Here is a 72,089-nt window from a genome sequence, read left to right as displayed (position 1 = left end):
CCTTAAAAAGTCGAATTTGCCAGATGGAAAAAGATTCTCAAAAGCTCACTGAGGAGAATCATTGCTTCAGAATTAGATTGGAGCAAATGGAACCTAATGACTTTATAAGAAATCAAGATGCTGTTAAACAGATCCAAACAAATGAAAGAATAGAAGGCAATGTGAAATATCTCATGGGAAAAACCACTGACCTGGAAAATAGATCCAGGAGAGATAATTTAAAAATTATTGGACTGCCTGAGAGCCATGACCAAAGTAAGAGCCTGGAAAGCATCCTCCAGGAAGTTCTCAAAGAAAACTGCCCTGATGTTTTAGAACCAGAGGGCAAAATAGAGGTTGAAAGAATCCACCAATCACCTCCTGAAAAAGATCCCAAAAAGAAAACTCCTAGGAATATTATAGCCAGGTTCCGGAATTCCCAGATTAAGGAGAGAATATTATAAGCAGCCAGGAAGAAACAATTTGAATATTGTGGAAACACAATCAGGATAACCCAGGATCTGGTAGCTTCTACAATGAGGGATCGAAGGGCCTGGAATGTGATATTCCGGAGGTCAAGGGAGCTGGGATTAAAACCAAGAGTCACCTACCCAGCAAAACTGAGTATCATGTTTCAGGGGAAAATATGGTCATTCAGTGAAATAGAGGACTTTCAAGCATTCTTGCTGAAAATACCAGAGTTGAATAGAAAATTTGACATTCAGATACAAGAAGCAAGAGAAGCATGAGAAGGTAAACAGGGAAAAGAAATCATAAGGAACTTATGAAAGTTGAACTATTTTTTTTTTAAGCAATCAGGGTTGAGTGGCTTGTTCGGGGTTGCATGGCCAGTTGTTGTTTCTGGGTGTGGTGCTGGGTGTCTGGGCCCGGATTTGATCCGGGTCGTCCCAGCACTGGAGCCGGTGCTCTTGCTCACTGAGCCACCTGGCCAAAGTTGAACTATTAACATTCCTACATGGAAAAACAATAATTGTAACCTATGAAACTTTTCTCAGTAGTTGAAGGGATTAGAAATATATATATATATGTCTTTATATGAGGGTATGCGGGCATATGAATACATATGTGAATGTATATATATATACATTTACAGGTATACATAGATAGAGGGCACGGGACCAATTTAACAGGAAGGGATGATACTTAAAAGGTGAAATTAAGAGGTGAGAGGAATATAATGAGAGGAGATGGGGAGAGACAGAGTGGGGCAAACTATCTCATACAGAAGAGGCAAGGGAAAATGGTTACAATGGAGGGGAAGAATAGGAAGGCAAAAGGGAATAGGTCAACCTTATTCCTATTGAATCTGGCTTGAGAAGGGAGGTAAATACACACTAAATGGGGGATCTCACCTTCCAGGAGAATAGGGGGTGAAGGGGATATGAGGGGGGATGATGGAAGGGAGGGCAGGCTGGGGGGGGGAGGGAAGTTGGAAGCACCCACTTTTGAAAAGGGACAGGATCAAAGTAGAGAATAGAACAAGTGTGAGGTGGGATAGGAGGGAGGGAAATATAGTCAGTCTTTTACAATACATCTACTATGTTATTGTTTTGCATTAGCTACACATGTACAACCTATACTGAACTGCTTGTCCCCCCATTGGGGTGGGTGGCAGGGTGGGGGGGAAGGGAATGAATCTGGAATTGAAAGTTTTAAAATCAAATATTCAAATATATATGTGTGTGTGTGTGTGTATACTATTATTAATACCATCTTACATGTAATTAAGAAAAAAGATATACAGGCACTGAGGCATAGAGATCCACTGTAAAAGTTGAAACGGGTATGGAAGAAAATATGGGAGAGAGCAGATTGGAGGTGGGGATATCCTGTGGGACTGCTGTTTTGGGGGATGGGTGGGGGTAAAACAGGGAGAAAATTTGTAACTCAAAATCTGGCAGAAACGAATGATGTAAATCAGCAGTTAATAAAGCATTTTAAATTAAAAAAAAGTAACACCTTAAAAAAATAGACTAACTCAAATGGCAAAAGAGGCTCAAAAAGCCAATGAGGAGAAGAATGCTTTAAAAGCCAAATTTGCCAGATGGAAAAATAATCTCAAAAGCTCACTGAAGAGAATCATTCCTTCAGAATTAAATTGGAGCAAATGGAAGCTGGTGACTTTATGAGAAATCAAGATACTATTAAACAGATCCTAAGAAATGAAAAAAATAGAAAGCAATGTGAAATATCTCATTGGAAAAACAACTGACCTGGAAAATAGATCCAGGAGAGATAATTTAAAAATTATTGGACTACCTGAAAGCCATTATCAAAAAAAGAACCTAGAAATCATCCTTCAAGAAATTTTCAAGGAAAATTGCCCTGATGTTTTAGAACCAGAGGGCAAAATAGAGGTTGAAAGAATCCACCAATCACCTCTTGAAAAAGATCCCAAAAAGAAAACTCCTAGGAATATTACAGCCAGGTTCCAGAGTTCCTAGATCAAGGAGAAAATATTACAAGCAGCCAGGAAGAAACAATTTGAATATTGTGAAAACACAATCAGGATAACATAGGATCTGGCAGCTTCTACACTGAGAGATTGAAGGGCTTGGAATATGATATTCTGGAGGTCAAAGGAGCTGGGATTAAAACCAAGAATCACCTACCCAGCAAAATTGAGTACCATGTTTCAGAGGAAAATATTGTCATTTAATGGAATAGAGGACTTTCAAGCATTCTTGATGAAAAAACCAGAGTTGAATAGAAAATTTGACATCAAGATACAAGAAACAAGAGAAGCATTAGAAGGTAAACAGGGAAAAGAAATTATAAGGAACTTATCAAAGTTGAACTATTTACATTCCTACATGGAAAAATGATAATTGTAACTTATGGAACTTTTCTCAGTATGAAAATAAATGAAGGGAATAGAAATGTGTGTATGTATATATACATATACATATATATATACACACATACACATATACATATATATGGCTATATAGGAGGGTATGTGGGCATATGAATACATATGTGAATGTATGTATATATGTGTACAGATATACATAGATAGAGGGTACAGGACCAATTTAATGGGAAAGGATGATACTTAAAAGGTGAAATTAGGAGGTTAGAGAGGAATATAATGAGAGGAGATGGGAAGAGACAGATTGGGGTAAACTATCTCATATAGAAGAGGTAAGGGAAAATGGTTACAATGGAAGGGAAGAACAGGAAGTCAAAAGGGAATGGATCAACCTTATTTTTGTTGAATTTGGCTTAGGGAAGGAATCACATACACACTAAATAGGATATCTCACCCTACAGGAGAGTAGGAGGGAAAGGGATGAGAGGGGGGATGATGGAAGGGAGGGCAGGCTTAGGAGAGAAGGAAGTTGGAAGCACCCACTTTTGAAAAGGGATAGGATCAAAGTAGGGAATAGAACAAGTGAGGGGGGCATGATAGGATGTAGAGAAATACAGTGAGTCTTTCACAATATATCCACTATGGAAATGTTTTGCATAGCTACACACATACAACCTATATTGAATTGCTTATCTTCCCAGTAAGGGTAAGTGATGAGGGAGGAAGGGAAAGAATCTTGATATATATAAAACATGCAACTGGGAAATAAGTTATACAGGCACTGGGGTATAGAGATCCATCTTGCCCTACTGGAAAGTTGAAGGGGGGATGGGGGAGGATATAGGAGACAGCAGATTGGGGCAGAGGATATACAGGGGGATCACTGTTTTAGGGTGGTGGGTGGGGGAAAGACAGGGAGAAAATTTGTAATGCAAAATCTTGTGGAATTGAATGATGTACACTAAAAATAAACACAAAATTTAATTTAAAAAAAGAAGGAGATTACAGGGGACCCTTTGCTGGCATTGGGTACAACTGGCACTGATTAGCAACACTATTACCCATATGCAGTTCTGGGTTTCAGTCCCAGGACAGAAAGGAGCACTGGTGGTCAGTAACAAGAAAAAAGGAGCCCTGGTTACAGTTCCAAAGCAAAGAGAAAGCATTAGTGTTTGTGACTGCAGGGCACAAAGGGTTCTTCCTTGGTAAAGACCAGAGCATTCCAGGAGAGTAATGACCACACCTCTTCTAGGATCACACCACCTTTGAAGTACTAAAAGCTTCCAGACTCTTAAAACTAGCTCTGAAAACATCAGTATAAAAAACCCAAAGCTTGGGACAGTGCCTCCCCAGCCCCAGGTGAGTAGAGTCCAACTTTAACATAAATTTCAAGGTCAAGAAATAGACTGGAAAAAAATGAGCAAACAATAAAAAATAATAATTTGACCATAAAAAACTACTACTACAGAGACAGGGAAGACCAAGACAAACTCAGAAGAAGGCAACAATGTGAAAACAGCTACCAAACACACACACACACACACACACACACACACACACACACACACAAATACTAACTCTAACCAAACCCAACAAGGATTCCTGAAAGTTAAAGAAAGAGATAAGAGTGGTAGAGGACAAATAAGAGGAAAATGAGAGTGATGCAAGAAAATTACGAAAAGAGAGTTAACAGCTTGGTAAAATAAACACAAAAAAATCTGAAGGAAATGACACCTTTTTAAAAATTTCCTACTGGTAAAAAGAGGCATAAAAATTTCCTGAAGAAAAAAATCCTTAAAAGCAGAACAAGCTAAAATGGAACAGAAAGTATAAAAATTCACTGAAGAAAATAATGCCTTAAAAAGCAGAATTGACCAAATAAAAAAAGCTCACTAAAGAAAATAATTCCTTAAAAATCTGAATTGGACAAGTAGAAGCTAATGACTCCATGAGATATCAAAGAATAAAACAAAGACTAAAGCATGGAAAATAGAAGAAAATGTGAAATATCTCATCAGGAAAACAACTGAAAATAGAACAAAATAGAAATAGAAAATAGAACAAAAAAAGGTCATTTAAGAATTGACTATTTGAAAGTCATGATTTTTTTAAAAGCCTATTTATATCACATTTCAAGAAATTATAAAGTAAAACTGTGCTGATATTCTAGAACCAGAGTATAAAATTGAAACAGAAAGAATGCACCAATCATCTCCTGAAAGAGATCCCAAAATTAAAACTCCCAGGAGTATTAGTCAAATTCCAAAGATCCCAGGTCAAGGAGAAAATATTACAAGCAGTCATGAAGAAACAATTCAAATATTGTGGAGCCACAGACAGGATGATACAAGACTTAGTGTCTTCCACATTAAAGGAGGGCAAAGGAACTAGGATTACAACCAAGTATAACTTACCCAGCAAAATTGAGTATAATCCTTCAGGAGGGAAAATAGACATTTAATGAAATAGAGAAGTTTCAAGCATTCCTAATGAAAATACCAGAGCTAAACAGAAAATCTGACATTGAAACACAAGACTCAAGAGAAGTATAAAAATGTAAATATAAAAGAGTAATCATATGATACTCAATAAAGCTAAAGTTTACATTCCTATATGGGAAGATGAAACATGTAACTCCTAAGAATTTTATCATTATTAGAGCAGTTAGAAGGAGTCTACTACACGAACAGAGGGCATGAGCATGAGTCAGTTATGTTGGGATCATCTCACCCACCCCCCCAAAAAAGTGAAGGAGTGAGAAAGAGGGATGCACTTCCAGGAGAAGGGGGGAAGAAAGAGGTTGAATGCAGAAATTTTTCTCACATAAAAGGGGTGCACAAGGAAGAGATTTTACAATGGAGGGGAAGGTGGATGGAGGGCAAGCAATGTTTGCAAGTCACTCTCTTTAGAATTGGTTCAGAGGGATGGGGGCAGGCAATGTTTGAACCTCATTCTCATTATAATTGGTTCTAAGAATGAAGAATGTACACACATACACACACATACATATATAATATGTATACACACATACACTCAGTTTTATACAAAAATGTAACTTACCCAATAGGGAAACAGGAGGAGAGAGGGATAAGAGAAAGGGGCAGGGATGATAAAGGGGAGGGCAGATTACAGAGGCAGTAGTTAGAAGCAAAATAGATTTTTGAGGAGGGACAGGAGAAATGTGTATGGGATGAGTTTACAAAAGCAGATAGAAAAATAGATTAGAAACCATAATCCAATGATATTTTGTTTACAAGAAACACACTTGAAACAGAAAGACACATACAGAGGTGAAATAAAGGGTTAGAGCAAGATCTAATATGCTTTAGCTAAAGTAAAGAAAAGATAGGGGGGGTAATGATCATGAGCTCAGACAAAGTAAAAGCAGAAATAAACCTAATTAAAAGAGATAAGCAAGGAAATTACATTTTGCTAAAAGGTACCATAAACAATGAAGTAATATTTTTTAAATTGCAGCAAGTTCCTCTGATAAAGACCTCATTTTTTTTTTCAACTAGAATCTTATGATTTTTTTAAATTTTTTGGTCTTTATTGATTTGTTTGTTTACTTTTAGTTTACAAGATTCAGTTCCACAATTCCTTGAGTTTCAAATTTTCTCTCCCTCCTTCCCCTCTCAGCCCCCCCAAGACCTCGTTTTTATATTGAGTATAGAATGAAGTCAAATATACAAAAATAAAAGCCATTTCCCAATTGATAAATGGTCAAAGAATATGAACAGGCAATTTTCAGAAGAAATCAAAGCTATCTATAATCATATGGAAAAAAGTTCTCAAAATTACTATTGATTGTAGAAATGCAAATTAAAACAACTCCAAGATACCATCTCACATCTATCAGAAATGAAAAATGCTGGAGAAGATGAGGGAAAAATAGATACACTAATGAACTGCTGGTGGAGTAGTGAACTCATCTAGTAATCCTGGAAAACAGTTTGAAACAGTTCCCAAAGGGCTATAAAAGTGTGGCCTTTAACCTAGCCACATTACTAGTCCTGTATCCCAAAAAGATTGAAGAAAAAGAAAAAGGACCCATATCATAAAAAAATATTTATAGCAACTCTTTTTGTGGTGGCAAAAAATTGGAAATCAAGTGGTTGCTCATCAATTGGAGGATAACTGAACAAGTTGTGGAATATGATTGTGATGGAGTACTACTTTACTATAAGAAATGAAAAAGGGGGTGATTTCAGGAAAAAAAAACATGGCAAGACCTATATGAACTGATGCAAAGTGAAGTGAGATCATTGTGCACAATAACAGCAATGTTGTAATGATGATCGACTGGGAAAGACTTAGCTACTCTGATCAATACCATGATCTAAGACAATTCCAAAGGAATCATGATGAAAGAAAACTCCAGAGAGAACACTGATGAACGGAGTGCAAATTGAAGTGTAACTTTCTCATTTTATTTTTCTTTTTTTCTGAAATGTAGCTGCTATGGAAATATGCTTTGCATTATTTTACATATATAATTAATATATTGCTTGACTTCTTAGTGGGTGTGGGAAGGAGTGGAAGGAAGAAAGGGAGAGAATATGGAACTCATAATTTAAAAAGAAAAGAATGTTTAAAATAAGTAAATAATACTTTTTTAAAAGAAAAAAGAGAATACAATCATCTCAAAGGAAGAAATACAAAATATTAAAAATGCACTACATAATAATTAGAGAAATGCAAATTTAAACAACTTTAAGGTTCTACCTCACACTAATCAGATTGGCAAAGCTGGCATAAAAGGAAAATGCAAATGCTGGAAGTTCTACAGGCAAATGGTTATATATTAATGGGTATATTAATTTCTATTTTGGAAATCAGTTTGGAACTATGGTCCCCAAAGTTGCTAAATTGTGCATACAAATGAGCAGAACAATTTACCAACAACAACAATTTAAAAGACTTAGGAACTCATTATTTCAGAGGACTCATGATGAAACTTGCTACCTGCATCCTGACAGAGAGGTGATGAATTCAGATTACAGATGGAGATATATTGACTGTACATGGTAGTAACCATGTTTTTTGTTTTTCTTTCTTTTTCAATGTGGGGGAGGAAGGAGGTAGGAGGGAGAGATGGCAATTTTTCATTGATTAAAAAAATTTTGGGGAATAACATACACACTCAATTGGGTATCTTACCCTACAGGAAAGTAGCGGGGAAGGGGATAAGAGAGCAGATTGGGGGAGAGGGTAGTTAAAAGCAAACACTTTAGAAAAGGGACAGAGTCAAAATAGAAAATAGAATAAATGGTGGGGCGGGATAGAATGGAGGGAAATATAGTTAGTCTTTCACAATATAACTACTATGGAAATGTTTTGTGTAACTACACATGTACAATGTATATTGAATTGCTTGTTTTCCCAGTGGGAGTGGGTGAGGAGGGAAGAAGGGAAAGAATCTGGAAATCAAAGTTTTAAAAACAAATGTTTAAAAAATTGTTGTTTACATGCAACTGGGAAATAAGATATATAGGCACTGCGGTATAGAAATCCATCTTGCCCTACTAGAAAGTTGGGGGGAGGGGGGTAAGGGAAGAGAGAAGAGAGAACAGATTTGGAAAGGGGCATTCAGTAGACTCACTGTCTTGGGGTGGGGGTAGGGGAAAGACAGGGAGAAAAACTGTAATTCAAAATCTTGTGGAAATGAATGTTGAAAACTAAAAATAAATAAATTGAAAAAAATTAATTAAAAATGCAAATTGGTATTAACACTGCCCATATCACTATAAAACTACTCCAATACTCCATTATTTCATGGAAGTATCCCTCGGTTATCTATGGCTATGCCAGGAAAATTCAGGCCTTGACAGGTTATGTAGAGCTTGAGAGGTTGGTACAAAGGAGATGGACTTTGAGTATGGATCTAGGGACAAATTGTGCCACTATGTTTCAAATACCAGTTGAGTTAAGATTACAGAGGCCTGTCACTGGAGGGTTGGATAGCAGGTGATGAATTTGGATAGGTCATGGCATCTCATGGGGATTATCGCAGGGGTGGAGAACCTGTGGCCTTCTAGGTCCTTGGATGTATCCTTTTGACTGGGTCCAAGTTTTACAGAAAAAAAATTCTTTTATTAAGGGAATTTGTTCAGTGAAGTTTGGATTCAGTCAAAGGGCCACACTTGAGGACCTACAGGGCCACTTGAGGTCACAGCCTCCCCACCCCTCCTATGACTAGGGTATAGAAGGATTGAAATTTGAATGATAGAAATAGTAATGGTATGAATTAAATCACAAATCTTTTAATGTATTGTATCACTATATAATGGTTCTCATATCCTGCTTGTAGAAAAATATCATGGTAAGTATCTAGTTATAGTCTAATCTACTGATTGGTTCCCATATCTTGTCTTCCCAACTTAACTATAAGCCTCTGTGGGGAAGGTCATTCATCTTGGAATTTTTTCATAGCACACAATACTGAGAACAAAGTTAATCACCTAATATGTACTTAAATACTTGCTGGTTCTTTTTATTTTCATGCTTCCCACCCTAAGATATATGGTAGTTAGGACATGTATCATTATGTTCATTTTATCTATAGCTATCATTTGCCCAAATTCACAGAGGCAAATGTGGAACCGCAATGGAAACATCCATTTCCTAATTTTTCATCTGCTACCCTCTTCACTATACCATATTCCCTCAGGTCATCAGCTTTTCCAGTTTAGCACTCTTTTCTTTACAGTGGCACCAAAGGTTATTTTCTGTTTGAAGTCCTTCCTTTCTTCTTAGCCCCACCTTTTTCATGAAGACTTCTCTAAGGTCCATCCAGGTGAAATTGACCTTCCCCTGGCTTCATCACTCTTCTCCTCTCTCCCTCCCTGCTCTTCAAATGCAAAAACTTTTTCTTTGAGTTTAAATCAATCTTTGGTTTTCCCACTGGGGGACTGGGAAGAATCCCAAAATTTGTGACATAGTAATAAGAGCTCTGAACTGAGGGTCAGAATACATAATTCTGCCACAAACTAGCTATTTGACTTTAGACAAGTTATTTAACTTTGCTAAGTTTTGGGTTATAACTATATAAAATGAGGGATTGGACGGCATCAGAAACATCAAACATGATTGTGGCCTACAACACTCCCAAGTATGACACAAATCAGATAAAAATGTAACTAGGAAATAGTTAACAAAATAAAATAAAATTTAGATAATGTTAGTATATAATTGTCTAAGTCAAAATACAACCCACAGAGATCTGATATATGTGACCTCCTTTTCTATTTGAGTTTGACATCACTGTGCTAGATGCCCTCTGAGGTTCCTTCCAGCACTTACATGTGTGGGTATAATCATGTTCAATAATAACAAACAAAAAGGAGCTACCAATTTTAGTGATATATGAGCAACATTTCTTCTATAGCGCTTTTCCCCCCATAACCGTGAGTTGCAATATAAATATTATTCCTTTTTTTCTACAGATGAAGAAACTGAGTCACAGTGAGTTTGTCACAGTCACATGGATTAAAAAAAATAGCATAGCCAAGGCTCAAAACTAGGTTTTCTGAATGTCTAATATTCTTTGTACTACAAAATTTTGCCAGGAAATGAGTTAATATGTGTGGGAACTTATGTTTTGTTGGCATAGGCTTTTGAGAATTCAGGGTCACTGCCACACTATAATAAGGCATCAGGGCAGGGTGAAGGAGAACTCTGCATAAATTAGATGCTTAATAAATATTGGCTAAATTGAAAACAAAGAACCTAATATCAGAAAACAAAATGTAACAAGACAAAGGAACTCACAAAGAAAAAAATCCAGAATCAGATGAATTTACAAGTGAATCCTTTCAAACACTGAAAGAAAATTAATTCCAATGTACATGAACTGTTTGCAGAAATAGGATAAAAAAAGAAATCCTTCCAAACTCTGTGATACAAATATAAGTTTGATACCTAAACCAGGGAGAGACAAAATAGAGGAAGAAAACTATAGAACAATATTCCTAATTAACATCAATGCAAAAATGCTAAATGGAAGATAGAGTATCCCCAAAATAAAAGGATACAATAACATCTTTTAAAAATGTGTATGTTATGAGCAGCTTAAATATGCTAGGAACACAGACCTAATTTGACATAAGAAAAATCATAAATGTAGTAAACTATTTTGATAATAAAATAATTTTTTTAACCATATGGTTATATCAATGGATGCTGGAAAACTTTTGAAAAAAAATCCAATGTTTCTATGAAAAACACTAGAGAGCATAGGCATAAATTTAACCTTTCCTGAATGTGGTAAATTGTATCTCTCTAAAAACAAGAGTTAGCCTTATAAAGAATAAAAACCTTTCCAATAAGATTGAAGGCCATTATCACCACTATTATTTAATATAATTCTATAAATGCTAGCTGTAGGAATACAAGAAGAAACTGAGAAAATACCTGTAGATGAAGAGGACAAAATTATTACTACTTTCAGATGATATGAGGGTCTATCTAGAGAATACAAAAAAGGCAACTAAAAATTAATTGAAATAATTAACACCTTCATTCAGCAAGGTTGCTGGATATAAAATAAATACACATAAACAATCACCATTTCCCTATATTACCAACAAAACTTAACAGGAAGAGATAAAGAAATTCTATACAAAATAGGAAATATATAAAATATTGGAGAGTCTATTCAAAACATACTATATGCATACATATGTAACTATATACACAAATTCTGAACATTCTGACAGAAATTATAGAAACATTCATTGTTCATGAGTAGGTTATGCCTCTATAATTAAAATGACAATACTACCTGAATTAATTTACCTATTGAGTACCATACCAAACTACCAAGAATGTTACTTTATGAACTAAGGAAACCTCCCCTAGTGAAATAAAAGGTCAAAAATCTGTAGTGAAATAACAAAACATAGGAGAGTGGAAAGGAATACTGGGCTTGAAGTCAGAGGATCCTGGTTCAAATCCTACCTTATGCAAATCCCTTCCCTTTTCTAGGCCTTAGTATTGACCTCTATAAAATGGGCAGAATAAACTAGATGACCTTCTAATTCTCTTCCAAATATGATAATCTGTAATTTTGCTTTAAGGGGAAGAGATCCATTCAAAAAAGTGAGAAAGCAGTTCTAGATATCAAGCTGTACTACAAAGGATCCATCATCAAAACTATTTGGTACTGGTTAAAAAATTGAAAAGTCAAGCAGAGGAACAAATTATGTACACAACATTCAGAAGCAAAGAAACATTGTTATTGTTGTTCATTCACGTCTGACTCTTTGTGACCCCACCATTTGTGATTTTTATTGGCAAAGATACTGGAGTGGTTTGCCATTTCCTTTCCCCAGCTCATTTTACAGATGAAGAAACTGAGCAAACAGAGTAAGTGACTTTCCCAGGGTCACACAGCTACTAAGTGTCTGAGAGCACATTTGAACTCGGGTCTTCCTCACTCCAGGCCTCAAGCTCTAACCAACTGACCACTTAGCTGCCCAAAGCAACACAGAAGCATAGTGTTCAATAAACCCACAGACCCAAACTACTAGACTAAGGATTCAACAAAAATAACTGGAAAAATTGGAAAACAGGTTGGCAGAAATTAGGCAGATTCCAGCATCTCATACCATATACTAAGATGAGCTTGAAATAAATACATGACTTAGACATAAAGGGTGACATGAAAAACAAATTACAAGAGTAAGATAGAAAATATCTTTCAAATCTATGGTTGGGGAAGAGTTCACAGAAAGGAAAAAAAGTGGGTCAATCAAATATTTTTTAGTTCGCAGAAGAGAAGAGAAATTCAGAAAGAATCATGAACAAGCAGCAGCACTTTGAAAGTTACATATTGAATATATTATATACTTAAAGGGAAAAGTAAACTCTACATAATATATATCATAGTTCCATGTAAAATCCTTTTTCTGTTCTACTGTATTTATGGAAATGCTCGTTTTACTTGTAGTTTATTTGGTTAAGTTCAGAATAAAAATAATAGAACTCTAAAAAACAACAGGGGTGGCTAGGTGGTGCAGTAAATAGAGCACTGGCCCAAGAGTCAGGAGGACCTAAGCTCAAATCCAGACTCAGACACTTAACACTTACTAGCCATGTGACCTTGGGCAAGTCACTTAACCCCAATTGCCCTGCCTTCCAAATGCCCTGCTTTACCCCCTCCAAAAGGCAAAATAAAATAAAAATAAAAATAAACATCAACAGCAAAAAAATGCTGGTACACAGGTGCTTCCAGTAATGGTATCTCACAGGTGGAACCAATCCCTTTAATGGATCCCTTCCCCATCAAACAAATCACACATTATCAGACCAGGAAGAGAATTTACAGATCAGTTTTATCTGCCCATCTATTTATATATTATATATATAATTATATATTATATATAATTAATACATATATTATATTAATATATATTATTATATTAATATATATTATATACATATATATATTATATCTCTAAGGAGAGAATATTGAGGCCCAGAAAAGGGTATGGGTTTTGCTTAAGGTAGGATTTGAGCCAGGATCCCCTGACATGAATTCACCAGTATTCTTTTCCACTCTGCTGTGATACCTCCCTTTTTGCCCCTCTTCTCTCCCTTCTTCAGTTTTATATTACCTTTGTCTGAAAATGTGTGATGTAAGTATTATGGGACTGACCATTTTGGCCAAACATATCTGTTTCTGCTGAAGTAGCCAGAATGGCACTGCTATTGTATAGACCCAGTGAGTGTCATTTGAAGGAGACCTGGTAAAGAATCCAGGTCAGGCAGAATGGTTGGGTATGAGCAGCCCCAGATAGCAGAGTGGGTGCTACCAGAGAGGCATGAAGGATGAGTCACTACTGAGAGTCACTGCTGCTGCATTCAAAGCCAGCCATTTACTGGAGATTTTCTGATTGGGGGGTGGAGGGAATAAGGGGAAAGGATGCAAAGGATCCTCAGTGGTGTGTGGGCCAGAGAAGCTTCCAGGGTAGCCTCAAGACTTTGAATGAGGTCTTCGCCAGGATGGAGGAGGGAGGGGGTGGATTGTCATAGTCTGAGTAATTTCCTTTCAAATGATAATTCTGGTAATAGAAATAAAAGACAGTGAATCACTTCCCTAGAAGTTGTAAGAACTGTTCTTTAAAGTTGTAGAATGAACAAATAAATTTACCTCACTCAAGTTTCCAAAGGGTCCCCTTGTCTTTGTGTGTCTGGATTTAATGAGTAAGTCTACCTACCTTCAGTTGTAGATAAAGCCAGAAAACTTGAAAGATTGGCAATGGAGGAAATCCATCTTTCCCCCAAGTGTAGTTCTTTCTGCTAAAAACATCACCAGATACATGCACCTGTTCCATTTGTCCTAGACTGATGAGTTTAAGTTAAAAGGAAAGATCTGATTGAGATACTAATTTCAGCTCATTAGGAACTGAGTTAGTAACTGATCTGGCCTCTTATCCCTCAGCAAAACAGGCTAGAAGACAGAAGCCCATGATGAAACATCTCAATAATGGAGTGGGCTCAGACTTCAAGCAAGAGTAGCTGATGGGGCTAATTAAGATGAACTGGCCCTAGGGGCAATACAAACCATCTTCTACATCCAAATCAGAGGCCTCCTCTCTCTCTTTCCACCATGAAACCTAGAGCTCAGGCTCCATGGATTTCTGGAAAGATCAAGAGCGATCCTGACCTTCCCATCTCTTAGTAGCAGGAGAATTAAAGAGACAGCCCCGACCAGAGAACCCCTGAGACTAGGGGACTCTGCCACCACAAGGAGAAACCAATGATAGTCCCAGCAAATACAAACTTGCTCAGCTAGGCAGATGCAAGAAAGAGGAAGAAAACAGCTAAAGCCACAGGATAAAGCAGGAAATGTGGCAGAAAAAAGCCTAGGATTTTAGGTGGAAAGTGAGGATGAGGTCTGGGAGCAAGAGAGGAAGGCCACCCAGCTACAATCAGGAAGAAGTGAATGGGGTAGAAGACTGAGAAGGTGACATTGTAAGTAATGTTCCTCATTCCTGAGAGGAAAAAAAAAACAAGTGAGAGAACCCAGAAATGCTCAGCATCCAGTCTTTTTACTTTCATAACATGGGCAGAAATTTCCTCCATTTGTTCAGTTGTGCCTAACTTTTCATGACCCCATTTGGAGTTTTCTTGGCAAAGATACTGGAGTATTTCCTCCTCCAGTTCATTTTACAGGTAAGGAAACTGATGAAAACAGGGTTAAGTGACTTGCCCAGGGCCATACAGCTAGGCAGTATCTGAGGGCTGAGGCCAGATTTGAACTCAGCTGCCAGTGTAGTGTTTAATCTGAAAGAATGCTGGAGCTGAGGATCAGATTGAGATGTATCATAAATCCAAGAGAGACCTCGGAGGCCATCTGTTAATAGTTATAATAGCTAGCATTTTCATGGGTGTGCAAAGCACTTTACAAATATCACCTTCTTTTATCCTCGTGACACCTTTGGGAGGTGGTTGCTGTCGCTATCTCTATTTTTCAGAAGAGGAAACTGAGACAACCAGTAACTTGTCCAAAGTTCACATAGTTAATAAGTGTCTGAGCCGATGTGTGAATGTGTGAAACATCCTAATTCCAGATCTAAACCTCTATCCACTGCGCCATCTAGCTGCCTCTACAACTCCATTAAAAACCCCTCATCTCATTTTACAGATAAATACACTGAGGCCCAGGGATGACCACAGCAGCATCTGAGGTAGAATTTGAATCCAAGTGCTCTGACTGTATCACTTGCCCTACCAACTTCACAATGCTGTAGGGAGGATTACAAAAATAATTTAAGCAAATACTTTTGGATCTGAGTTCAAATCCTGACTCTGGCCCATGCTACCTGTCATTTAAACCCTTTGGGCCTATGTTTTCCTCATCTGCAAAAATAAAATGTTGGACTAGATGACTTCTAAGTTAACTTTCAGTTTTGATTCTGTTTGTGTGAAAGAGAAATTTATGTACATTTTATTAAACATTTATTAAGCATCCACTGTATACAAAACACTGTAGTAGGCCCTGGGAGAAATCTTGCCCACTCCACAAACTTCAGATAAGACCCAATCCCTGACCTCCTTGATTTAAAGTCTAATAGAATAAGGCCCAAGAAGAAATAACTATAACACACAACAGTGCATAAGAAATATATTAGAGAGGTAAGTGCAATATTATGTTCTCATGAGTAGGAGAGATCAGAGAAGGCTTCATGTATGAGGTGCAAGTGCTCATGGGTTAAAATTAGAGAAGGACTTAATTTGAATGCAAGAGAAGGATAAGGGAAAGACAGTAGGCAACCAAGCCATGGTGTAGAGCACAGGGGAGAGTCCTGGGTGCAGGATAGGATGTTAGATTTGAAGGCCAGAAGCCCTGAGTTCAAATCCTTCCTCCAGCGCTAGCTAGTTATTCTACCTTGGTCAAGTCACTTAACTTGTCTTGGTCTCAGTTTCCCCCTCTAACAATGAGAATGGCTGATCTTTTGGGGGTAAGGGGAGATAATCAGGGTTAAGTGACTTGCCCAGGGTCACACAAGCTAGCAAGTGTCTGAGGCTAGATTTGAACTCAGGTCTTCCTTACTCCAGACCCAGGGCTCTATCCATTGTACCCAGCTGCCCCAATGGTTGGTCTTAATGTCTTGTAAAGTCCCTATGATCCTATGATAATGAATGAAAGAAAATACATTTATTAAGAATTTAGTATGTGCTAAGTACTAAGGATACAAATACAAAAGTGAAAAAGAAACTACATTCCAATAGGGGGAAACCCTACATATGGGGGGGGGGGCAGCCAGGGAAGGGAGTTTTACTCTGAAAAGTCATAGGGATGGGGAACTGACCATGAGACAGTCAATTGACATGCTTTTTCCAAAAGCAATGCTATTGATTTGATGACTGTATCAAGAGAAAGCGACAGAAAGCAGGGAAGAGGAGACTCAGGGGTAGCTACTGGGCAAATCAAGAGATGTCCTGGGTGAGCAACTGGGTGGGATGTGGTAGGCCAGCTGAGTTTTCTGTCTCTCACCAATCAAGACATCTCAACCCCAGGGGAGATGAAAAGCATCTAATAGGACCAAGGACAAGGAGATGAAATTGCTTGAGACTCAGGTATCCTATTCGATGGTTTAGACAGTTAAAGCATTTATTAGGTGCTTACTATGTGTTAGACATCGTATGAAGAGCTAGAAATACAAATACAAGCAAAAACGAGAGTGGTATATGATCATGATGAAATAATATTGTCCTATAAGAAATGAGCTAATAATTTTTTTAAAACATGGATAGACTTGCATGAAATAATGAAGAGTGAGGGGCGGCTAGGTGGCACAGTGAGTAAAGCACCGGCCCTGAAGTCAGGAGGACCTGAGTTCAAATCCAGCTTCAGACACTAAACACAAAAACTAGCCGTGTAACCTTGGGCAAGTCACTTAACCCGAATTGTCCCCCAAAAAGAAAAAATGTCTTTTTTTTGAATGAATGAAGAGTGAAATGAGCAGAAGCAAGAGAATGTTGTATATAGTTAGAGTAATATTGTTTTAAGAACAACTTTGAGCAACTAAGTCATTTTGACTATTATAAATACCCAAATTAGCTACAAAGGATCTGTGAAGGAAAATGCTATCAACATCCAGAGAAAACTGATAAATAGAAGTGTGTATAGAATGGATTTTACTTATCTATATGACCAAGGCTTTTGATACTGTCGGTCATAGGCGCTTATGGAAAATTATGTCAAAATTTGGTTGCCCAGAGAAATTCATCAGTATTGCACATCAGTTTTGTGACAGCATGCTTGCCTGGGGTTCTGGGTAATGGACAATGCTCTCATGCTTTCCCAGTCACCAATGGAGTGAAACAAGGCTGTGTGCTAGCTCCCATGCTTTTTAGTGTGATGTTTTCAGCCATATTGCCAAACGCTTTCAATGAGGATGAATATGGCATCAAAGTCAGCTACTGATGGAAAATTCTTCAACTTGAAAAGACTGCAAGACAAGACCAAAGTGGAGGGAGTGTTGGTACATGATTTTGTTTTCAGATGATTGTGTACTCAATGCAGTCTCTGAAACTGAGATGCAACAAAGTACGGATCAGTTCTCTGCTGCTTGTGCTAATTTTGACCTAACAATTAACACCAAGTAAACAGAGGTGCTCCATCAGCCAGCATCGCACCATCCATATGTGGAACCATCGGTTACAGCGAATGGAGAAGCTTTGAATGTTGTGGGTAAGTTTGCTTACCTTGGCAGTGTACTTTCCAGGGATGTACACATTGATAATGAGGTTGACGCACGCATCGCCAGAGCTAGCTCTGTGTTTGGAAGACTTCGAAGGAAAGTGTGGGAGAGAAGAGGTGTTAGAGTGACTACCAAACAGAGGGTCTACAGAGCCATGGTGCTGACCTCATTGCTGCATGCCTGTGAAATCTGGACAAGTATCCCAGTGCCATACCAGGAAACGGAATCACTTCCACTTGAATTGTCTTAAAGAAAGATTCTGAAGATCACCTGGCAGGGTAAGGTACCAGAAACTGAGGTCCTTTCTCAAGCTGAACTGCCAAGCACCAAACACTGCTTCAGAGAATACAATTACAATGAACTGGTCACATTTTTCAAATGCCAAACGTATGCTTTTCTAAAAGACTATTTTATGGCAAACTCACACAGGGTAGTCAAAACAAAAGCAAACAATACCAGGACACTCTCATGGTATCTCTTACGAACTTTGGAATGGATTGCATGACATGGGAGACAGTGGCACAGGACCATCCAGCATGATGTGCCCTCCTCAGAGAAGGTGCCGTGGTCTATGAGCAAAGCAGCATTGAAGTAGCTCAAAAGAAATGAGAGATGTGCATATTGAGAGAATCTACTCCAAATGTTCACATGGACTATTTGTGCCTGAACCGGGACAGAGCATTCCAAGCTCATATTGATCTGATCAGTCGCAGCTGGACACCCTGTAACTTGACTCTAACATAGGGATGTCATTTTGGTCCTCTTTGAAAATAACGAGGGGCAGCTAGATGATGCAGTGAGTAGAGCACTGGCCCTGGAGTCAGGAGGACCTGGGTTCGAATGTGGCCTCAGACACTTTACACACACACACACACACACAAACCTAGCCATGTGACCTTGGGCAAGTCACTTAACCCCAACTGCCCTACAGAGAGAATGACGGACAACCATATATAATGTGTGTGTATGTACACATATTTGTGTCTAGTGGTAACCATTTCTAGGGTGGGTGGGATGGGAAAAAAGGGGGGAAACTAAGCTCATGATAACTTTATTACATATTTTAAAAGAATAGCAACTTGTACAAAATATATTTGCAATTTTCATGTGCAATCATCTTTTTTTTATTCTACTATGTTAGGGAAATGTTTGTCTTATTTCATAAATTAAAAATAGAATACATTTTCAAAAAGCGAGACAGCTCCTCTCCTTCAAGGAGCTGAACTTCTAATGGACAAAGGCAACATATAAGGGAGATTTAGGAACAGAACCAGGAAGGAAGGGAACACAAATGGCCTGGGATCCTCTTGAAATGACAGTGCCTGGCAGGAACACAGCAATCAGAAAAGAGGCCCGAGAGACAGAGATGGTGTATGTTTAGCCTGTGTGTTGGCCCTCTTGGGTTGGATCAAATGCCTCCTGAGTTCTCCAGTATAGAGCCTAGGTTCTATAATTCTCCTTTCTCACCCACCCAGTGTCCCTACATCTGTGATGACTCTATTCAGAGCCCCTCTTTGTTACCACTGCCTCATAGGACTATGGCCTCATAAAGTTAGAGATGTGAAATAGTCAGGATTTGAACCCACAACCTATGAATCCAAACCCCCCTCTCCCTCAACACTTTCTAAATTGCCTGTCATGGAATCATAAATTTCAATCTAGAAGAGAATTGGGGCGGCTAGTGGTGCAGTGAATAGAGCACTAGCCCAGGAATCAGGAGGACCTGAGTTCAAATTCAGCCTTAGAAACTTACTAGCTGTGTCACCTTGGGCAAGTCACTTAACCCTGCCCTGCCCTCCCCCCCCCAAAAAAAGGCCAAAAAATATGGAAGAGAATTTAAGAAGATACACCCCAACTCTCCATTTTACATGTAAGGAAACTGAGGTCTGGGGAGGTTAAATGGCTCGCCCATTGCCCTGTGGCAGAGCGGCAGCGGTCTAGGAGGCAGAAGCCACTTGTCTTTGTCCCACACCCCGATCCCCATCTCCCATCCTATCCCCACTGGCCACGATCTTCCTCCTCCGCCAGCCCTGCTCGAGCTGAGCATTCCAGTTTCCTAAGCTCATGCTTTGCTTCTCCTTCTTTAAGTTTTAACTAACCCAGGCAGTTGGGAATGCGCGAGGCAGAGCACTCCTGTTGTCTCTGCTGGTGTTACTGAAACAAACTGCTCCAGGCCGCCCGAAGGCAGACATTCGGAGTTTCTCGCTTCAATCCAGCAGAGAAGTTTCTTGCATCACTGTTGAATGCCATCATGCTGTGATTAGTTAATCATTAAGTACATGGTGCTTTTAATTAACTGCCAAGCCATCTCGGGCAGCTGTTCTGCGAATCACATTTGATCGCGCTTCCCCCAGTCTGTGGTGATGGAGCACTTCAGGAACACAATTGGTGCTTTTGGCTCGGGCCGCGGCGGCTGCTGCTGCTGCCCCCACCAGAGAGCATGTACCCCGGCCCCCAGTGCCCCAGAGGAATGGAGGTGCGATCGGTGAGCTCCGGCTGAGAGGGAGGCCGCCGCTGCCTGTCTGCTCAGACTGCTGCCTGGGGGCATGGCTGTTTGTGCGTGTGATACGTCTCCAGCCTTGTCATGTCGTGTCTGGCTGGGCCACAGGTATGGAGAGGCGCAGAGAGACAGCCAGAGAAAACACGGGGGAGGGGGGGGGGGTGCAGAGACGCGTAGAGACAGAGACAAAGAGACGCCAAGAGAGACACAGCGAGACAGAAAGGCGCAGGGGAAGGGTTTCTCTGTCTATATTGATTCTGTGTTTATGTGGAATGAGGGGGTAATGGTACAATGGAATGTTAGGGTTAAAGTTAGGGGACCTGTGTTCAAATTCTGCCTCTAACACTAAGCACATGATCTTGACTAAATCTTAATCTTCCTGAGCCACATTTCCTATATCTGTAAAATGGGGTTGTACTAGATGGCCTCTGAGGCTCTTTTCTCTAGAGAACCAACCTATCATCCTATATTTAGACCTGGGTTTGAGTGTTTAAAAATATGTTGCTTGTTACTTCTATTTACTAGTACTGCTTACTTTTATAGTAAGAGCAAATCACCCCAACTTCACTGGGTCTCTGTAAAATGAGGGGCTGATCTCCAAGTTCTATATCCTAGGAATCCTAGGGAATGTGAGCATGTGATGGGAATGTGTGTTTATGGGTAGGATATGCTTGTATACAAGGAGAGTATGCATATGTCTGCGTGTGATGAGTTTGTGTCCATGTGGCACTAAGGTATGTGACAGGAACATCACGTGTATGTTGGTGTTTTTATGTTCACTAGTATATATGTACAGGAATATGTTGGTACATGGGGTCTGTACCTGGTAGGGCTGGAGCACCCAAGGAAGCAGAGGATTCAACAGGAAGTGACTTTTCAACAAACATAGCTATAGCTTGTCCAAGATTACCGCTACAGATGGCTAGCAGAACCAAGATTTGAACCCAGGTTCTCGGGCTCCAAATCAAGCATGATGATTTTTCCATGATGATCTATTGCACACAGCTCTGTTTCTTCACAGAAATGTGAGCCATTATTACCCTGCCTAGTCTAATGCCCAAACTCTGAGAAAGTTCCAATGATATATAATGAGAAACAACTTACTTCCTTTAGACACATATAAATAACATATTTAAATAAGGAAGTCAGTCAACAAATATTTATTAAGTACCTACTATGTGCTAGACCTTGGCTGAGCTCTGAGGATACAAAGGTAAAAGTGAAATAGTCCCTGCCCTCAGGGAGCTTACATTCTGATGGGGAAAGAGAACGTACAAATAACTGTACATCCAAGATAAAGAATCAGCCTGTCAAACTAGCATTTATTAATTAGTTTACTTTGTGCCAGGCATTGTGCAAAGTTCTAGGGATATAAAGAAAGTTAAAAAAACAAACAAACAGACCCTCCTCTGAGGGAGGTCATGATCTCATTAAGGGAAAGCATTAGCAATCAAGGTGGGAGGAAGTGAGAGAATGGTGGAGATGAGTAGAAGAGATGGGAAGGCAAAGACAGTCAGAGGGACTCCTGAGACTGGTCAGTCTGGTCTGGGGAATCTAGTTCAGTTTAGAGGCAGCTGCTCTCTTCTAATTACCTGCCTCGGCTTTCAAGGGCAGCACTCCCTCAAAAGGACCCATTCCTTGGGACAGAACTATGACAAACCTGTGGAAAAGTAGATTGTTTGCCAGGTACATCTGCCCTAATATTATACTTGAATAATGGAGGGAGAGGGCTGTCAGTGGGATAGGAGATAGGACGTCCCTGAGCAAGGACTTAGCTAGAAGAATGTCTCCATTGCCACCACCAACAAGCATTTACATATGTCTGGTAATTTACAAACATCATGTCATCTGTTCCTCACAGCAGTCCTATAACGTGGGAAGGGTGTGTATTATTACTCCTGTTTTACAGATTAGCAAACCAAAGTCCTGAAAAATGAAATTTCTTACCTAAGACTACAAAATGAATAAATGACAGCTGGTAACCACATTCAAAATCTGATCGATGGGTCATTATTTACAGCTGAAGGGGACTTTAGGCATGACCTCACAGAAACCCCTCATTTTACAAATAAGAAAACTGAGGCCCAAAGAGGTTAAATGATTTCCTGAGGGTCGCACAGGAAATAAGTAGCAAAGTAAAACTAGAATGTAGGGCCTTTAGACTCCTTAGTGAGGCTCATTTCTCTATATTATGATTATTTCTGATCCTAAAGCTATTATATTCTATAGAGTAATATTACATGTATCTATAATGCATTTATTCTTGCATGGCATATTGTCAGCCATGCACATACAGTGCATTAATCCTTTGGGGGCGGGGAGGAAGCAAGTAATCTCAGGAGGTTATGTGACAGCTCCGTCCCCTCATATCATAGCCAGTGGAAGCAGGAGTAAGATACCATTTTGCAAGATATATAGTAACTATACAGGGTGACCCAAAAGTCATAATTCAGTTTTGAGCTCTTACAGCTAATTAAGCTCAAAATGTTTAAGCTATTAAAGCCTAAAACTGCACAATTACTTTTTCTAAATCTTTCATCCCCTCCTCCTAAATTTAGATGACATAGGATAGATATAGATATAAATATAGACAATATCTATATAGGCAGACTATATAGAGATGTACAGATATTGTCACCTGGGTTCTAGTCACCTCTGTGTTGTCTTCATCCCCAAAACAAACAACATAGACAAACACATTGGGCCCCTATAATTTCATAAATGTCAATATCCTAATCATCAGTGGAACCAGAGAACTCTGACCATTCCAAGAGTACACTTAAGGCTCGAGTCACCTCTTTCTTTTACCCAGTCCCCCACCAGGGAGACCTTTTCCTAGAGAGAAATGCCAGCTTCATTCTCTGGCTTTTTAAGAATGGAGATGCTACTAGAACAATCTCCTTCTGGACAGAGGGAAATTAAATCGTCTCTAATTATCGTTCTCGGAGTGCCGTGTCCTCTTTCCTGCAGATCCACACTCTCCCTCCTCCAGCCCCTTGAGATCTAGAGTTTTATTCCTATTTAAATTACAATTATAATAATTAGGCTGGAAAGGAAGTTGGAGCTCAGGGGCTGGGATGTGCCAGACAGCCCCCTGGAGGTACGATTTGGGACTAGCTCATTATGGTCAGTCCTAAACCTTTCCATTTAATCGAGTTACTCTGCTCTTGAGGTCAGGAACCCTAATGTCCTTAGACTCTATTTCCTACAAGGCATGTGCCTACCCAGGGGGGCCTGGCAAAGGTAACTAAGTCCTACTTTGATCTTTCTGGGCAGATGCAGCAAGCAATACTTGATGGCCCAACCAGACCAATGGGGTGCAGTTTCTCCTTTCTCATTCCCTCCTCTGAAGTCCCATTTTATGAGCAAAGATAATAGAGGGGAGACAGGGGAGAAGTTATATATACTACTTCAAGGTTTGACCTAAGTTTCTTTCTCAAAGCCCTCCCTGCCCTGGTCTACTGATCTTAGAGGCCTGGTGGGTGCTACAGGAAGGGGCCAGCAGTTACTTCTCATTCATTAAGCCATAAATACAAGTCTTTGGCATCAGCCAAGACCAAACCCATTCCCATGTCATCGCAACCCCTTATGAACTAAGATTTCTTTCTGCAGGGCATTTTCAAATCCATTATCTCATTATATTATCAAATGTTCTTCTATGAGGAAGATTGGGCAGGTAGAATACCTTCTTTTAACAAATGAGGAAACTGAGGTTCACAGATGAACTGACTTGCCCAGGCTCACACATCTTGTCAAATTTAAGCGTGACTTCCTGACTTAAAATCATATTTTAGGGTCAAAGGAAGCCTTAGAGGTCATCAATTTCACCACCACCCCCATTTTAGAGATAAAGAAACTAAAATCCAGAGACCTTGTCTTGCCCAAGGTCATGTAGTAACCTATAAATGATAGAGCAAGAATTTGAACCCAGATCCTCCAAATCCAACCCCTTTTCCACTGAACCAGGTACAAAATACCACAACTAGAAGGGACCCTAGAAATCATCTATTCTAACCTCATTTTATGGATGAGGAAACTGAGGCCCCAGGCAATGTTCTTTCAATGTCCACTGTCTCACACACACCTACTTCCAAAGTGCCCAGCTTTCAGCCCCAACCTTCTTCTGTTAAGACACAGATTGGTGCCCGTCTTCCCAGAACCCCTCCAAAGACTCCAGCAACCTCCTTCTGCTCCCAGATCTGGAAAAGATGTTCCCTCCAAGAAGGGACAGTAAGTTTCCAAATATGTAAATTGTGGAACATTCTCTGGCACATTCATTCACTGACTTAATTGAGACATTTGCTTGGTGTGTCCTCAAAAACTAGGGCAGATACGGTGCTTGGAGTGTCTGTCAGCAGCTCCACTGACTCAGGCTCCACGCTGAGACTTCGGGGACTTAATGGGTTTTCGATGGAACTTGGTCCAGCAACAGGGAAGCCAGCTCACTCTAATAAGATAATATATATTTTAAATGACCCCTGTGAATTACAATGATATTGGGTATTAAAATACCAGAAAGTAGGACAAAATAAAAACTCCTAACCACCATCCTTCCAGAAGCTGCATGGAGGGAATGGAAGTCTCTATAGATTTCACCCACATTCCATTGCCTGGCCCAGCACAGGCCAATCCAGGTGAGTTTGGTACTTTCTGTCATCCATAGCATTCCACTAGACCTCAAGATTTGAGGCTCTTTCCTCCAGCCAAGGGGGAAAAGGCACCAAGAATCCTAAACTTTCATCGCTGCTCTGTCACTAATTCTGTGTGGCCTTGGACCTGTCACTTAACTCTGTGACTGTTTCATTATCTGTCAAATGAGAGGTAAAACCAGCCCTCCGTAACTTACAATGATGTTCAGGTTTTGAAGATAACTTCAGTAAATACTTAAGTCGCTAATGTGTACAAGGCAAATTGTTAGACACTGTGGTTGACAGAAATCATTGAACACAACTGGTATTGATCTTAGGTACTATCTCATCCCACCTCTTTGTTTTACAGATGGAGAAACTGAGGACCACAAGATTAAATTACTTTTCCACAGTCACAAAGATAATAAGAGAGATGAAATGCAAACTTAGGGTCCTCTGACCCAAAAGCTTTATAATCTGATAGGTCAAATAAAATAACAAATGCAAATCCACACTAGCTGTGTGACCTAGGACAAGTAACTTCCCCCACTCCAGAGCCTCAGTTTCCTGTTCTGTAAAATAGGTTTAAACAAAAAGTTTTCTAAGGTACCTTTCAACTCTATATGATATAAAGTGCTTAGAAAAGTTTACAATTAATTTCAACAAGGTTTATTTAAGCATGTGCCATGTACAGGAACTATACTAGGCAATGGCGATAGCAAAAATGAAAGTCCCTACCTTCAGGCAGCTTATATTTTCTTTTTTTTTAAAGCAATTGGGGTTAAGTAACTTGCTCAAGTTTACACGGCCAGCTATTTCTGGGTGTGGTAATAAGTATCTGAGCCCGGATTCAATCCCCAGGTCATCCCGACACTGGGGCCAGCGCTCTTACTCGCTGAGCCACCTGGCCACCCTTAAGCAATTGGGGTTAAGTAACTTGCTCAAGGTTACATGGCCAGGTGATTCTGGGTGGGTGCTAAGTGTCTGAGCCTGGATTTGATCCCCAGGTCATCCCGACACTGGGGCTGGAGCTCTTACTCTCTGTGCTACATGGCCGCCCCCACAGAAAACTTTTTTTTCTTTTTTTTGGAGGTGGGGGGACGGGGCAATTGGGGTTAAGTGACTTCAGGCAGCTTATATTCTAATATGAGAATATAACATGTGTCAAGTAAGTAAATGCAAAGAAATATACAAAGTAATACCTAATATTTTTAGAAGGAAAACAGGGAAGGATCAGGAAAAGCCTCACATAGGAGTTTGAATGTACTTTGAAGCAGTTAGAGATTCTCCGATGAAAAGGTGAGGAAGGCTAACAGATTCTAGGGGTTGCTGTTATTAAAGCAACTACTTTGCCTGTCCTTGGCCAGCACTTGGAACCTGCACTCTGGAGTCTGAAAGAAAACTCCTTAGCTTTGCATTTCTGAAAAACATATTCATATTTATCCTAATCTCTGCTGAATTGCTGAAGTCACTGCTCTCTAGGCACTCCCAGTTCTTCATCCTCAATGTGACCTTCAGTCCCTCCACCCCTCCATCATTTCCCAGGTTATCAACTGCAGTGCGCTAACTACACTCTCCTCCCTTCCAGTCTTGACCCCTTGGTGAATAAGGTCAACTCTACACTGCCCTCATATATCCCCACATTCTTACCATCCGTCATGCTTCAATATATCCCAACCCTGGATTGCGCCCACCATCTTGTTCACTTTGTTCCTACTCAAATGCTGCCGAATGGAGCTGGATGAAGTCGTGGAACCATGCTGATTTGTTTCACTACAAATTTATATTATCTAGTCTCAACCAGGCCCTTACTGCAACAAAACAATCCTTTTACTCTTCCCTAAATGATTCTCTATCCCACCCAGAGCAATAGTTGCTCCTTTCTGTTCCCTACTCAAGCCCACCACAGTACCCTCACCCTCTGAGCTGAGGACTGGGCCTCATAATTAAAAAAAAAACCCAAGGCCACTTGCTAAGATCTCCCTTTTCTTCCTTTTTTATTTCACATTCCTCTGAAATCATTCCCCCCTCTCCTCCACTGCAGTCTCTGATAAAGACATAGCCCTTCTCCTCACAATACCCTTAATCCCATCCTCTCCCATCTCCTCCAGCAGATTTCTCCCATCATTATCCCTACTCATCCCCCCACACACACACTCATTCTCTCTTTATCTACTGGCTTCTTCACTGTTGTCTACAAACATGCTCATGTATTGCCCATGTATTCTTCCATTTAAAAAAAACCATCACTCAATCCAGACATTTCTGCTAGCTACCATCCTATACAGGTACCACACCTTCCTTTCTCAGCTAAACTCCTTGAATAAATCACCTATGCCAGCCTCTAATTCCTCTCCTCACTGTCTTCTAAATCATCTGTAATCTAGTTTCCAACCTTATTATTCAACAGAAACTCTCTCCAAAGTTATCAATGATCTCTTAATTGCAGACGCAGTCTTATTGACCCTGGTACATCATTTAACCCTGATCACCCTCTCTCCTTCCGGACACTCTTCAGTGTTTTTGCTATGTATGCTTCCTTGGTTTTCCTCCCATCTGTCTCAGCACTTCTCAGTCTCATTTCCTGAGCTTTATCCATGTCATGCCAATTAACTGCAGGTGTCTCCCAGGCTCTGTCCTAAACCCTGTTCCCTTTTATCTCTATGCTATCTCACTTGGGGATCTCATTAGATTCCATGGGTTCAATTATCATCTCTATGCATATGATTGCCAGATCTATTTATCTGGCCCTAATCACTCTCCTGAACTTCAGTCCTACATAACCAAATGACTACCGGACAATTAGAACCTAATGTCCCCAAAGGCATCTCAAAATCAACATCTTTTACCCCAAACTCACACTTCTTCCCTATTCCTATCAAGAGTACCACCATCCTCCCAGTCACTCAAGTTCACAGTCTTGGTATTGTCCTCAACTCCTCACCCTCACTAATTCCACATATCCAACCCATTGCCAAATCTTGTTTCTGCTTTCAATTATCTCCCATAATATTCCTCTCCACTCACAGAGTGACTGCCCTACTTCAAGCCCTCATCAACTCCATGACTATCATAATAGCCTTCCAGGTGGTCTCCCTGTTCCAAGTCCCCCTCCCCTTCATTCTAAACCATACTCTGAGGAACTGCCCAAGTGGTTATCCTGAAGCATAGGAATGTGAACTGATGCAAAGTGAAGGGAGCAGAACCAGAAGAACACTGTACACAGTAAAAGTTGTATTGTAAGAATGATCTTATGTGAAAGGAACAAGATGGTGGAATTCTGAATTATCAGCAGCTTCAGGGTAGTGGCAACATCCCTGAATCTGGAGCCAAGAGCTATGAATTACACATCTACTTTTTCTATTTACTGCCTTATGACCTTGGGTAAATCATTTAAACCCAGTCTCCTCATCTGGAAATTAGAGAGTGGCTCTAAAGTCCTCTTCTGTTCTAAATTCTATCTAAATTAGGTTTTATCTGCTGTGCCACTCCCTACCTTTTCTATTTACATGTTACCTTCAGCTCTATTTTACATTTGATCCCTTAGCTAATTTCTTCATTCTGCACCTTTAGTATGTGGCCATCTCAGGTCACAGCCTAAACGCAAGAGAATTCCAGGTCAGCTCATCTGAGGCTTAGCCTAGCAGGGTGGAACTGAACTTTTCCTTTCATTCTCTAGTCAGGCCCATTAGAGAACTATTTGTAGGTTGGTGACTTTCCTGCTGTTGCAGAGTTCTAGTTTTAATTTAATGCAGCTGTGAACTTAGCATCAGTTTTCTGTTCCACAGAATGAGGAACATTTGGGAAAAGAACAAAAAGAGGGGGTAAGTACCTGCCTACTCCCCTGAATTTGCCACTCCATGTACAATCACTTGATGACCGCAAGGTCAAAGTCTTTGAAGGAGTGCAGCATTGTCCAAGAGCAGTCTTTGGTCTCTTTTTGAAGATACGTGGCGCAGTGTAATGAGCACTAGTCTGAGCGTCAGAAGACCTGGGCTCAAACCCAGGGTCTGACACTTGGGAAAATTCACCTCTCTGGGTCTCAGTTTTCTCATCTGTAGAATAGGAATAATCTCTGCTCCATAACATGATTGTGAGGTCATTGTGCACAACCTCAGCATCACCCTGAAAACATGTATGCAGAGCACCTGGTAGTTTTAAAGAGCTATATAAATTCTGACTGTTATCATTAAATCCACAAATGGCACAGTGGAAAGGACATTGGAATCAAACGACCAAGGTCCATATCCCACCTCTGCTGCTCATTTATCTGTGGGACCTTGGATCTTAAACTCTCTGAGCCGCAGTTTGCTCCTCTGTAAGACAAGGGGGTTGGAGAAGGCACTCTCTGAGGTCCTTTCCAGTTCTAATTCTATGAACTCAGGAAGTCAACTATGAAGGAATCATATCATTTAGAATCTGGAAATGAACTTAAAAATTACCTAATCTGCCCTGGAGTCAGGAGAATCTGAGTTCAAATCCAGCCTCAGACACTTACTAGCTGTGTGACTCTGGTCAAGTCACTTAACCCTGATTGAGGAAGGAAGGAAAGAAAGAAAGAAAGAAAGAAAGAAAGAAAGAAAGAAAGAAAGAAGGAAAGAAAGAAAGAAAGAAAGGAAGGAAGAATCTAATACAACTTTTGCAGAAGAGCAAACAGAGGCCGAGGAAAATTAAGAATCTTGCCCAAGGTCACATAGGTAGTAACAGAACCAGGATTTGCAACCAGTCCTCAGTTTCCAAATCCATCACTCTTTCCATACACTGATCTATGGGAGACCAGGAAGGAGGAAACTGTGAACCTTCAAAAGATCAAAGTATTATTGTTATTATTAATGATTCCATTAGAACCCAGGCTACAAAACCTCTGTGCGCCTTGATTTCTCCATCTAGTAGAGCCTAATGAAAGATTCCATTATTGTGGAAGAAAATATTGGCTGTTAGCTAGGGTCTAGTATCTGTACAAGCTATTAAGTACCCAGAGGACCTGCCTTAAGACTGATCATTCCCTTCCTTGTTTTCCCTACCTCAATATCCAGTGCAGTGTCTCAAACATAGTTGAAAGCTTAATAAATATTTTCAATTGAAAAAATAAACTGAATTGGAAACAAGGAGAATCTGTGGACATCAGGAGAAGGAATAATATTTGTGAAATGTTGTGAAATGGGTCAAGTTTGTCTTGGTGCTCCCCATCCTCCATCCAGGACCAGGAGGCTCCTGGCGTCCTCTGCTCAGGACCCCCCCTGCCCGCACCAACACAAAACTCACCAGAGCTGTCCTTCTCTGGGCAGTTCCCAGGCTCAGAAATGGATTGTGCCATATTCATCTCATCCCATTGCTGCCATCAGACAAGACGCCCCTATGAGAAATGATCCCAGAAACTAATGCCCTGAAAAGTGTTAATAGCCTTAAGTAAACCAGGATACAGCTTTGTTTGAAAGCTGTTCTTATTGTTTACACCTGGTTTTAAGGTATTCAGAGGAAAGGGGCTGGCCCCCTTAGGATTTAAAAGCTGGGGGGGGGGGGTTGGCAGAAAGGCTACAAAACCTTCCCTGCCAAACAAAGAAGGAATTTACTGCTAATGGAATACTGAATATTGATCAAGAAGGAGAGAGAGAACTAAGTAGCAAGGGAGAGAAAGATTGAAAGGATCTCAGAGTTGGCAGGGCCTGGTCCTAGGTCATCTAATCTAATCTGTACTTGAGCCTCAATCCCTCCCACCACAGCCCAGCTAATGGTCACATGACCTCTACTTGAGAGCTTCATGATAGGGACCCCCACCTCCCAAGGCAGCTTGTTTTATCACTGGACAACACAATGTCTTATTGTTGTTCAGTCATATCCAATTCTTCATGACCCATTTGGAATTTTCCTGACAAAGATACTGGAGTGATTTGCCATTTCCTTCTCCAGTTCATTTTACAGATGAGGAAACTGAGGTAAATAGGGTTAAATGACTCGTCCAGAGTCACACAGCTAGTGAGTGTCTGAGTCCAGATTTGAACTCATGAGTCTTCTTGCTTCCAAGCCCAGTGCTCTATCCACTGTGCCACCTACCTGTCCCAACACAGTATCTGACACATAATAAAAAATATCTGGTTGAAGGATGTGTGATACAGTACAAAGAGATAGCAAAGGTCTGGGAGTCAGAGGAACACCTGGGACCTGGAAGGTACCTCTGAAGTGACCTTGGGCAATTCCACCTTTCTGGGCCTCAGTTCACTCATCTGTAAAATGGAAGAAGTTGCACTAGATAACCTCTGAGGTCCCTTCCAGCTATCTTTCTCTTTCCGGTGGCATCCAGGAATGAAGAGCTTGTTCTCTCACAGCATAGGCACCATGCTGGGTGGGGCAAAAGGCCACCTATCTCATTCCCCGAGGCTGGGTGGTTCTGAGAAATGGGCTTGTGGTTTTAGTCTGTTTGGTTTGTTTTCAGTTCTAGGTGCAGGAGGTAGAGTCCCTGTACCCTGCACTTGGGGACTTGAGCCATGGGGATCTTGGGGGCAGGATTCCAAGCACAATATTACTGCTGGCCCAGCAGGGAAGCCTTGAGAAGTCTGTGCTAGAAACAAGGAGGCTTTGAACTCAGAACTTGGTGGGACTGTTTCTATCTAGAAACTGAGCTAAGCTATGAAGCCAATCTCACTCCCATCCCAAGACCAAGGTGATGTAAGGGGGTTATGGCCTCCCAAATGTTGGGAAGGAATATTTGTATATTTGTTCTTGCTATAGATTTGATGTAAATATTCCTTCCTAAAAGCTAATCTCACTATTAAGTGTTTAAATGGAACTGGAAGGCTTGGACTTCTAAAATTGGGGAACACAATTGTGGAGGGCTTGAGCCAATGGAAGAGACTAGAGACCCCCCAAACCTCTTTTAAGGATACTGGAGAACCCTTAGGGAAAGGGTGAAATATGAACAGATCTAGCCTCCAGGCAATGGCAGCCAGGGTCAGTGAGCAGAGATCACAACTATTGCAGGGGATATTGGGATATTAGCAAGTCCTTTCCTATGGACAACACCCTGCTTCCCTTAATAGATCTAAACTTTGCATTAATGTTTTTATCTATGCTGTTACAGTACCAGTGAGTCATAATGAACTTTCAATTCACAAATATTTTCTATGCAAACTGTTGTGTACCTATACCACATATAACTAACCATTTTGGAATTGAAGAAAAAAATTCTAGAGGAACAAACCCAAATTTTTTTTTCTGGAGATATTTTACACAACCCATCATGTTGTATCTACTTACCCATCTCTATTCTTACAGATAGCACTGAGCTTGGAGAAGAGAATGTCCCTCAGAGAATGGGTTGATTAAAATATAGCACTAACCTTCACCACCAGGACCAACGATCTCATTTCCCATAGGATAAATACTGGGGAGTTTGAGGTCAATGTCAGTTTCCTCTCTCCCCAGAAAGCTGTCCCACAAGTGACCTCACAATTCCCTCTCCTTTTAGTCTCTCCACCTGGTCAGGAAGGCCCCACACAGGAGGCAACAGGATCAGGTGATGCTTCACCACAATGTCAAACTTGGCACCATGGTATTCCTTCTCGCCTCACATCTCAAGCAATTCAGAAAGACCTAGCATTTCATCTTGGTCAGGAAGCAAAAAAAGAAAAAGCCTCTATCAGGTAAAACCAACAGAGGTCACTAAAATGTCAGATTTGAAAACATTGTTCTGGGAACCCAGGAAGCAGAAGATACGATGGAGCGGGGCCAAGGAGAGGAAGCAGTCAGATGTAACACATGTCATAGAAAGAATGGACCAGAACCCAGGGAAGTCCTTGGCTGTTGCCCACAAGAAAGAGAACAACCAAGTATGCAAATGGAACAGGTATTGGGGAAGCCTCTTGGAGGGGTTATATGCCAAGAGTTATGAGAGTGGGACCCCTATTATTTCTCCTTTCACTTAGAAGACAATCTGACTCACACAGGGTAGGAATGGGATAGATTTAAACACAGGACTCATTGTCCTTGAATAGCCATATACCTGTGGAATTTGGTCTCCTTTCTATGGCGGATGCTGCCTGCTTACCAGTTCATAGAACCCCAGGGAAAAGGACCTTACAGATTCCATATGTTCCAATCGCCTAATTTTATAGATGGAGAAAACAAGGAAAAGGCAAAGGTGAGAGATAATCACCGCTGTCCTGTAGTGACTTGTAAACTAGCGGGAGTTTCACCACTGAGTTCTCTATACTAATGAAATTACAAGTCTGCTACCAAAATTAATTAATTAACATTTAGGCTCATAGACTTAGAGCTATAAGGGATCTCAAAGGCCAACTAGTTCAACCCCTTCATTTGACAGATGGGGAAACTGAGGCCCAGAAAAGTTACAAGGTTACAAAGATAGCAGAACTGGGATTCAAAGTCAGGTACAATAACTAAATCAGCATTCTTTCCATGACACCATAGCAGTACCAATCCCTTCATATGTTGCATCAATCGCAGGAGAATGCAAATTCCTTGAGAGTAGAGGCTATATGAGTTATCTCTTTGTATTCCCACTGCCAAGCACACAATAAACACTAATAAAGTGCTGGCTGGATTGGATTGAATTGATCTATTTAAGCTAAATGCTTCTAAGCACTCTGACTTGTCTCTTCCACGTTGCCTCTTTCTCCTAGTTGTTTAAGACCAAACAGTCGTTGGAAAATCTGAAGCATCTTCAAGAATACAAGATGATTCAAGAAGAAAAAAAGCTTAGAAAACTATTACTGAAACCCACAAGAGACTACCAACTGGAGAGCTTTACCCATATCCCGGTAAATCAGTTCCTTCTGCTTCCCAAGTCTTAGGCACTACCCCAGGAGAGCAAGCCAAGAGAAAGATAATGGTCAGGCCTATAACTCTCACTTCCCAGGGCCTGCCTCAGTGAGCAGACCTAATGGCCCAACCTGACTTCACCAGCTTTCAGTGGCTACCTCAAGCTACCTGATCCGTAACAGTGTGTATTTAGGAGAAGTATCTATTTCACTCCATCAGTCCATTTCTTTTGCCTTTTTCCTGCTGAAATCACAGACACCCCTTGTCCATCCTCCCTTCCCATCCCCCAGCTCCTCACATCTTTTTCCCCAAGAGAACCATCGGCAAGTAGAATTTCTTTTTTTTTTTTTTTTTTTTGCTTTTTGGAGGGAGAAAGCAAGGCAATGGGGGTTAAGTAACTTGCCCAAGGTCACACGGCTAGTAAGTGTTAAGTATCTGAGGCTGGATTTGAATAGAATTTCATTTTTAATGATACCACCTCACATCCATTCACCACGTTATGGTACGTTTCTCAAAGCACTTTCCCACTCATTGTCTCTATTTCACAGTACCTCTTGTAAGGTAGCTTAACATAAAGTCCATTTGGCTGATGAGTGTTAAGTTCTAAGAAAGTAGAATGATTCATTCAAAGTTATTCTACTAATCACAGTAGAAGAGTTACTCAAACCCAGTATGTCCTGTCTCTCAGCTCATGCTCTCCCCACTGATCCACCTTCAAATCCCACCCTCAGTCCCCACTCCTACCTGGGGGGACTGAATGGACAATACCCTCAGTTGACTCAGTTCTTCCATGGGTAAATTTCACAAGAGAAGGCAAAGGCCTAATACCTCCTTTGTTAAATGAGGATGATTGCTCCTGCTGTGCACACCTTTCATGTTTATTATATGGCTCAGACGAGATCCAGGCTGTGAAAGGAGTCACAAATTATTACTTCTAAGAGAGGGAAGGGTCCAAGTTCCCTAGGTTGTAAAAATGGAAAGGACTAAAAAGTGACCTACCTTCCTGGTCCCAGCAGAGACATCTCTTATTCTGAACCCCTTTAGTATCTCCTGAAACCCCTGTGAACTTGGCTTTCTAAGATCATAACTTTGCAGTTGAAGGAACCCTCTGAAGGTCTTCCTGCTTAGATTTACTCTTGAAAAGGGGTAAGATATGACAGTTTGGGGGCCTCTTCTCCCCCCCCAGACCAGAATTATGATTCCATTTTCTCTTGTACTAAGTTCTTCCTGAAGAATTCCCTGAAACAAATGAAAATGTCTTCAGAGGAGTCTTTCACAGTCCAAGATCCTAGCTACCTCACCACTCTGAAGGATACACACAAGAAATTAGTGGGAGGTAAGTGAGAATAACATTCTTGCCTTTTCTCCCAAACTTGGAGGGGAGTTTTTCCTGTTTCTTAAAGAATGTCAGCAGCATTTCTCAATCATACCTCTACCCATGGATTTCCTTGCTCTGAACAAGCAAGGGCTTAATTGACATATTCTCATTACAGCTGATGGAAAAAAAGCAGTGAACATTCTTGGTCAAGTGTTGAAGTTGGCCAAGCCGGTCTTCAGCAACCCACTTCCTTCCTACTGTGATCTTCCCTTTTCTCTCTAGGATCTGAGGAAAAGGTGATAAAACTCATTTCCTCTTGAGATATTGGAGAAGCAATGTTTTTATAACATCATCGAAATTCAAAACTGAATTGCACCAGTTGGTTGATGATGATGAGAATTGACATCTATATAGCACTTTAAGACTAGCAGAATGTTTTGTACGTGTATTATCTATTAAGTTTCACAGCTACCCTATGAAGAAAGTACTATAGAATCAAAATAAGAATCACCCAATCCAATACATTCATTTCGTTTTTAAAACTTTTATTGATACTTTTGCTCTTATACTAGTTTTTGTTTTTTTTTGTTTTGTTTTATTTTGTTTTCTGGTTATATACCCTAACCACCATGGCCCTTCACCAAGCCATGTGGTGAGCCTTCTCTTATAACAAACAAAAACTGTTGATCAAAACCAACCACGTCTGACAACATATGCAACATTCCACACCTACAGTTTTTTACCTCTTTAAAGAGAGGAGGGAAGAACACTCCTTCACAGAACCAACATGCATCATTACAAGTACACAATCCTAAGCTTCAGCTCTTGTTCTTTCTTTTAAATGACTCTAGTCATTGTGCATATCATTTTTTTCTGGGTCTGCTTAGTTCACTCTGCATCAGATGTTCATGAAAATTCCCATATTTATCTAAATTGCTCATATCGATCCTTTCTTGTAATAATATTCACCCATAAAGGCACCATTCCCATGTTCATGAACAATGAAGTTTCCTCATCTGATCATAGTCTATTGTCATTCCACCTTCCCCTCTGCCTTGAAACCCCTAATCCTGTTCTGTTCTTCGTCCTCACCATGACCTCCAACCCTTCCACCCCTCAGTTCTTTCTCAAATCAATCAATCCTGTGCTAGCTACACTCTCCTCCTTTCCCCATCTTGACCCCTTGAGGAACCAATTCAGCTCTACACTATCCTCCTGAGTCCCTTGTCCCCTCACTGTATCACGCCTCTCCAATCCTTAGCCTTGGATAACTTCCTCCATTCACTGCTTTCTCTCTTACACATGAGATGCTAAAGAATAAATAAATGGGTTCTGGCTTTAGCTCTTCCTCTGACTCAGTGTAGGTGACCTTATCAAGTAACGTCCACCTCAGGTTTCCTCATCTGTCATATGAAATAGAGATTAGTTGGTCTCCAAGGTCCCTTTTAGCTCTGATATTTTGTGTCTTTGAATCTATAAGAGAGAATAATCAAAGGATATTCACACAAAGGGTGTTAATTGTTTTAAAATGTTTAAATGTTTTAAAAGGGTGCGAAAAGAGTAGACAAATGGACAACTGTACTCTTGTCGGTCAGTCAGGTCACCCTCTCCCTTGGACATTTGACAGGTCAACATCCCTCGTCTCCCATACTGTGATCCAGTGACACTGGGTTCCTTACTGTTCCTCAAATGACAGTCTTCTATCTCTAGGTATTTTCACTGACTGTCCCCCTTGCCTGGAAAGCTTTCCCTCCTCATCTCTGCCTCTCAGCTTTCCTGGTTTCAAGTTCTAGCTAAAAGCACACCTTCCATGAGAAGTCTTTCCTGATCCCCCTTAATTCTAGCACCCTTTCTCTGTGATTATTTCCAACTTATCCTGTATATTGCTTGTTAATTCATAGTTATTTGCATGTTGTCTCCTCCATTAGACTGAGCTCCTTAAGAATAGGAATGTTTTCATTTCTTTGTATCCCTAGAATTTAGCATAGAGCCTTGCAAGCCAGTAGATAATAAACAAATGTTTGTTGACTGACCAACAGATGCTTACTCTTCTACTATCCTCTTTAAACCTTCTTGCCCAGTCACCAAAGTCTTCTCTGTCCTTACATTTCTTAATGATTAACTTTCTACTTTTTCCAAGATTATGGTATTATCTTCCATTGCAAATAGCTGTTTCTCTTTTAAGGAGACCATTTTAGATTTAGGAAATGTCCCTATCTTTTTTTTTTTTGGAGAGGGGAAGACAAGGTAATTGGGGTTAAGTGACTTGCCCAAGGTCACACAGCTAGTAAGTGTATCAAGTGCCTAGGTCAAATTTGAAATAGGGTCTTCCTGACTCCGGGGCTGATACTCTGTTCCCTGTGCCACCTAGCTGCCCCGAAATGTCCATATCTTATCACCACATTTATAATCTGTCTCCAAAGGATGGGGTCTACTGTATGTGGCTAATCTCAGACAGCCCAGGATGACTCTCATTACTTTCTCTTTCAAAGCATGACACTTTTTGATTTCACTGCTCATTTCTGAGGATGCCTCTCACTTGGAACTTGCAGTTCTCAGTGCATTACAGGACACGTTGCTTATCTATACTATTTGTCCATTACATCAGACCTGGGTCCTACCATACCCCAGGAACCTCACCCTTGTCAAAAAGTATCCACACTGAGTGAAAAGCCTGAGATCTAAGATGGGGGAAAGATTAGTGAGGATTAGGGGATTTAGAGCTAACCCATCCCCCTCATTTTACAGATAAAGAGACTGAGACCCAGAAAGGGAGAAAGATTTGCTCAAAGTCACATAGGTAGTAATTATCTGAGAAATTTGCTGATGCCTTTTGTCATACATATGCATTTGCAAATTCATCTCCTAATAGAAACACCTCTCAGAACCCTCCCTTGTAACAAAGAAAAATAGTTAAGTAAAAACCAACTAACAAAGTATCTCTGAAAGTGTATGAAACAGCCTCGATTCCTAACCCTTCAGTCCATTAAGAGGAGGGAGAGGTGTATTATTATCTCTTCTACATGATTGGTCATTGCATTTCATCTGAGCTCACTACCTTTACAGCATTGTTTTCATTTACATTCTTCCAAGCATTGTGTGTGTACACAGTGTTCTCCTGATTTTGCTTTCTTTTCTTTGCATCAGTTACTACATCTTCCTGTTTTCTAAATTCCTTCTTTCATCACTTCCTAAGATATTTGTCTTTCATGACACTTATCTATATCACAATTTTTCAGCCTTTATGTACATCTGCTTTGTTTTCATTTTTATGCTACCATAAAAAGTGCTGCTACTGACATTTTGATATATATGGGACCTTTCTCTCATTGATTTCTACGAGTTATATGCCCCAGAATGGGATTGCTGGATCATGTGAGTGGTTTTGTGATTTTCTCCAGTTATTCTCAATTGTTTCTTTTAGAACAATTGGACTGATACACTGCTCGACCAACAGTGTATTAGTGTGCCTTCCATCTGCAGCCTTTCCGATGTTGACTATTTTGTTTCTCTCTTTGTGAGTGTGCTGGTACAAGGTGAAACACTAAGCTTGTTTTAATTTCTATATTCCCCTTATTATTAGTGGCAGTGGATTTTTCTTATGGTTGACAGTTTGCATTTCTTCTTTTTAAAACTAAAGGTTCATATCCATTGACCACATTTTTATTAGAGAATGATTGCTTAGTCTTACAAATTTGTGTCAAATCCCTGTATATCTCGAATATCAGACTTTTCTCAGAGGACTCTCTCAATAGTGTTCTTATCCTAGTTGAAATAATTTTGTTAGTGAAAAGCTTTTAAATTTTTCCTAAGTCAAAACTTAGTCCATTTGGTCTATTGTGCTCTCCTCTATCTATTGCTTGGTTTTGAATTCCTCTCCTAAACATAGTTTTTTGAAAACTCAGAGGTAAAAATTCACAGATTCAGGGTTGGAACATAGGTCCCCTGATTCCAAATCCAGTATTCTTTACCATACACCACTGATCTGGTGCATCAGGAGAACTGGATGATCTGCCCTGACTCATCTCTAACTTAGACTGTTACCTGGGCTCACTTCTCATGGATTTGTAGTCAGAAAACCTGAGTTCAAATCCTGACTATGAAATTTATTACCTGTATGAACTGGAGCAAATCACTTCACCTCCATCAGCCTCAGTTTATACATCTGTAAAATGAAAGGATTAGAATAGATAATCCCTAATTTCTCTTCTAACTCCAGATTCTATTCTTTTTTTCTTTTTTTTTTTTTGGAGGGCAATTGGGGTTAAGTAACTTGCCCAAGGTCACACGACTCGTTTGTGTGTGTGTGTGCGTGTGTGTGTGTGTGTCTTAAGTGTCTGCAGCCGGATCCAAACCCAGGTCCTCCTGACTCCAGGGCCGGTGCTCTACTCACTGTGCCACCTAGCCGCCTCCAGATCCTATTCTTTTTGTGATCCCTAAGCACTCTGAAGCTATAATTCTAAGTCCTAAAAAGACCCAGGGTAAGGGGACCTTGTCATATTTTCCTCTTGAATCTTAAGCCACCCAAAGAGGAATGAGGCCAAGGGAGCCCTAAGGACTGTTAGAAAGAATGCCAAAAATAAAAAATAAAATAAAAAAACAGAAGACAGTCTCCCTTGACTGACCTCCTCCCAGCATCAGTAAGAAAAGACAGGCTATAAGCTGTATCGGTTTCCTAGTCTCTGTCTCCCATTTCATCTCTCAATTTAAGTCTCTGCATTCTAAGAGAAAAGACTGGGGCATAGAACATTTTTAAAAAGAGAAGGCTCCAGGGGGGGAAGGGTAAGGGGGAGGGGACCACACTGCAATCTATAAATACCTGCAAGGTGACAATATAAATGAAGGAAGGGAATTCTGCCACCTCAGAAGGCATAGGATAAGGAGCTGACAGCCTGGGGCCAGAGGCAGGCTGAGGAGGGAGACTGGAATGAGGGCCAAAGGGACCCACAAGGCAGGAGCCCTTGGGCATTGGGGAAGAAGGCTGGAGGCGAGAAGGCAGGTGCAGTGGCCGCCTCCCACAGCCACAGGGAAGGGGGAACAGAAGTTTGTGAAAACAGTGGTGGGAGTAAAGCAGCCACATTCCTCCTGAGAGCTCACAGGGCTCCTCTGATTTGACCTATATAGCAGTTCTCAGCCCTTCCTGCTGCCTCCATCTTCAAATGCTGGGAGCCACGTGGGCTCAGGAGTGGGGAGGCCTTTTCTCTTCCTTTAGAAATGACGGACTCCATGGGTTTGGAGGACACTGACACAGAGACCGGGTCAGATGCTACCTTCTTTCCTGCCATTTTACCTTCCTCCTCCCTGCCCCCCACACCAAATGTCAGGCAACAGGCAAAGGCAGCTCCATCTATAGCAAATATAAGGAATTTATTTTCCAGAAACAAAATCACTCAAGTCATCAGAAAAGAATCTGAGCCAGTAAGGAACAGGCCTGTTTGGATTGATTCTTTGGGGCACTGAGTTTTGAGCTCCTGTTACCAAAGAGGACCTTCTAGACTTGAGGAGGGGAATTAGAAGCACCACATTGCCCTCAGAGGTCCCTGTAGATCCAAGGAGGGAGGTGATATGATATAATTGAAAGAAGAGGTATGTTCTAGTCCTTGGTTCATTTGCTAACTCATTTTTTTTGAGGGGGAAGGTAAGGCAATTGGGGCTAAATGACTTGCCCAAGATTACAGCTAGTTAAATGTCAAGTATCTGAGGCCAGATTTGAACTCAGGTCCTCCTGACACCAGGACCGGTTCTCTATTCACTGTGCCACCTAGCTGCCTCATTCACTAACTCTTTGCATGACTTTGGACAAATCACATCCCCTCTGTAGGCCTCAGGTTCCCTCTATATAAAATGTGAGGGTCTGGACTAGGTCACAGAATGTCAGGGTTGGAAGAAACCCAGGGCACCATGGAGCTGAACCCCTACGATGAAGGAATCCCCAGCATAACATACCCTCAAAGTAAGTATCATCCAGCCTCTTACAGAGGAAAGGGACCCCCCCCCCACTCTCCTGCCCTCACCAGCTCTCAAGGCTCGCAGAGACAGGTATAATCTTTAGGAAGTTTTTCCTGATTTCGAGTCTAAATTGACCTTTTTGCAACTTCCAACCACTGTTCCTAGTTCTGCTCTCTGGTGTCCCTTCACCTCATGAAAGCCCTTCAAATGCTTGGAGATCACCAATCATCATGTCCCGTCCTGAATCTTCTCTTTTCCAAGCTAAGCATCCTTGGTTCTTTCAGCTAGTCCTCATATATGCCTTAGACTCAGACACCTTCTCTGAACATTCTCCAGCTTATCAAAGTGTATCACTGCAGATGAGGTCTGACAAGGGCAAAGTACAAAGACTTTTGTCTTTGTCCATTCCCTGTTCCTGGAAGCTCTGCCCCTGGGAGCTATGCAGCCCAAGATGGCATTAGCCACGTTACATGGCTGACTCATATTGAGCTTGCAGACCATGAAAACCTCAAGGTCTCTTTAAGAACAACTGTTATCTCCCCTTGATCCCTCTCTCTTACACTTAGGAAGTTGATTTTTTGTATTCAAGTGCAAGACTTGGCATTTATCTCATCGAATTTCTTCTCTAGCTTATCAAGCTGGACTCTGACATCCACTATGTTAGTTTATCCCCTTCTAGTTTCCTTATCATCTGCAAAGCTGGTGAGTGTTCCATCTGTGTTTTTATCTAAGTTGGCGATAAAAATGTTAAACAGCACAGGGCCAAACCTCAAGTCCTGGGGCTCTCCACTGGAGACCTCTAGTCATGTTGACATGGACCACTGACAACTACTTGTGGAGTCTAGCCTTCCAACCAGTTCCACCGCCATCTGATTGTACTCTTGTTCTATCTCCCTCCATCTTCTCAACAAGGTAGCATGAGACACTTTGTCAAAAGCTTTGCTAATACCTTGGCAAACTATGTCCACAGCATTCTGCTAGTAAAGCCATCTCATCAGAAAAGGATTATGTTCTTAATGAAGCCATTCTGGCTCCTTGGATCCCTGCTTCCTTTTCCAGATGTTCACCAACCACCCCTTAAATGATCCCTTTGAGAATTTTCTCAGGAAGAAAAATCAAGTTTGCTAACCTGTCGTGTGTACGGGCTCAACTGGGACAACATTTGCATTTCTCCAATCTTGTGGCACCTCTCCCATTTTTCATGATCATTCAAATATTGCTGGCGGTGGCTCAGAATATCTGCCAATTGTTTTGGAACCTAGAGATGTGATTCATTTAATATAGGTGATGACTTGAATTCAAAAGAAACAGCTAAGGGGCACCTAGGTGGTGCAGTGAATAGAGCATTGGCTCTGGAGTCGGGAAGACATGAGTTTAAATCTAGTCTCAGACACTTAACACTTACTAGCTGTGTGACCTTGGCCAAGTCACTTAACCCCAATTGCCCTGCCTCTCTCCCTCCAAAAAGTCAAAAATTTAAAAATTAAAAAAGGAAATAGCTAGATGCTCTTTTACTATCTCCTCACTTATCTTGGGTATCAATTCTCTGATAATTATTTTTATTCTATCATTTATAATAAAGGTATTCTCCTCTTCAGAGAAAACAGAAATAACTTTAAAATTGAGCAGTGATGTCAATTGTCAACTATCATCCCATCCACCCTGGGTAATGGTCCTGTTCCTTCTTTGATATCTCTCCTGTCTCCCCTATCTTCCCCCCAAGAAAAACCATTTTGTCAATCTTAGCTTCCCTCACAGGCCCCAGCTCATTCTGAGCTTCAGCACTCTTGATACAGTATTTCTTCAGAACCCCATCCCATACTCATATTCATTTTCTATTACCTGGACTTGCTTCTATCTTCTGTACATTTTTTTCTTAAAATCTAAATTATTTGGGGCAGCTAGGTGGTGCAGTGAATAGAGCATCAGCCCTGGAGTCAGGAGGACCTCAGGTCAAATCCAGCCTCAGACACTCGACACTTACTGGTTGTATGACCTTGGGCAAGTCACTTAACTCCAACTGCCTTGCCTTCCCCCCCTTCAAAAAAAATCTTAATTATTTATTGAATTCCCTATGCAGAAACAATGGTATCTTCAAGCAAATTTCATTTTTCTTCCTCATTAAAACTGTTTCCTTTTATGTCTTCCGAACATCACTCTCAAGCATCTCCCATTCCTCTTAATCTAACTTTCCCTGACATATTTTAGTCCATGGGATTCTATCTTCTTTCTTTCAAATACTCTGAAGTCTGTTTTTACAAAATCTAGGGCGTGTGTCAGACTATACCCAGATTTCCATACATTCTCTATCACAAACTCTCAGATGGGGTGGTCACTGCTCCCTAGGTTTCTATTATTTCCTCTCCAGCAACATTCTTATCGTTATTAGTGAGAATCAGATCCAGAGTAGAATTTCTTCTTGTTGGTTCCTCTAAGATTTAAAGGATGACATCACTAAAGCAAGTCAAGAAGTTATTAGCTGTTTTACTTTCTGGCAAAGGAACTCTAGCAGATATCTGGATACTACTTATAGCCCCCATCACTACTATGTCATGCCTCTGTGCCAGGCTCATTAATCTGTTCCCCAAACTCATCAATTTCCTCTTTCTGTCCAGGTGGTCTATAGTATACTCCAATGACAAAATAAACGGTTTCTGCCTCCACTGATCTTCACCCAAATACTCTCAATCATGCTTCTCCACTCTGGTTCCTGGATTTCCTCACATGACTATATCTTTTTAATATGTAATGCTACCCAGATCTGAAATTTTTCCCTCCATAATCCTTATTATTTTAGACCCCTTTTTTATTAGATTTACAAGACACCTGGCAAATATATTCTCACCAGTATGAGATGTGTTCTATCTCTCGTCAAGAATCTGCCAATTCTACATTGTAAGGTATGATCCAGAAATTCAAATCCTTTTCTTGGATACCAGCTATCCACTTCCCAAATTATTACTTTTCATCTTCTGCATCCTTTGTCTTCAATGGGCAACAGTGAGGAAAACAGCAGACTATTTTCCTATATCCCTCTATTTCTGGCCTAAGACTTCATAACCTTTGGAAATAGTTTTAAAATTCCTTCTAGACATGTCGTTTTTGTTCCTGTGAACCCAGCAGTGGATCATTGCCATCTATTTTTATAAGTTTTAGGAGGATCTCTGTTATGTCTTGGATACATGCCCTAGGAATACAACAGATCTATTATTGTTTTTAGATCAGAACCATGACAATTCCATCTCTACTTTTTTCACCTTAGGGACTGTAGAAAGGAGAATCATTTAGGATCTCAGAGACCATCTAGTCTCACCCCTGTCATTTTATAGGGAGGTTAACTTGGGTAAGTCTCACGCCTTCTCTTTTCTTTTCAACTAAATGAGAGGTTTGGACTAAATGATCATCACAGACTTAGAGCTATAAGGGACCTTTAAAGGTCTTTTTAATTTAATCCCCTCATTTTACAAATTAATACAATGAGACCCACAGTAGTAACTGTGATTTCCCCAAAGTCACATGGGGAATAAGCGGCAGGGCCAGAATTCAGAGTCCCATTTTCTGAATCTAAATCCAGAACTTTGGTCTGTGAGGTTCCTTCCAGCTCTATGATTCTCGTCCAGGACACTCAGTGCTTGCCCCAAATTGTTCTTTGTCTCCTGGGAACCTAGCACTGTGTATTACATAGAGTAGGCACCTAATAAATGTCTTGGAGGAATTAGACTGGCCCTGATACTTAGGGTAGCCACTCCCATGAAGGCTTTAGAATTTTTCCTCAGCTACTCTTTTGGATGGAAGACCAGGTTTCTTTTTAGATGGTAGCTCCATAGTTTTACAACTGAAAAATAGAAATACTTTTTAAAAGGCAGCTCTGCTCACATAATTCATAGACCATGAGATCTAGGAGGACCTTAGATGTCCTCTAGTCCAATGCTCACAATTTACTTAGGAAAAATCTTAAGGAGCGCAGGGGAATGTTACTTGCCCAAGGACAAACAGTTAAAGCTAGCAGCTGCAACTTGAATGCAAGTTTCTTGACTCCAGGCTTAAATGTTTGTTTTTTTTTTCCCATATACCACTCCACTTCCTAGACTGACTGTAAGTTCAGTCTATAGCCAAAAAATGATGCATCAGGTTTTCAGAGGAAGAAATTAAAGATGTCTATAAGCATATGAAAAAATGCTCTAAATCCCTATTGATTAGACAAATGCAAATCAAAAATGAGGTACCACATCTTACCTGTCAGATTGGCTAAGATGATCAAACAGGAAAATGATAAATGCTGGAGATGGTGTGGAAAAATTGGAACACTAATGCATTGTTGGTGGAGTTATTAACTGATTCAACCTTTCTGGAGAGCAATCTGGAACTATGCCCAAAGGGCTATAAAAAAGTGCATACCCTTTGACCCAGCAATACCACTTCTAGGGCTATATCCTAAAGAGATCATAGAAGTGGGGAAAGGACCCATATGTACAAAAATATTTATAGCAGCTCTTTTTGTGGTAGCAAAGAATGGTAAATCAATGGGATGCCCATCAATTGGGGAATGGCTAAACAAGGTGTGGTATATGAATGTAATGGAATACTATTGTGCTATAAGAAATGAGGAGCAGATGGACTTCATAATAACCTGGAAAGACTTATATGAACTGATGCTGAGTGAGGAGAGCAGAACCAGGAGAACTTTGTACACAATTACAGACACATCATATGTGTGATGACTAACTTTGATAGACTCGGCTCCTCTCAGTAATACAAGGTTAGAGGACAACTCCAAAAGACTCATGATGGAAAGGGAAATCCACATCCAGAGAAAGAACTACAGAGTCTGAATGCAGACTGTAACAAACTACTTGCTCTCTCTTTTTTGTGTTTTGTGCTGTTTTGTCCCTTCTTTCTCATTATTTACTCCATTGGTTATAATCCTTCTTTACAACTTGACTAATGTTTAATGCGAAGGTATTTGTTGAACCTATATTTGATTGCATGCTGCCGTTGGGTGGGGGATGGGGGAGGAGAGGGAGGAGGAGAAAATTTGAAACTCAAGGGATTATGGAACTGAATATTGTAAACTAAAAGTAAACAAATATATTTAATTTTAAAAAAAAGAGTGCTGCATCAGGTTGGAGTTCCTGGTGGAGAAATGGAAGGCAGAACTCATAGGAGCTGAGTTTCAGAGCTGGATGGGGGCATTGAAACTCTAGTCCAATTCCTCTCATTTTACACATGGTACTTCATAAAAAGAGATGATTATCCAAGGTAGTCTGAAAAACAATTATCAAAGGACTTCCTCTCATTAAAATTCTGTTGGGGTCTCTGCCTTCTACCACCCTTCTTTCCTTCATCCCCACCCCAGTGCCCTAATGGCAAATTCCAAAGATGATTATATTTTGTGTGGTAGAGAAAGAGATAGAAACCTAAATTTGAGTTCCAGCTCTGACACTTGCTGTGTGACCCATCTGGGCCTCAGTTATCTCATCTGTAAACTTAAGATAAGGTTCACCCTCTACTTCATAGTTCCATCTTAAGGAGAGTTCTCTGTAAACCTTTAAAGTGAATGCAGAAATAGGTGTTATTAAGATTCTTCTTGGGGCGGCCAGGTAGCACAGTGAGTAAGAGCACCGGCCCCAGAGTCAGGATGACCTGGGATCGAATCTGGGCTCATACACTTAGCACCCACCCAGAAACACCTGGCCGTGTAACCTTGAGCAAGTTACTTAACCCCAATTGCTTAAAAAAAAAGATTCTTCTTTTTTCTCCCTCTTCAGATCTAGATGGGCCAGAAGTTATAATATCAGCAACCCCACGGATGAGCATCCCACGTAGAAGCAGCATTGATCCTAATTCCAACCAGTTTATGCAAGATACCTTTTCTTCTTCCCGTAAGGGAATGACTACAAAAGTGATAGACCCCTCATCTAGTTTCCAGGGATATGATCGGAAAATAAAGAATTTCATTGAGAAGACTCCAAATGTGAAGCCAGAAGTAGCCACCACACTGTTAAAGCCCCAGGAAGTTCTGAGCTGTAGGTGAGGAAAATGGGGGTAGGGAACAGGATTTATCAAGGAAACTGGTGTGGACACTGATAGCCAAGGCCCTGATAAAGTACCTTCATTGGCCAACTGTATTCCTAATGGGCAAGGGCCTAGTATCTTCTCTTCCCTTGAAAATTACCAAAAAGGGTGCAGTTAGGTAGTGCAGTGAATAGAGCACCAGCCCTGGAGTCAGGAGGACCTGAGTTCAAATGTGGCCTCAGAGACTTAACACACACACACAGACACACAGACACACAGACACACACACACACACACACACACACACAAACTAGCCTGTGACCTTAGGCAAGTCGCTTAACCCCAATTTCCCTTCAAAAAAAGAAGAAAATTACCAACCCCCCCCCGCCCCCTGCCAAAAAAACCTCAACAATCTGAGAACTGATAGAAGCAATAAATTTATTTTGCTTGGTCCTAAAGAGCAAAACTATGAAAAATTTGGCGGAAAAATCAGACAGGATAGTATTGCCTCAGTGTAAGGAAGTACCTTCTCACAATTAGAACAGTTCAACAGTGGAATGAGCTGCCTCAGGAGATAGTGAGTTCCCCAATACTGAACCTCTTCAAGTAAGAGGCTAGCTGCCCTCTAGGTATTAAAGAGAGCATTTAAACTTCAGGTAGGAAGGTAGGTGAGATTACTGCTAAGGTACCTGTGTAAGGGATTCCATGGGAACAAGGATTCCGTGACTGATAAAATCATGGACTGATTCCCTTGAAAGGTAGACAAACTGATCCTTCCTTACTGTGACTGTCTGATACATGAAAGTGGACCTAGCCTGAAAAGCATCACTTCTAGAGGGATCTCCAATTCATTTAAACAAACATTCTTTGGTAACATTACTATATACAGGGAGTATTCTGGGCATTGGAAGGGCAAACTCCCGCTTAGCCTGGCTGCCAGTGGAAAAGCTGCTGATAGCTTCCATAGTTCACAGACTCACAGAAAATGGTGATTCTAAAGGAAATCTAAGGGACATTTGTGATATAGAACATGTGATATATGTCCAGAGGAATGAATTTTTACCAGACTCTATAATGACTCCAGCTGAATTTAGATATTATTGCTGAGTTCTGCTAGGCCTCTGACTAGCTCCTACCAGTTTCTGGCCAAATAGCCTTAAAGTTCTGATTTCCATAATAAGTACAATGTTCTCATATTCCTACTACTGTGTTTCACTTGAATACATGTACTAGGTGCTATTTGCTCCTGAGATGACCTAATTAGCTAGATTAGGCACCATCTAATCCATCTAGCCCATGGATGTCTAGCATGGGGACTTACATGGTCTAGTAGATAGAGTTGTAGTCCTAGAGTCAGGAAGACTTCAGTTCAAATCCTGATGTGTGATCACAGGCAAGTCACTTGAACTCCTTGGGCCTCAGATATCTCATCTGAATGAGAGGGATGAAAATAACAGTACCTGCTTCACAGGGTTGTTGTGAAAATCAAACGAGGTAATCACAGTCAAGCGTTCTGCATACCTTAAAATGATAGACCAATGTTAGGTATTTTGGTTAATCTAGCCCCTCTTCATTGTGAGTATGAGAAAAGAGACTGGCCAACGCTTTCATCTGAGCCCCTGCCCTTTGACTTCAAACCCAGTGTTCTTTCCGCTCTAAAACATTGCCATTCTCAGGCCACAGAAGGCAATCAACCTCCAACCTCTGGACATTATGTGGATGGAATTGACTCTGATAGAGAAAGGTCCTATTGATTTTGGGGGGGATTAACTCTAATTTCCTTCTCTAGTCTCTTTTATAGGATAGGGAGAACACTATAGCAGCACAAACACTTGCTTTTTAATTCCAAGTCATGATCTCACATCATCCGAGTTACAGTGGGGGTGTTCCCCTTTCCCTCCTCGACCCCCACTCCTTTATGTCTGATCAAGTCCCACCCAGTCTTCCCAGGCCAGAGTCAAAACTGACTTCTCCAGAGAGACTTCTTTGCCTCAGATACTTATTGCAGTAAGAAGGATATTGAAAAGTGTAAGGTCAGAAGAAGGCTGACTGGATAGGTAAGATGGGCCCCCTATCTGCAGGCTTCCCATTGGTCTAAAAGCTGCACTTTATTCATTCACCCAGGGCTGATCAGAGTAAACAAAATCAGTCACAGTAACCAGATTCACTAGAGGCTGATTTAAAAGCTAGAAAGCCAATTTATTATGGCGTGTGGTAGAGGAGCAGAATACTTTATGCCTGCTCTCCAGGACACCCTTTCCTGGTACCGAAGACTCTGAATTTATATTTATTATGGACTCACACATCTCTTGCCAGTACAATGTCAGCTCCTTGAACGTAAGCACTGACTTTTTGGTCTTTGTATCTTTGACGCCTCACCCAGAGCCTGACACATAGCAGGCCCTTCATAAACACTTGTTGGTTTGAACTGAACTAGTTATCAAAAAATGCCTTGGTAAGCTGGGGATCGGGCCAAGAGGAGTAACTGTTTCTGCCAGCTTGCATTGGAGCTGGCGACTCTCTTTCGTTTCAATGAAAAGTAATAGCTGACATTCATAGAGGCTTCAAGGTTTACAAAGCACTTTACATACATTATCTCCCATTGGCCCTGTGAAGGGCTGCTCTCATTATCATCTCTGTTTTACAGATACAGAAACCGAGGCTCCGAGATGTTACAAGGTCACACAGCCAGTGGGAGTCAGAGACAGGTTTCAGTATCAGGTTTCTTCTGACCTCCATCTTCACCATTCTTTCTGTTGTACTACATGGTTCCTCCTATTTCAGAGAATGATTATTTTCTGAACTGTTTCCTTCTTCGTTTGGAGGTGCCCTAACCCTAACCCCTTTCATTGACTGCCCTCGTGGCCTGTACTCATCACTGAGCACTTAATAGATACCACTGTGTGCTGTTGCTAGCTGTCTTCTGACTCCCTGGCTGTGTTTTTTCCTCAACTCAGCTGACAGTAAGCTTCTGGGGGTCAGGAGCCATGTCTTCCATTTTCTTTCAGGTCCTTTCTGTCTTAACTAACACAGGACTGATCTGACAGTAAATATTTGTTGAGTGAATGAATGAACGCCATCCAGTTTAACTCCTTAGGAACCAGCTAGAGAGCCATCGAGGGCTGCTCAGGATCCATGGTATCACTTCAACAGCCATTAATGGGGGCTGGCCACCATTTATCACTCTTCTATCCTGGATCAGCCACATATCACATTATTGAAAATACACGCAGCCCACAAGGTTGCTAACAAAATCAAACCAGTCAGTCTGTCAGAATCTTAGAGTGATTTCAATTCAGCAGGCATACACTGAGGCCTGTACCATGGGAAAGACTTTTTGTCACTTTAGGTAACTCACTTCTGCTCTCAGGGCCTCTGTTTCTTCCTCAGAAAAATGAAAGGGTATAGACTAGATGACATTACAAGGGCAAGCAAAGGCACTGTGGTTTGCAGTTAAAGGACATACCTTTCTAGAAAGGCTGGACCCCAAAGGATGAATGGCAGAGGGTGAGCTAGAAAAGGGTTGGGGGCAGGGGAAGAAGTGGTGTGAAATTTGTTCATCTAATGCATATTTCCTCTTCTGTTGCTTAATGCAGACTTATCCCTATCTGTGGAGGAAACTCATTTACTTGGGGAAGTAGGATAACTCTTCTTTATAAAGCAGGGGGCTGGCAGCTCTAGAGGGAGGGGCTGCATAGTGACAGAAGGCGTCACTAAGGTCATGGGGGAGCGTGAGTACATGGAACTGATACTCACTTCTGTGCTCCAGGGTAGAGTCTTCATATCCCTGAACCTGAGTTTCTTCAACTTTAAAATAGGGGCAAAAATGTCTTTAGCACCTACCTCACAGGGTTGTTGTGAGTGTTAAATAAGATCGTGAGTGAGCTTGGCTTTGTAATCTTGAAATCTCTATGTAATTCTTTATTCTTTATCATCGTCATAGTGGGAGAAATTATGGCCTTTGAGCCTTAAGCAAGGCACTGGCTCCTAGGCTTCCTCTATTGTAAAATGAGAGGGTTAGACTCAGTGGTCCCTAAGGTCTTCTCTCTGTGTCTATGTGTGTGTGTGTGTGTTTCTCTCTCTTTACATGTGTGTATTTATGTACATATATACCACACCTATATGCACATATAAATTCACATGTGTGCCTATATGTGCACATTTGTTTATATGTTAAGTGCATTGTGTATGTCTAGATGTGTGCATGTGTGTACATATACATAAACATATATGGAGGGGGTTAGGGAACCTGGCATGCATTTAGTCTAATCTCATTGTACAAGTGAGAAAACTGGAGAAAATGACTTTTGTTTAAGCTCTCACAAATAAGTGACAGAGGCTATAACTACTCTCACTAGAATGATGATGATGATGATGTTATGTTACATATTATTTTTAGTATGGTGTGTGTGTATATATATATACATCAAACCATGGGACACATGTTTGCATTGTGTATGCATATGATTTAGAGCTGGAAGGGAACCATAAAGCTCTAGTCCAATGCCCCATATTTAACAGATGTATAAACTGAAGCTGAGAAAGGCAAAGAATTGGTCCAAGGTCACCCAACAGTATTGAGCAGAGGCAGCATTCCAGCCCTGGTCTTCTGCCTTTTCACATCCTCTGTGCTATGGTTTAAAGTGTTCTTTTAGCACCAATATCTGAGGTAGCATTCTTTTTGTTTTTTTAAATAATATTTTATTTTTTCTAATTATATATAATTTTTTATATTTGTTGTCTCTTTAAAGTTTTGAGTTTCAAATTCCATCCCTCCCTCTCTCCCCTTTCCCCTCCCTGAAAGGGTAAGTAATCCAGTATGTTATATATACACAATCATGTAAAAACATTTCCACATTAGTCATTTTGTGGAAGAACACTTGAACAAAAAAAAAAGAAAGTGAAAAATTATATTCTTTGGTCTGTATTCAGAAGCCATCAGCTCTTTCTCTGGAGGTAGATAGCATTTGTCATCATGAGTCCTTTGGGCTTGTCTTGGATCATTGTATTGCTGAGAATAACTGAGTCATTCACAGCTGATCATCATATAATATTACTATTACTATGTACAATATCCTGGTTCTCCTCACTTAACTGTATCAGTTCATGTCTCTCCAGGTTTTTCTGAAATCCAACTGCTCATCATTCTTATAGCACAGTAATTTTCCTTTACAATCCTATACCCCAACTTGTTCTGTCATTCCCCAAGTTATCTCCTGAGTTTCCAATTTTTAGCTGCCACAAAAAGAGCTGGGTAACATTCATTTTGAAAAGCTCCAGATTTCTCAGCAGTAAAGTCTGTACGTTCCAAAGATAACACAATTTCTTTGGGACATTCCCAATAAAGTATAAGGATGCTGAGACATTTTCACCTTCACACTTTCAACCAAAAATAATTTTTTAATTGTTCCTACAGGTACTTGCGACTCTCCAAGAACAATGTCCAGACCCTGCTCAGGCTGTGTAGAGAAGCAGGAATGGATATAGACATTCATCCTCACATGAATGAATCAGAAATGAATGCCAACAGGATATTCAACAGAAAACCTAGCATAGCCCTCTAAGTCACCCTTTCTCTTTTGCTGACTTGGGTCCACTTGAGAGAAGTTGATGCCGCCCATCAGGAAACCATGACCCTAACCACTAATTTTTAGGCAGATCTGATTTCTAATTTAACAACAGCAGCAACAATCAGCAAACCAAAAGTAGATTATGATATTTGCATGTTATACTGCTTTATGTTGTTTCTCAGAGAAGCGCCAATCTGGGAGAATCCATTGCTTAGTTTTCCCAAAATGTTACCCACACCTAATGGTGGAATCTCCACACTCACCTAGATTGGCTTCAAACATGTAGACTTCTTAATCATAAGTCAATGACTCCTTTTGCCCCTACCCATAATTCTCCCTGGGAATATCAGGATCTGGCTCGTGATTCTCAAGGTCCAGTACTTAGTAAGAAACCAAGGCTACCAAAGCACTAGCACAGGTTTATTAAACAGCATTTGAAAAACAGAGAAAGAGCTAATTGCCTTCAATGTTTCAATAATCTATCATTTCAAAGCTATAAAGCCTCTTTCTCCTCACCTAGAATCTCTCATTGCCTTGGAAATGTTGATCTTTGTAAATTGTCGTGACCAAAAAAAAAAAAAAAGGAAACCTCATCACCCCATCATCATGGACAATCTGGTTATGAGATCCTTTAAAAACAAGCCAGGATGGTCCTCAGACAACAGAAACTCATTTTTCCTTTAAGTCAAAATAATCAGTCTTGATAGGCAAGTTTTCCAGTATGGATTTCAAAAAGATTCAGGGTACAGAAAATACAGAATCAGGGTCATAGGAAGGGCCCTAAAGGACTGATTCCTTTCACATCATGCTCAGTCTTGCTGTCTTACCCCCAGCCTTGCTCTGTGCCCAACGATTTCTGCTTGAATTGCCTGGTGGTGAGTCTATCTGCATCTGTTTCTAAAGCCCTGGTTTTAGAGACAAATATGTATAGCACTGAGGGTCTGGGTTCCTTTTTAGGGGTTCTATTCATTGATTGCCTTGGGCCTTCAAAACCTAGAACAACCTGTATATTGGAGAGTCCAGTAGACAAATTCAGACATCAGCTCTATCGCTTTCAAACACATAAGCCATAGTATGGTTTTATTAAAGGAAATCCAACAATTATTAGCTATCATGGAGCACAGAACATGTGAGTTAGGAGCCTTAGAGATCATCCAAACAAAAGCCTCCCCATTTTACATAAGGGAAAATTGAGCCCCAGAAAAAGAAAATTAATTTCTCGAGGTTGCATAACAGATTATCAAAACCTTTCCTAAAAAGCCATGTCTTGTGACTTTGTTCCAGTCCACTATACTTCCCACTGTGCTGAACAACTTTTTACCTATGATCTCTTGTACAACTCCTGTAATACAGAAGACAGGGAACCAGACTTGGTCCTTTCTTCCTCAAAAAATTCTAGGGCAATGTTTCTTTTCCTTTTAGAACCAAAAGCACCCCAATACTATGAGAAGGTAAATATGAAAAATATTTTAAATTGCCATAGAACCATTGAGCTGTAGACTGCTGACTATGGAAGGAGCCTTAGATCTCATCCTACCTCAATCTCCTTTGGTGACAGATATTGTTATTATCATTCTTAGTTTCATTTCATTAAAGGAAATTAGCCATCTGGTTAGCTATTGATGTGCAGAACTAAAAACAATGTTTTGTTTTGTTTTTAAAGTCCAATACCCTATCCATTGCTGTGTTGAATGATCTATCACAACTGGTATGAATAAGAGGTTCCTTGTTTATCTTCAGAGAAATAAGCAACAGATAATTTGAAACATCATCTTGAAAACAGCTAGTCCTGCAAGGAAATGGCTTTGCCTTTTACAAAGAAAAAAAATATTATCGAAGGATAAATTCAGACTTTTGGACTCCCTAGTCAGGTTACTACTATCTTTTCCCTGCCTTCCTTGTACATACATATATGAATGTTTCCTGTCTAATATTTAAAGCATCTTTACCAAAGGAAAGTTCATCCTCATATCTAGCCTAATTCTTGTTGCAATTTAAGACCATTTCCTCTTACCCTGTATTCCATGGAAGAGAAGAATGGGTTAGCATCTTCCTTTTAATTACTTTGGGGGTGGGGGGTAGGAGTGGGGAGCTCAATGGGTATCAAATGAGCTCATGAGGTTTAAAGGGCTTTGAAAAGGGAAGTACACAAAGTAAAATTCCGATCCTAACAATAAGGAACAGTATTGTCCCTCCCTCCCTCCCTTTGCTTTCTCACATTTAGGCTTAATGACTCAAATTCCGTTAACTTTTCTTCATATGGCCCAGTCTCCATTGATCTTCTCACCTTGATGGCTTTTTCTTGAGTTCCTCTCCAAGTGCATTTTAAAACTGCAGATACCAAAATGAAGCCCAACACTCCTCCACTACCTCCTCCTTGTCCTCCCCACTCCCTCCCCCCACATATGGTTAAATATAAGAAATCTGGCCAATGAAACGTAACATTGCTTCCCACCTCCTGAATATTCCTAATAAATAACAATGTCTTATTTTATGTTCATAAGATTTAGAATTACAAGGGACCTTATATAAAACATAAGGTAGATTTAGAGCTAGAAGAGACTTTCCATTCAGTAATTCAACAAGCAATTATTAAACACCAGGGGGCTAGAAACTATTAGGTGCTGGGAAGAGAAAGATGAAAATGCAAACAAGTTTATGCCCCAAAGGAGCTTATATTCTATGAATAGAAGCAACATGTACATGGATAAGTATATGAAGAGCCTTGAGATTACAAAAGAGACAAAGTAATTTTAAGATATTATAAATCAAAGTCCTTCATTTTCCAGAGGAGAAAGCTAGGGCCCAGGGAAGTAAAAGGCTCCCCCAAGATCACAGAGATAGTGAGGGGCAGAAATAAGTTTTAAACCCAGACCCTCTGATTCAAAAAACCATTCTTTCCAATACAAATGATTTCATTTTGTTTTACCAATGGTAATATATACTTGACATCCTCACCTTGTGGCCCACTAAGAACATCAGGTTCTTCTTGCGGGACTTGTACTCTATAACCCTCCTTCTTGTACAATCCCCCAAAGAGTCTACTGGATTAGGAGTAAGGAGACAGAAAGTCTTATTCCAGAAGACTGTGATGTCTCAGAAAGCCTTGTAGGAGCTGTCTTTATGTCTCTCTGATCTAGAGTTTACCTCTTTCCCCTTTAAAACTTTTACAAAGAAAAGAAATGCTATGTAAAGTGGTCTAGCCACAACAGATTTTAAACTGTATTATAAAGCAACAGTCATCAAAATGACCTGGTACTGGCTGAGAAATAGACTGGTGGATCAGTGGAATAGATTAGGTACACAAGACACAGCTTCTGGGATAAGAACTCACTACTTGACAAAAACTGCTGAGAAAACTGGAAAACAGTATGGCAGAAACTGGGAACAGACCAATATCTTATACTGTATACCAAAATAAAGTCTAAATGGATTCATGATTTAGATATAAAGGTTGATACTATAAGCAATCTGAGAGAGCAAGCAATAGTTTACCTGCCAGATTTATGGAGAAGGGAAGAATTTATGACCAAACAAGAGTTAAAGAGCATTACAAAATGCAAAATGGATAATTTTGATTACATTAAATTGAAAAATTTTTGTACAAACAAAGCCAATATAACCAAGATTAGGAGGAAAACAGAAAATTGGGAATTTTTACAACCAGTATCTCTGATAAAGGCCTCATTTCTAAAATATATAGAGAACTGAGTCAAATTTATAAGAAATACAAGTCATTCCCCAATTGATAAATGGTCAAAGGATATGAACAGGCAGGTTTCAGAGGAAGAAATTAAAGATATCTATAATCATGAAAAAATGCTATAAATCACTATTAATTAGAGAAATGCAAAGCAAAACAACTCTTAGTTACCACATATCACCTATCAGATTGGCTAACATGACAAAACAGGAAAGTTATCAATGCTGGAGAAGATATGGGAAAATAGAACACTAATGCATTGTTGGTGGAATTGTGAACTGATTCGACCATTCTGGAGAGCAATTTGGAACTATTTCCAAAGCGCTATAAAATATGCATACCCTTTGACCCAGTAATACCACTTCTAGGGCTGTATCCCAAAGAGATCATACAAGTAGGAGAATCCATATGCACAAAAATATTTACAGCAGCTCTTTTTGTGGTAGTAAAGAATTGGAAATCAAGGGGATGTCCTTCAATTAGGGAATGGCTGAACAAGCTGTGGTATATGAATGTAATGCAATACTATTGTGCTATAAGAAATGAGGAATAACAGACTTTATAATAAGCTGGAGAGACTTATATGAACTGATGCTGAATGAGGGGAGCAGAACCAATAGAACTTTGTACACAATTACAGACGCATCATATGTGTGACGACTAACTTTGATAGACTGGGTTCCTCTCAGCAATGCAAGGCTGTAAAACAACTCCAAAAGACTTGTGATGGAAAAGGCTCTCCACATCCAGAGAAAGAATTATGGAGTCTGAATGCAGATTGAAGCAACCTACTTGCTCACTCTCTCTTTCATCTTGTTTTCTTTTGTTTCTTCTTCCTTTGTTGTTCATTCCATTGGTTATAATTCTTCTTTACAACTTGACTAATGTTTAATGTTAAGGTATTTGTAGAACCTATGTTGGATTGCATGCCACCATGGGTGGGCGAAGGGAGTGAAGAGGAGAGGGAGGGGGAGAAAATTTGAAACTCAAAAACTTGTGGAACTGAATATTATGAACTAAAAGTAAATAAATTTAAAAGAAAAAAAACTTTTACAAAGCAGTGAATATATTGTTTGGGACAAATGGTCAGAGACCATTCTTGCCCCCCACTCTAATTGCCTCCCAACCCCTGTAGGAGAACAGGGGAAAGTTCTAAGAGTAGTCAACTTTAATAAAGGACAACCAAGCTTCCACATTTGACACCCCTCAACCCCCAAGCCCTGGGAAGAACAAAAGGAAAAGAAATTGGCACCATATTAATTTTCCAAAATCCAATTCTACTCACTGGTCAATAGGACTTTAGAGAAAAGAAGGAGGATAAGAGTCCATAATGCAGGACGGCTAGGTGGCGCAGTAAATAAAGCACTGGCCCTGGAATCAGGAGGACCTGAGTTCAAACCCAGCCTCAGACACTTAACACAAAAACTAGCCATGTGACCTTGGGCAAGTCAAACCCAATTGCCCCTCCAAAAAAAAGCAAAAAAACAAAAAGAGAGAGAGAGAGAGAGTCCATAACGCTCCAATTACAACTTCCCCCAATCCTTTGAGATCTAAAATCTTTAAGTGATCTCTGCCTCCTCAAAATTCCTTGGAAGACTTTGTCTAGACCTCACATTCATCTCCATTATATTCTATGTTGTGTTATGCCTATTTGTTGATATTTGTACCTGACCCCACTCTTAACACTGTACAAATACCTTGAGGGTCATTGTTATCCGTTCCTGTTATCTCCAGCAAGGAGTACAGAATCTTGCAAGTCCAGGACAGTTAAGAAATATCTGGTGGATTGAATCAAATCAAATTCACAGGCTCATTGATTTTAAGCCAGAAGGGAACTTAGAGATCATCAATTGAAACTTAGTCCTAATTTTATATAGATGAGGAAACTGATGCCCAAATAGGTGAACTGACACATCCCAAATCACATAGGAAGTTCAAGTAAAATCAAGTCAACAAACATCTGTTAAGTACCAATGTGTGCCAGGCACTGTGATAAATGCTGAGAATACAAAGAAAGGAGAAAATAATCTATTAGTAGAAGAATTTATAAAATGTAAGCTCCTTGAGGGCAGGCTTTTTGATTTTCACTTTGGATATCTACCACCTGGCACAGTTTAATGTATACACTAGGTTCTTAATAAATGCATGTTGAATGAATGAATTAAATGTCCTAGAATTGAAACCCAGGTCCTCTTCACTGAAAGTCCAACACTCTTCCCAAGTAGCTTGGTAAGGTGGCAGCAGTACTAGATTGGTGTTCAGTAGACCTGGGCTCAAATCCCAGTGTTCCTACTTATTACTTCCATGGGGAAGCCAATGACCTCCCTGACCTTCAATTTTCTCATCTGTAAAATTGGGGAGTTGGAACTATAGCTCCGTATAACTATTTTCCTATAAATTGAATTTAAACAGACTGAAGTGGAGGGGGGAAAATCTCTCTTCTTCAGCTCATGTTATCTTATCTTATTCCCTGAGTTCTGACCCAGCCTTTCTCTCTCTGCTCTAGCCAGGATAGCTCCTAACCTAGGGAAACAATTTTTTCCTTTTTTCTTGGGCTTTCTTCCATAATAAATCAGTTCCTAAAATCTACCACCAGGTGGGGCTCAGTTACAACAGAAAATTCATCATACTTTCTAGATCCCAGAAAAGAGTTATCTTCACTACACGTGTTGACATTGTTCCTACCCATCACACACACACACACACACACACACACACACACACACATACACACACACACACACACACTTCCCATCATTTCCTTCTTCCTATATAAGACAGAAATGTTATCACTGATTTCTAAAATCACAGATAGATTACAGAAAATCAGTAAGTTGAATGTCACATACCCAAACTCCCACCCTGGGTAACTACAAAGTCCAGCCCATGGCCTACTGACCAGCTCCAGCTTTGCAAGGAGTTGGCTGGGAATTCTGAAAACTATGGTGAAGGCCCAAATCTGAGATTTGGGAATCAATCAACATGCATTTATTAAGTGCCTCTGTGAACTAAACACTATGCTCATCACTGGGGATACAGATAGAAAAGGGAACTGGTGCCTGCCCTGACAGAGCTTATATTTTATATTGTAATGGGAGACAACATGTACATATACAAGTATACACAGGAGATATACAAAGTAAATAGAAGGCAATTTGGTGGGGCGGGGGACTAGAAACTGGGGATTCAGGAAAGGTTCCTTGTAGAATGTGGTGAGGGGTGAATATATCTCTACCCTTGCTTTGCAGAGATGGGCAAATGGATGGGAAATGCTACATACTTGGTCGGATTTTTTTTCAATGTGTTGATTAACTATGGTGAATTAGGGCTTTTTACTTTTCTATTTTGTTATAAGGGATGAATGACTCTGTGGGAGGGAGAGGGAAAGAGATATATTGGAAAATAAAAACAAAAGATATAGATAAAAATTAACAACAACAAAACAACCTGTGGGACCTTGGGAAGACCATATGCTGCTTACATAGAGAGAAGACTAGTGATCCCAGTGTTACTAATTCTATTTGTGTGGACACTGAGGGTTGGAGAAGAGTTGCCAAGGATGTTTTAAAGGGAGCATTCACCCAGAAATGTTTTCCCATGAGACATTAGTCATTTTTCTTTGTTTTAAACTGAGCAGCAAAACTCTGGGACAGCAACACACAGGGGGAAACAGACTTCAAAGGGAGGGAATCCCCTGGTCTTAACCCCTCATCATAAAGTTTAGAGATGGAATGGCTCTTAGAGATCATTTAGTTTGATCCTCTTATTTCAGGAAAAGTAAACTGAGGCCCAGAGAGGAAAATGTTACATGGCTAGCATCAGTACCAGAACTTAAATTCAAGTTGTTTGACTCCACATCTAGGAAGCAGTTGCTTTTGCCCCATTCCCCATACTAGAGACAACCCCAGAAAATCAGAACATCAGGCAGAGCATCCAAGAGTTTGGACCAGAGTCAGATTCAGAGAATTGGAGTTGGAGGGAACACTGACAGCTTTCTAACTAGTCCAACCCATACATGGTACAATCCCTATTATAACATGTCCCCACACCTCACATCTTCTAGAAAAGGTCAACAAGATATACTCATTCCCATTCCCTCCCCCCGGATCTCTAGGCATAAACCAGATGTTCCTAAGGTAGGTATTCCCATATCCACCCTACTCCCAGATGAGTGAGACATGCCTCCAACTGCCCTATGCGTACTAGACAAAAGGGACTGGAAGCATCTAGAATATCAAACAAACCCACTTATCTAAGAAACAGTAAAAATGAAATCATAGCTGTTATACAGATCACAATACACCAGAAAATACACAAAAATGAATAAGTTGTTTGGATGGGAGTAAGATAAGATCTTGGGCAGCTAGGTGGTGCAGTGGATAGAACGTCAGGCCTGGAATCAGGAAGACTCGTCTGGCCTCAGACACTAGCTGTGAGGCTCTAAGGAAGTCACTTAAATGTGTTTACCTCAGTTTCCTCATCTGTAAAAAGAGCTGCAGAAGGAAATGTAAAACCAGTATCTTTGCCAAGAAAATCTCAAATGGGGTCACAAAGAGTCAGTCATAATGAAAATGAACAAACAACAACAAGATGAGATCTCAATTCAGTCAAAAGAGAGAACCTAATCTCGCCTCAGAGAAATGTCTCTGAAATCCCTGCAGAGGCAAGGTGGATCAGGGACAGGTTGAGGAACTCATATCCCCTACATGCACACATCTTCCAAAGTCTTTCCACAAGTCTCCCTCCCAAGAAGAATTTGTGTGTTTCCCCAAAAAAAATCTCATCCTTTACCAGCACCACATTGTGCTCAACATTCTTTCCATCAATCTGAAGTCTCTCCTTCAGCAGCACACAAAATGCCCCAGACTTGGGTGAAAGCCTAGTTATGTTGTTTTTTTTTTAAGATGAGAAAAATAAGAAATAATATTTGATCCTGGAATTACTAGGAGTTTGTTGATTAGGGGGAAGGGGTAGCATGGTCAGACTTGAGTTTTAGGAAAAATACCTTGGCAGTGTTTTGGAGGATGGGGAGATAAGGAGAAAAATAAGAAAGCTTTTGCAATAATTCTGTTAAGAGATAATGAGGGGTTGAATCAAGGTGGTGGTTGTATGAAAAGAGAGACAAGGACACATAAAATAGATATTATAAAGGTAAAAATGACAAGATATGACAACTGAATAGTTAGAGTGAGTGAAATATGTGGAGTGAATGAAAGTGAAGAGTTGAAGGTGATACTGAGGTTTCAGCAAACATGACAAGTTGAGTGATTAGAGGATGGGGGGGGGGGGTGAGGTTACTTGGAACAAAAAATGGGGAAGTTTGGAAAGGTGGCAAACCTGGAAGGAAAAGGGGGCAGGGAGAAAATATAATAAGATTTTTAGTGCACATTGCAATCCAACCATGTCGGCTCAGCCCTGTGTCTTCTTCTGTCCCACCCCACATGAAAAGGGGAGAAGTGGGACTCATGGTGTTTACTGTCCTGGAGTGCAGGGCCCTCTCCCCCAAGGATACCTGCTTTAGCTATGAGGCTATCTGGGGCACAGGATTCTATTCCGGGACCAGGGACTTAATTTTCTCAGTGGCACCTGTGAAGCAATTGTTGTGAGTGCAATGTAGTATGCATTGAATAGCAGTTAGGTTAGAACTGCCTTGAGAAGCTGACTCTTGGTGGAAAAGCTGAAGGATGGGGAAATGGTGAAGGACAAGGACAGGTATGGGTAAGTATGGTTTTGTTGGAGGTGAGCCTCATAATTGGCTGTCATTGGGGGATGGGACTGGGGGCTCATAATCCAGATCACAGCCCCCACTTAAAGGTATAAAGCACTTTCTTCATAATCATTCTACGAGGTGACTAGCAAGCCTTCCCTTCTCAAAGATATGGAAACTAAGGCCCAAAGAAATTAATTGATTTGACCAGAAACAGGACTCAAATTTAAATTTTCTGTGAGAGCGATCCTATATTTACGATAAGCCCAACACGGAAAGGCTTTTTCCCCTAATGAAAAACAAAGTTCCCAGACCTTTGTAAGCATTACAGAATGTCAGAGTTGGAAGAGATCTCAGTGCTCATCTAGTCCAAGCCAGTCCTCTCTTGTGGGCGTGCCCAGACCCTCCCATTAAGAAAGTTCCCTGGCATTGCTGGAAGCCTTTCTCTCTCTGCACCTATGCAGATGTTGATAGTGGAAGCCATCCTTGTATTAGCCTTTATGCAAGCTGCTTCCTGCCAAGAAGCCCTAGATCCTCCCTGGGGGCAACGTTAGCTAGTTTCCTCTGGTCTGGGCTGGCCTGGGCTGGCGGAGGAAGCAGAGACACCCTGGGCAGAGGCCTCTCCCGAATACACAGAGGAGAGAGGACTCTGGGAGGATGGCAGTTCCCATGGTCCTAAACAGGATGGGCAGCCCTAGACCATGGGGGAGGAGAGAAGAGACACCACCCGGCTGCCTCCTCCTCCTCCTCCTCCTCCTCCTCCTCCTCCTCCTCCTCCTCCTCCTCCTCCTCCTCCTCTTCCTCTTCACAAAGAGCAAGCAGGGCAGGAAGAGGAGAAGGAGACACAAATTAAGATGCATGCGCAGAAGTAACTACATTAATAATCAAGCACCAGAGTCAATGCATACCGCATCCCAGGGCTGCCTGCCTGCAGCTGGGGGGGCCTGCAGGGGATTGGTGGGCCCTGCTCTCTCAGAGGTGTTCAGTTTGCTTCAGGCAAAGGCCAGTCCATCCCCCAGCCCCTAACAAGCAGTTCACTGCCCCCTGGGACCCAGGCAAGAAGGACCTGAGCCAAAGGAGGGGAGGGAATGGGGGCTGCCTGGGCAGCCAGTTGGCTTCAAAGAGAAATCGACTTTCAAATCAAATGTAAAACTCCCCAAAGTCATCACCCTCATTGGGGGAAGTCGCCTCTGAAAAAAACTTGATGGAAACCTAGGGCAAGAATGAGGGTGAAAAAAGTTCACAAAAATCTAAGAAGGACAGTGAAACCTGACCTTTCCAAAAGCGTGCCCAGGCATTAAAAGGGGGGGGGGGGGCAGAAGAAGGAGGATGCAGAAGCCCAGTCCAGAAATATCTTGGATTTAGATCCTCCCGCCCCCCTCAAAGAATGTGACTGATTAAAATAATTGGCTCAGGTTCAGTTCCAAGACTATCTTGATGTGTCCAATTGTTGGGGCTTCGCCCCCACCCCCCAGATTTTATTGCTTTAGAAAATAAAATTGCTTCCCTTCTGGCCCAGACTGTTTCTCTAAGCATGTGTGGGGGTGGGAGGAAAGAAAGGTTGGCTTTAAGCAGAGGTTTCATGATCCTGCAAGTTTTTTGTTCTGTTCTGTTTCGGTTTTGCTAGGCATGGGTTGTCCAAAATGGCCTCAGAGAGCCCTTCCATCGCTGACTTTCTAAGGAACTGCCCAAAGTAGAATGAGCTGTTTTGGGGAGGCAGCAGGTTTATCATCACTAAAGGTCTTCCAGTAGACCACAGGATCATCTGGGTGTCTGAAGGGATGCTGTCATCATGGAGAGTAAAAGGGATGTTTGGAAGAAGGGTGGGTTTGGGGGAGAGGAAGAAGATATTATGAGATCTTCAAGATCACAACCCCTGCACACCTGTGTATCCTGCGTGATTCATTCTGTCTCACCCAAAATGAAAAGGAGGAAGGTAGGGTTCTTACTCATTTCTGCCCCAGAACACAGAGCTTCTCGAGACCATGGTACCATCTAGCCTCCCCCTAAACATCTTGTCAGATTTCTTGTCATGGACATTCTTGGTCAGGTATGCACGCTGAACAAGATGGCCTCTGAGGCCCTTTTCAATTCTTAAGTTCTATGCTCTTTGGCCCAATTTGTCCCATTAATAAAGTCACAATTTGTTTCAGTTTGCAGTTCAACAAAATGAGATGTGACATTGGTAGTATGTACTGGACCAGCCTTGCACACAGCCTCTGGGGATCTAGAGTAAGAAGGGAACTTTAAGCTCTCCTGGGACAATTCCCTCATTTTACGTAGGAGGAAACTTGACTCTCAGAAAGTGAGTAGTACAGAGCAGAATTCTTCTGACTCCAAATCCAGTATATAGTCCCACTTAGTGTGGGAACGAACCTTAGAGGTCATTAATTCTAGCCCCTTCCTTTGGCAGATGAGGAAAGTGAGCCCTGGAAAGGCTCACCCCAGAGACCTCTTTTGATCAAGGGCAGGCTGAGAAAATAATTTTGTAGGCTAGTAAATATTGACCTCCTTTATGCAAGGTGGGCCTATGTGTTACCCCATGTGAGAAAGGGAAGGAAATCTACCTGCCTTACCACCAATCTAGCATAGGACTAGGTAGTATTTGAGAGACTGAAATGATAACTTAGTACCAAGGCTATTTTCCCTAGTTTCCAGGACCCCAAGAACATAGGCTGGCTGGCATACAGTTATCTGCCTCTTTTTTTTGGGGGGGGGGAGAGGGGAAGACTAGGCAATTGGGATCAAGTGATTTGCCCAAGGTCACAGAGCTAGTAAATGTCAAATGTCTGAGGTCAGATTTTAATTCAGATCCTCCTGACTCCAGGGCCAGTTCTCTCTTCACTCTACCACCTAGCTGCCCCACCTATCTGCCTCTTGATCCAACCTTAGGTATCTCCTAACCCACAGTCCCTCGTGAGACCCAAGGGAGAATTTAGACTAGTACAGAACATGGAGTACTAATCACTAACTGGTGCCAACACTCTTGGAAGAGGCTCTTAGTTACAAGGCTCAGGTAGATGAGTTTTGATCACATCATTCCAGTGAATGAATGAAGAATCTAAGGTAGAAACCTGAAGGCTGAGAAGTGCTAGGAAAGGATCAAACACAGAAGCACAAGATGAAGGAAGTGTAGCTAGATAGAAGTTCACATGGAAAGATGAGGGAGTTTCAGTGGATTGCAGGTTAAAAACGAGTCAATAGTGTGGCATGTAGAATGTAATCCCCTGAGGGCAGGGAATGGCTTCACTCATAGCCCCACAATAACTACTTCAGCTATGGGAGGGGCCTGTCTTTCTTGGATTGCTGAATCAACCCAGGACGAGATGATCACTAGCATTCCTTCCAGTTCTAAATCTTCTGAATTAAATTTTATATCTCCAAATATTTGCTGAATGAATGAATAAACTTTGGGCAGAGAAATAAGACATGCAGAGCTGTAACTAGAGCTTCGTCTCAGGGGATCATCATCTCTCCACTGGACTTTCTGTTCTGGGATCTGATGTCCCTTCCTCAACTGAACTTGCCTTAAAAAGTTGATTTGAGGATACTTCTTGTGCTCTTACCCAGGAGCATATTTTGTGAGGAATGCTCACAATAGAAAGCCAAGAAGGACTGGGTTCAAGTTGCATTTCTGTTACTTACTAGCTGTTTGATCCTGAGCACCTCTTTTGGCCTCAGTTTTCTCATCTGCAAAATGTGAAGGGAGTGTGGCACAGTGAAAAGGGCACACTATTTGGTCTGAATCCAGGCTCTGCCATTTACAACACTTATGTCGTAAGACAAGTCCTCTAACCTTCTCCGGGCTCACTTTCCTCATCTGCCAAAGGAAGGGGCTAGAGTCAGTGATCTCTTTCCCACACTAAGTTCTATGACTAGAAAGGTCTATTTCAGTTCTGATTCTATGATAAAATTTTTGAGTACCAGGATGATGCAACGAAAGCAGTGTTTTAGGAAGATTAGTTTGTCAACTTGTGCAGGATGGTTTGGAAAAAGAGGAGAATGAAGGTGAGGAAGACACTTGGAGGACTCTTTTAATCATCTAGGCCTGTAAGTGGCAATAATAGGGATGGAAAGGAACGAAGAAATGAGAGACATTAAAAGAAAAATCGACCGAACTTGATTATAAAAAAAGAATGAATGAACAAAAAGCATTTATTGATTATTTATCATTTGCAAAACACTAAACTAATGACTGGAGATATAAATAGAAAAGCAAGACAAAAGTCCCTGTTCTCCAGGACCTCATATTCTAATGGAAGACACAAATGGGGACTTTTATTAGATGTGGGAGATTGAAGGATAACTGCAAGTTTTTAAATCTAGGTGATCAGTGTTGTAGGATTTAGGGCTGAAAGGGACCTAAGAGATCATCCATTCAAATCTCCTTAGTGTGCAGATAAGGAACCTGACCCTCCTTCCATCACCCCAAGTGCTAAAGGTCCTAAGTGGCAGAGCCAGGATTTGATCTAAGAACCTCTGGACATCCAATCTACTGCTCTTAACAATTCATTTTCTATTACTACAACAAAAAATGTCAATATTCATTCAGCACCTACAGTATGCAAAGATTGGTGCCAAGTATTGTGGGGATACCACTGACAAAAATAAGCTAAGTTTGTTGTTTGATTGAAGGAGAGTAACAGAGGATGAGTTCAATTTGTTAAACTTGAGGCCACAGTGAGACATGGGGGTCAAGATCCTAAGATCGTAGATTTAGAAGGACTCTCAGGGTCCATCTAGTGCAGCCTGCTCATTTTATAGATAAGGAAGTGAGGTCCAGTGATTTGCCCAAGGCCATACAGGTAGTAAGTAGCAAAGTCAGAAACTAGGTCTTCAAATGTCAAAACCAGTGTTCTCTCTGTTGCACCATTCTCCTTCCAAATATCCCACAACAACTGAAGATGGAAGCCTGGAACTCATAAGAAAGGTGGGAGCTGGAGATTCATCTCTGCATGTTGATGAAAGCAATGGTTCTGGATGGCAGCAGAATGAGAGAAGGGAAAAACCCTTGGTCTCAGCTCACTAGGAAGGCAGAAGGCAGCATTTAGAGTAATGGGTGGAGGATTATTGAGGCCTGACATTAAAAAAAATTCCTAACAATTAGAGCTCTCCCCAAATGAAATGGGGTGCTTCTAGGGTCAATAGTAGTCTTTAAGCAAAGGCTGGTTGAACTTTTGTTGGCTATATAATAGAGGCGGTTGCTATTCAGATATAGGTTGAACTAGATGGTCTCTGAAGTGCTAGCTAAGCTTGAGATTCTGTAATAACGAAAGTGATGTGGGTATGGGAGGGAAAAGGAAGGTAACTAGTATGAGAATGATTCTGGGAAACCATTCAAGACCACATGGGAAATAACAGCTGGCTTGGACAGGATTTGCATAGGACATCCTGAGTCTGGGCAGAGAAAGAAGACAGCACAATACATTCTTACTGCTCTCCCCCAACCCCTGCCCCCACACCCCAGCATAGCTAGTCAGCCAAGGAGCTTGACTATAGGACTTAAAACTTTATGCAAAGAGAAATCGTCCAAAAAGAACTGAATCCCAAGTGGGCCTGGACAATTCTTAGAAAGTCATTTATTTGGGGTAGGAGATAAGTGTAAAGAAATTTTAAAATCCAGGAAAAAGTCTGAATCTGGTGAACATCAAGCACATTTCTCATCATCCCAGCCATCACCAACAGTGATGAACAGGGTTACCTTGAACAGATGCTTAATGTGAAACACTTAACGATCCATTATGAACAGAATGATGTTCCAAACCGTGATGAGTAGAGCATTGGCTAATGGCTGGAAAAATGAAGAAGAAGAGACCCATTATTGGCTCAGTCCTGTTCTTCTTTTGCTATTACTTCTTCATTTAGATGTAGGATCTCCTACTCCCATATTTTAGGGTACGTAATGGAAGGCAACTGCCTATGACCCAGAGAGATCCTAATTATAAGGAAAATAAAAGTAAGAAATTGGACCTTCAGGGGCGGCCAGGTAGCACAGCGAGTAAGAGTACCGGCTCCAGTGTTGAGAAGACCTGGAGATCGAGTCCCGGGCTCAGACACTTAGCACCCACCCAGAAAAACCTGGCCGTGTAACCTTGAGCAAGTTACTTAACCCCAATTGCTTAGGGGCGGCCAGGTGGCTCAGCGAGTAAGAGCACCGGTTCCAGTGTCAGCATGACCTGGATCAAATCCGGGCTCAGATACTCAGCACCACACCCAGAAATAACTGGCCGTGTAACCTTGAGCAAGTTACTTAACCCTGATTGCTTTAAAAAAAAAAAAAAAGAAATTGGACCTTCAGAAACCAGTGGGTGTAACCTAGAAAGATGCTTATGGTTCTTTGGTCCAGCTATTGGACTGATGAATACAGCAGCTGGCCTGTGTCCTGCAAAGGGTGATTTGTACTAGCCAGGCCAAGTCTTAGCCAGATTCACTGGCTCTCCTGAAGAGACAAGTTAGCCTGTGGTTCAATGGGACAATGATGTCTTTACCAGGGATAATTCTGTGGTGGTGAATGAGAGCTTTCAATGCTGCCCCTTCACATTTGGGAAAAGTTGGATCCATTAAGTTAAGCTAAAACCTACAAGGAACAAATAGGGGGCACTATTCTTCTTGTCCGGAAACTGATGACAGTCAAGGGGAAAGAATGAGAACTCCAATGGTACATAGCAGAGGACACCAAGGTAACTAGCTGGGAAACGAAAGCTCTGTATAGGACTGACCCTTAGGTGAGGCGGAAGCCCCTAGGAAGGAGAGCAATTAACCCATATCATTGTTGGTCCTTCCTCTTCAAAGAGAACCAATATCATCACGGGTGATGTCTTGACTTGGATGCAAATTGGATTTAAGTGAGGCAAAGCTGCACAGTCATCAGCCTCACTCTCTCTTCCTGAGTCATCAAATCCAGTGCAGGACAAAAGTCAAGACAACTAGTGATGGCCCAGGGTGCCCAGTGGATGGTCTTGGCATCCATAATGTCTGACTAAGCTCTAAGCGCCCCACAGCGCGCTTTAGCTGCCTTTGCAGCCACTGGAACACATGGTTCTCATCCACCCATTCCACTGGGGAAAGTCTTCACATGCCTGGGGGGGACGTTTCCCTAATTCACCCCCAGGTTCCTGTCAGTTCCCCTCAGCCTGGTTTAGCCCAACTGCTGGAAGGGTTCACCAGGGGTGTGACTGCTGGTCATGAGGCAGGTGAGAGCTGAGTGAAGGGGGACACCAGAAGTGGATAAGCAGCCCTGAAAAGGTCTTGGCAAGCCCCAACCCCAGGTGCTAGTCCTCCTGAACACCCCGTAAACCCCATCTAACCAAAACAGGGGTGTGGAAGACAGAAGAGCCCTCAAAACTGAACAGAATTAGTCGCTAAAGCAATAATAATGATAGCCAGCACTTCCATAGTCTTAATGTTCTGCCATTCTATCCTCACAGCAACCCAGTGAGGGAGGTGCTATTATCCTCATTTTACAAATGAGGCGACTGAGACCAAGGAAGGCTAAGGGACTTGCTCAGGGTCATGCAACTAGAAAACATCTGAAGCAGAATTTGAATTCAGGTCTTATCTTCCTGATTCCAAGTGCATGCTCTATCCACTATGCCATAGCTGCTTAACATTGTAGAATGTCAAGCATTATGATAGAAGAGTAGAGGAGAGATTTTGGAGGTAGGAAAACCATCCCCACCACTTCTCATCACCCCATGTGAGCAGCCAGAGAGTCAGCAATCTATTCAAGCTAGCCTTGACCTTGAGCACTGTAGGGGCACTGAGATTATTTGGACTGTGACAACCTTTTCCCCATCAAGGAGTTTGGGTAAGGGGTAGGGAGGTTAGATCTCACTGGGGATTTGCAGGGTTGGAGGAAGGTCACACTGGGTTGTGTATCTGAGAAGGTGAGTTGCCAACTCCATTTTCTGGGTAGAAAAATACTGCTAGGCCATAAGCTGTCCCCCCTGAACTCATCATTAATATGGAAGAGACCAGAGCAGGTTTCGTGCCAGCGAACAGCTGCAGGATGGCAGAATGTGGCCCCAAGCAAGAGAAAGCTAGCAGGCCTGGACCACGAGGGGCAGCCCAGCTTAACCCCTTGGATGCTGGCTCTGCCTGGCAGCCAAGCCTCTCCTCTTCCAAAGGCAGCCACCACGGTCTCCAGGCCAGCAGGCCAGGGATGAGAACGCTCCAGGTGCTATTCCTAAGAAGTCTTTGCTGCCACAGTTCCCAGGAAGACAGGGATTCAAATTGAAAGGGATTTTAGATAACATCTAGTCTAATCCCCTCATTTTATAGAAAAGGAATGTTTGGGTCCAAAGGAGGAAGGTGACTTGCCTAAAGACACAAAGGCAGGGAGCAGCAGAGCTGGGATTTGAACCTACTTCCTCCAACTCCAAAGCTAGATTCTTTCCACTGCAATGACTTTCTGTTTTTGTTGTGGTTGGAAGATTTTTACTAGCTAGAGCCACTTCACCCTCATACAGGACCATAGACAAAGGATTCAATCACTGAAAAAGTGGGTAGATTTAAGGGGAAGTAGAGGTCTATCTAGGCTCTAAATTAACACTGGTTCTGTGACCTGGGGTGAGGGTCACTTTACATTATGGAAACATTATTCTGCCCCTCTATGCTCCCCCCCTCTACAAATGCATACCATTTTGGAGGAGAAATAAGAGAGAAGATACCAAATGAAACACTTGTCAAACCTATGCCTAAGAAACCAAGCTATTGAGTGCAGTGTCCAAGAGCTCCATCACCCTACTCTCTATTTTCACTGGTTATTCCCTAAGTCTAGGACTCTCTCCCTTCCCAGTTCTTCCTCCTGGCTTCCCTGACTTCAAGGCCCAAATAAAATCTCTCCTTCTATAAGAAACCTTTCCTGAGTCCTTTAATGCTTTCTGTTGATTGTGCCCAAATTATATATATATATGTATGTATGTATGTATGCATGTATGTATGCGTGGATGTGTCTTGCTTATGCATGGTGGTTTGCATATCATCTCTGCCATTAGACTGCAAGCCCCTGAAAACAGAGACTGGGTTTTGGTTTGGTTTGGTTTTGCCTCTCTTTGGATTCCCAGCACTTCCCACAGTGCCTGGCACACAGTAAACATGAGAAATGCTTGTTGACTTGAAGTTACTGTTGCTCTCTCCCGGTCTGGAAAGGGCCAACACACTCATTTTTAGCCTAGGTTACTGGTCCCCAGACCACCTAGAGGTGTTGAGTTCTGAACCAATACTGAGAACTGATAGCATCATTATCATAGGTTTAGAGCTGGAAGGCACTTCAAGGGCCAACCTTGATAGCCCAACCTCTGATTTTTCATTTGAGGAACTGAAGCCAGGACAGATGACGTGATTGGTGCAGCATCAACTGGTATGTGAGGCCGAATTTGAACTCAGATCTTCCTAACTCCAAGCCCAGAACTCTATCCATTCATTATCTATCCTCCTGGCCTTGACAAAAAACTGAGAAGTACTGGCCAAGCCTGGAGACAACACTGCCTGTAAGGTTGTGGCACTGAGCTAGAAAGCAGGGGCAAAGGGGGATTTGCCTTCTTCATCATGATCTTCTGGGGAAATGTGCTTCCTAGTGAAGAGAGATGTGAATCAGCTATACCATCAGTCTTTATCTCAAGTGTTTGCCTCAGTAATTCAACAAGTAAATGTTTGCACTGAGGATAAAAGATAACATGTATACGATACCTGCCCTTAGGAAGCTTGTTTTCTTACATTCCACTGGGAAGAAGCCAAGGCATTTTTAGTTTTCTTCTTTGTTTCAAGCACAATCGCATGGCATTTGTTGAACTTCTGTTATGAGTCTTCAGTAGCCGCATTGGGGAATGAAAAGAAGACCAATCTCTGTTTTTAGTATGTCTTTAACAGTCAAGATGAGAAGAAAAAACATGGGCA

At 41.1% G+C, this 72,089-nt stretch overlaps 1 protein-coding gene across 2 annotated transcripts; it reads left to right on the top strand.

The window, feature by feature from the left end:
- The first annotated feature begins 32,160 nt into the window (after window positions 1-32,160).
- On the top strand, window positions 32,161-53,225 carry CUNH16orf78 (chromosome unknown C16orf78 homolog). Of its 2 annotated transcripts, XM_069082813.1 has the most exons (5): window positions 32,161-32,978; window positions 33,792-33,929; window positions 35,152-35,266; window positions 46,966-47,227; window positions 52,629-53,225. In XM_069082813.1, the coding sequence occupies exons 1-5, from the start codon at window positions 32,682-32,684 to the stop codon at window positions 52,774-52,776; spliced, it is 960 nt and encodes a 319-aa protein (XP_068938914.1). In that variant the 5' UTR covers window positions 32,161-32,681; the 3' UTR covers window positions 52,777-53,225. The 2 variants fall into 2 exon arrangements, 1 of the variants encoding a protein (XP_068938914.1); XR_011167346.1 differs by lacking the exons at window positions 32,161-32,978; window positions 33,792-33,929; window positions 46,966-47,227 and having other exon boundaries at window positions 35,209-35,266; window positions 52,629-52,745.
- The last annotated feature ends 18,864 nt before the right edge of the window (window positions 53,226-72,089 follow it).

Source organism: Petaurus breviceps, unplaced genomic scaffold (genome assembly GCF_028583685.1).
Source record: "Petaurus breviceps papuanus isolate PSGF00001 unplaced genomic scaffold, PetGlider_PUasm1.0 171, whole genome shotgun sequence".
In the NCBI taxonomy this organism is placed as follows: Eukaryota; Metazoa; Chordata; class Mammalia; order Diprotodontia; family Petauridae; genus Petaurus; species Petaurus breviceps.
The sequence above is the reverse complement of the archived record's forward strand: the minus strand, read 5'-3'. Positions and strand labels throughout refer to the sequence as shown.

Coding starts and splice junctions, on each gene's coding strand:
- CUNH16orf78 (XM_069082813.1), top strand. CDS start 32,682: ATGTCAAACTTGGCACCATGGTATTCCTTCTCGCCTCACATCTCAAGC. Junction 32,979..33,791: donor ACAAGAAAGAGAACAACCAA/GTATGCAAATGG, acceptor TCTTTCTCCTAG/TTGTTTAAGACCAAACAGTC. Junction 47,228..52,628: donor CAGGAAGTTCTGAGCTGTAG/GTGAGGAAAATG, acceptor TTGTTCCTACAG/GTACTTGCGACTCTCCAAGA.